The 68,498-nt window shown below is 47.6% G+C and overlaps 9 protein-coding genes across 10 annotated transcripts; 6 read left to right on the top strand and 3 right to left on the bottom strand.

Annotated features, from left to right (window-relative positions):
• Window positions 1-35,867: 35,867 nt before the first annotated feature.
• LOC128721357 (60S ribosomal protein L13) lies at window positions 35,868-37,614 on the top strand. The gene is made up of 3 exons (XM_053815101.1): window positions 35,868-35,905; window positions 36,369-36,639; window positions 37,010-37,614. Exons 2-3 carry the CDS (start codon window positions 36,397-36,399, stop codon window positions 37,424-37,426), a joined length of 660 nt encoding a protein of 219 aa, XP_053671076.1. The 5' UTR covers window positions 35,868-35,905; window positions 36,369-36,396; the 3' UTR covers window positions 37,427-37,614.
• Window positions 37,615-37,732: 118 nt separating this feature from the next.
• LOC128720325 (glycylpeptide N-tetradecanoyltransferase) lies at window positions 37,733-40,276 on the bottom strand. The gene is made up of 2 exons (XM_053813993.1): window positions 39,140-40,276; window positions 37,733-39,043 (listed from the first exon to the last, which is right to left on the bottom strand). The coding sequence occupies exons 1-2, from the start codon at window positions 40,274-40,276 to the stop codon at window positions 38,471-38,473; spliced, it is 1,710 nt and encodes a 569-aa protein (XP_053669968.1). The 3' UTR covers window positions 37,733-38,470.
• A 798-nt stretch (window positions 40,277-41,074) lies between these two features.
• Window positions 41,075-42,826, top strand: LOC128721584 (NKAP family protein CG6066). The gene has a single exon (XM_053815354.1). It carries the CDS (start codon window positions 41,075-41,077, stop codon window positions 42,767-42,769), a length of 1,695 nt encoding a protein of 564 aa, XP_053671329.1. The 3' UTR covers window positions 42,770-42,826.
• LOC128721583 (transmembrane GTPase Marf) lies at window positions 42,796-46,721 on the bottom strand. 2 transcript variants are annotated; one of them, XM_053815353.1, is made up of 9 exons: window positions 46,510-46,721; window positions 46,142-46,431; window positions 45,845-46,075; window positions 45,668-45,775; window positions 45,560-45,571; window positions 44,450-45,373; window positions 44,237-44,374; window positions 43,967-44,163; window positions 42,796-43,879 (listed from the first exon to the last, which is right to left on the bottom strand). In XM_053815353.1, exons 1-9 carry the CDS (start codon window positions 46,697-46,699, stop codon window positions 43,678-43,680), a joined length of 2,292 nt encoding a protein of 763 aa, XP_053671328.1. In that variant the 5' UTR covers window positions 46,700-46,721; the 3' UTR covers window positions 42,796-43,677. The 2 variants fall into 2 exon arrangements, with proteins under 2 accessions (XP_053671328.1, XP_053671327.1); XM_053815352.1 differs by lacking the exon at window positions 45,560-45,571.
• A 2,689-nt stretch (window positions 46,722-49,410) lies between these two features.
• LOC128720475 (vacuolar protein sorting-associated protein 33A) lies at window positions 49,411-51,399 on the top strand. Its single transcript, XM_053814145.1, has 3 exons — window positions 49,411-49,512; window positions 49,568-49,804; window positions 49,867-51,399. The coding sequence occupies exons 1-3, from the start codon at window positions 49,411-49,413 to the stop codon at window positions 51,343-51,345; spliced, it is 1,818 nt and encodes a 605-aa protein (XP_053670120.1). The 3' UTR covers window positions 51,346-51,399.
• A 3,939-nt stretch (window positions 51,400-55,338) lies between these two features.
• On the top strand, window positions 55,339-59,177 carry LOC128730919 (serine/threonine-protein kinase Tao). The gene is made up of 12 exons (XM_053824009.1): window positions 55,339-55,775; window positions 55,855-56,292; window positions 56,368-57,013; window positions 57,095-57,268; window positions 57,347-57,558; window positions 57,646-57,796; window positions 57,880-58,002; window positions 58,075-58,191; window positions 58,269-58,442; window positions 58,549-58,770; window positions 58,866-58,984; window positions 59,054-59,177. Exons 1-12 carry the CDS (start codon window positions 55,339-55,341, stop codon window positions 59,175-59,177), a joined length of 2,937 nt encoding a protein of 978 aa, XP_053679984.1.
• A 3,505-nt stretch (window positions 59,178-62,682) lies between these two features.
• On the bottom strand, window positions 62,683-64,361 carry LOC128730991 (protein NipSnap). The gene is made up of 5 exons (XM_053824086.1): window positions 64,199-64,361; window positions 63,806-63,988; window positions 63,544-63,709; window positions 63,201-63,468; window positions 62,683-63,131 (listed from the first exon to the last, which is right to left on the bottom strand). The coding sequence occupies exons 1-5, from the start codon at window positions 64,252-64,254 to the stop codon at window positions 62,983-62,985; spliced, it is 822 nt and encodes a 273-aa protein (XP_053680061.1). The 5' UTR covers window positions 64,255-64,361; the 3' UTR covers window positions 62,683-62,982.
• Window positions 64,362-65,172: 811 nt separating this feature from the next.
• On the top strand, window positions 65,173-66,842 carry LOC128730254 (probable ATP-dependent RNA helicase DDX28). The gene has a single exon (XM_053823290.1). It carries the CDS (start codon window positions 65,173-65,175, stop codon window positions 66,721-66,723), a length of 1,551 nt encoding a protein of 516 aa, XP_053679265.1. The 3' UTR covers window positions 66,724-66,842.
• Window positions 66,843-66,947: 105 nt separating this feature from the next.
• On the top strand, window positions 66,948-68,190 carry LOC128730255 (mitochondrial import inner membrane translocase subunit Tim22). Its single transcript, XM_053823291.1, has 5 exons — window positions 66,948-67,024; window positions 67,265-67,429; window positions 67,505-67,823; window positions 67,891-67,963; window positions 68,023-68,190. The coding sequence occupies exons 2-5, from the start codon at window positions 67,293-67,295 to the stop codon at window positions 68,103-68,105; spliced, it is 612 nt and encodes a 203-aa protein (XP_053679266.1). The 5' UTR covers window positions 66,948-67,024; window positions 67,265-67,292; the 3' UTR covers window positions 68,106-68,190.
• The last annotated feature ends 308 nt before the right edge of the window (window positions 68,191-68,498 follow it).

Raw genomic sequence — 68,498 nt, 5'->3', positions numbered from 1 at the left:
TCGTGCGCGTTTGTCGATCCGCGTCGGTCGGGGCCCGGGCAAGGGAAATGCACCGGCGAAGGGCGCTGAAGGGCGGGAAAAATATGTGCCATTTGCGGTGTGGATTTGAAACAAAAAAAACTTTGGGCGACCACAAAAAAAGCAAGCGTGTTACGGCTGCATTCCAGTGCCCGTTCGTCTGTCTGGGTTGCTCTCTCGTTGTGTCTCTGAAATGCGCGCAGCTCAAAGGGAAAACAACCCTTAACACGAGCTTTTGGTTGAAAAGCGAATAATAAAAAAAAGCAACCATTGGAATTCAAAACGTCAAACATGGCCACCCAGGTCTTTGAAGAGCTAACGCTACAGGTTGCTTTGCGTTTATTTTGTTTTTTCCTGCAACAACCCCCACGGCTCACTCAAGGGTTAAGCCCTTCGGTGTGTCTTCATTGCCTAACCTGGCGCGTTAAACTGATGAGCAGATAAAAATTCAAATACGGCGAATTGCATCGCCACGTAACGCACGCGGCTTGCTCTCGGTGCGTGCGCCCTTTTTTTGGTGCTTATTCTTTCGTTCCCTTCGCGAGCCAATCGTGTGCATTGGTGTGCTGGAAAATGCAGATGCGTGTGATGCGAAATTCCCCCGCTTCGAAGCGCCTGTTTTGTCACGCCATCCTGAAAGCTCTCCAGTTGTTCGCTCATTTTAGGAGCTCCCTTTTTTTTTGCACCCATTTGTTGATCGCCGCCGGTTGATGGCGTGTTAGAAAGCAACAGCATCCCTTCGCCACGCCCATACACGAAGCGAAAGGGAAAAGAACGCAAACAGGCGCGCGAAAAAGCGTAAAAGAATTGAGCAGCAAAAAAAATAGGAAAAGGAATCACCCGCCGGCCCGCGAAGCTTGGCAACATTTTAACGAGTTCGCGCGCACCGCACGGTGGTGACATATTTTAATTTTCCACCAGCTTTCCACACGCCAGCGCCCATCCACCCAACCTCCCCGGTCCACTTGGAAAGCGCCCGTGGGGTGAGAAAGTTGAAAGTTTAACCATAAAACATATTTTACGCTTGTTTCTCAAACATTTGCCACTTTGCACTTTGTGGCCCTTTTGCATTCAATTGCACCGCGTGCCAGTTGCCGCCTTCCATCGTCGCGGTGGAAAATGAGTTCCCCCGAATGCGAGTAGCGCCGAGAAGGGGGGTCGTTTCGTGTTTTTTTTTATCATGTATTTGTACGTGCAGAACGACAATAACGATATGCAGCAGCAGCAGCAGCAGCAGCAACAGTAGCAATCGGGGAGTCGGTTGGAACGGCAAAAATACCCTCCCCAAAACTACTCGAGCTTGGGTCTGATGGTTGAAACCGCACACTGGTGACACAACAACTTTGTGGAACCGAATGCCACAATCTCAATTCACTCCCGGCACGCCGATTGTCCCGTCTGCTGGGTTGCATTTAAAGGGCCCGAGAGCTCGCGGTGCGCGGCAATTGGCAATCGAACGAGAGAGGGCACCGTGATGCGAATGCAAGCGCATCGAGGAAATGGCCCTCCATTCACTTTCATCGGAGTGCCGGAACGCGCCTACGGAACGGGACGTTTGTCAACAGCCGCGACGGCGTGGGATTCGAAGTAATGGTGCGATCGATTTATCGAACCCATCACACGAACGATCGCGCTGCATCTCGTGGGAGTTCGAGGCTGTTTGATAAGTGCTTGTAATCATGAACAGTTTAATGATGAATCATTAAAAAACTCGCCTAACATGCAGCGGAAGTTTGATATAATGTGATAAGGGCAAAGAAAAATATTTGTTCTCCATTTGAGCTGATTGATATGTATCAAGAAGGGGAGAATAAAATAGTACACAGTAGCACAAGCGGCTCAAGTGCACGGTGTACTTGTGCTGATAAGACAAGCTAAAGCAATAAGTAAATATAAATTGAAATTACTGTTGCTGCAAAGAGAAACATCGCGTCGAAATTAGTTCGAGTGCAACATATGGCCCCACAGTTGTGAGCTGCTCTGTCAAATCGAACCCCAACTGCACACATTTCACTTCATCTTAATCACCGCGAGGAAACACTAATTTCACAATACGAGTGCCGCTCAATGAGCCAACATCACGCGAGCTGCGTTTTCACTTATTTCGCCCACGAAAGCTTACCCAACCGCGCCCGTTTGGCGTTTGGTGCCAGAATTAATCGCAACCATCACCCTGCCAACCCCAAAGTGAAGCTCGGAGCATAAAACATCGCCCCACCCCAGTCCAGCATCCCCACATCATCCGGTCGCCTCGGTTTGCTCACATCTAAGCCAGATGGCTTTAACGGATCGCGACAAAAAGGGCATCAACCGCATCGGACGATAATAAATGGTTATGGATGTCAATAATTACATTATTAAATTGTGACGCGCACACGCGATAACCCCGTATCTTTTTTTCTTTTTCTGTGCACATTCGTAATGCATTTTGTAATGCACCATCCGGCCATCCGGTGGGTGGTTTTATTGGGTCTCATGTTTTTTTTAGCTTGCCCGGCAACGCACGAGCTATTATGTTGCGAACGCGCTCGTATGATTCGGCATTAACCTGCGAGGGTTCCATCATTGCGCGTGGAAATCAACGCACCCGTACTGCGCGACACACACACAGCTACACCTGCCTGTCATCAGAGGGTGTGCATTTCCCGGCTAGCTGGAAGCTGAAAGGCCGTTTAGTCGGAGTTACCCCAACTACTACTAGGCCACTGATTTGATGCCATTTCCATCCAACCATGCATGATGCATCGCGGCTGGATTACATTTTATGCTTTAACGACCTTTCCGGTTTGGGCAGTGAGCGTCCCTCGCAAACCCACCCCTAGATCGTATCGCTGATTACTGGCGCTCCATTGGCTTTTTGAGGCCAAATACATATGCACACACACAAAAAAACACCCACCCCACGCGTGTCGTTTGCGCAAATGATAGTTTTTTTGCATCGTCCATTTATCCGCCCACCACCCCCACAGGTGCTTCCGGGGAGGGTGCAATTTTCCTTCCTAACTGAGGAGATCAATTCCAGCCGATGACCTGCTGCCCACGGTGCCCATTAATTCGTTGTAATTGGCTCGCCCTGCAACGGTTCCGAACGTCCGGTGCACGCGGAAAGCGCACGGTTAATACACCGATAGTTGGATCCACTTTTCGCGCATTTCGTTACCCGGCTTCGTTTTTTTCACCGCTCCAATTTAATCCATTTCAAACGAATCCTATGTTAATGCAAAATTTCCCTCTACACCGAGCGTGGCCGCTGCGCCCTTTTGACATCAACCGGCCGGCGTCCAAGCTGACAGCACGTAACTGTCAGTTCGTAATCAACGTTGGCCGTTGATTGGCTACTTTGATTGCCCTTTGAACTGGGCTGGTACGATTTTCCCGGGTGCGATTTTCACAGCCAGCCCCATCCTGGGCTTTCAAAACTGGCTTTCGATTTTATAACACAATTAACGAAAATATAACACTAAACTAAGCAAAGAAACCCCAACACGTGGTGATGGCCGGCGAGCAATGGCCGCCAGTTCGTTTACTCCTGGTGAGCGCACGCAGCAAAAGCGAACCGTTTATTAGAGACACGCGAGAGGTCGAAAAACAGGAAAACTCCAGAGTCCGAGAGGCCTAAACAACGTTGCCTGACGCCTTCTACGCGTCGGCGAGAACACAAAACCCCCTTCGCGCGGTTCCGTTGCCGTTTAAAGCGCATCGGAAAAGCGAACCAATATCGCAAGTAATTACAGCCCGCGGGAGTGAAGTGAAAGAAATTTGCCCCAACCTTCGGCTCCGGGTGATGGTGAAGGATCGCAATTTGTCTCACCACGTGTTCATATGCGCGAGCCGCTCGTGTGTGAGATGATTGAGCCGGAATGGTTCATTTATGTGGAACGCACGGCGAAAGGAACGGTGAGTTCGGTGGCATGGAGGTGAAAGTTGGAAAAGTGATTAAAACTTTTATCGGAACCGCTCACCAACCGATGTGTCTCCCTGAGGGGTGGATTTATTTTTTTTTGCATTGCAGAAGATAGCTGGATTCCTTCGACGGGTTTCGGTAATCGGATTTCGCTGTATTCGGTTTGTGGGCAAATTTCCGCCTCAGCTTCCGTACAGTGACGCGCGTTAATGCACGCGGTTTTCCGGAAAAGCTTCTGAGCGGCGGTTTTGAAAGTAGTCTGGTCAAGGAAAAACTAAAAAAAAAATCACTTGATTCGCATGAACATCTAGAGAAGGTTTCTAGAGAAGGTGGCAGCATCACCCACGATGGAATGAAAAAAAGCCTACCAAAAATAATGCTACAAAAAAGAAACCTTGCACGACGTGTTAGAGAAAAGGCCGTCACTAATGTAACGCAGCGATTTTAAATTCAAAACGAATCGTGTCTATTCCATCTTCAATCATGAAACACAAACAACGGAATTATCGTTTCCGACCAGGGCCTCGGCATCTAAACAATACCCTCGGTTGGTAACAAAGTGGGCACATTATTTGCAGGAGGCGTTGGTTCTAAGGCCACAAAGCGAACCATATTTCGCTCGTAACCGTGGGAAATCGTCTTCGAAAAGGTCACCGCTTCCCCGGCTCGCCGGAACGCCAATGCAGAGGGCAAGACACGAAGAAGAAGAAGCAAAAACGATCACCTCCAACAATGTAAACCACCTCTTCCAGCGGCTCCGTGGCTCCGTGGCGCCAAAGAAAGCTAATTTCATCAACTCCATCTGCACCACCACACACGCGCCGGGGTCGTCCTTCGCAGTGACATTCGGTCGCCGAAAATGATCGCCTCCGAGAAAAATCTCAATGCCACTAATGAGCGCACTAGCACGAGCACGAAGCCCATTTCTCTCGCTCTCGAGTCCTCACGCGAAGCCACGTGGCCTTTTTTTGTGTGTGTGTGTGCGGTGGAAAACTCATTGCATTCGAGTTTAATTAGTTTTCAACTCCTCGCAAGTTCACGCGCGTGGCTTCCAATCGTGCGTCGTTGCGTCGTTGAGGTTTTCCGTGTCACTGAGCTGAACGTTCCCTACGATGCCACTAGCCATGGAAATCCATGGAAATTCATGGCCAACGACAACAACAAAAACCCCGGTTCATCCAACCGAACTCGCTGCAGCTGCGGGAAAATTCAAACCAACTGATAATCCCCTCCGGAAAAGCGCACCACCACGTCCCGGAACTAGTTTTGTAACGATAGCCGGCTAGTTGAACCAGCTCGCCTGTGCCCCAGAGAAATGCGTCTGGTTTGCCGAAGTCGCTTCACACTCTCGGTCCCGAACGCGTGTGGTTTCGATGCAATCAGCGGGTTTTGCATTTTTTTTTGTTTGCCACCTCGGCGCCAATTCCGGCGATGGAATTTATGCATCATATACGCTGTCGATATGCTGATCTGGCGATTCGTTTCGGGCGAACGCGGCGCCGATGCGTACGCGAGATTTGTATCAATATTTATGAAATCTTTTCCACCCCCAGGGCTGAAGGGCTCCGTTGGGTTTGGGAAGGAAAGTGAGGCAAGCAACAACAAAAAAACACCCCAACCCACCGAGCATCACTCGGAACCGTTTTTAACTCATCCAATTTACTTTCGATTTTGTGAAACGAGCGGAAACAAAAAATCCGCTGACGTTGTATTCCCGCTTTCGCAGGGTCTCGGCTCAATTACATCCTCCATGGATGGGCGAACGGATGCGGCAGGTTCGAAGTGGCTTAAAGGCTCAACCCAGCGACACTCCTCGACACGTACGGTGCAGATCTTCAGCCCACCAAATGGCCCCCAACCCCTCATAGTCGATTAATTGCTCGGTTGTCTTCTCAACAATCTCCGGCAGCCGATAATTGGTTGCTGGCAGTTCTCCGTATCACGAGCGCGTTTACGAGTCGAATTTGTCGGAAGAGATTTGCTGTCTACGGCAAGCTAGAACACGGACCATGAGATGCCGGCTTTCCACCGGCATTGCAACCGGACGCTTTTCTTCCGCTTGCGGAAAAGCGGTAATTAGAGATTTTCCTGCTTCCTTTTGTGTACCTGGACGGACGGTCAATTGATTAAATGTGTAACCCAGATCCCGGGGGCTCCATCTTTGGTTCTACTCGCGTGGTAGCAGCCTTAAAGCAGCCTTAAAGCCGTTTTGCAATCGCTGCTCTCGTGGAGCAAAACTGCCATCCACCTTTGGATAAGTTCACCCGCTTGGGTATGAAATTTTAAAAGGAAATTAATGCACTTACCGAGCATCGGTACGGTTCCGGCTCGTTAAAAATTCCACCCCAAAAACGATGGGAAAGTTTCGCCGGACTTACTTGAGCCGGCTGTTGAGCAAACATCGATCACCGCGCATCGATCGATCGCCCGAAATAAACAACCTGCACGCCGCCGCCCCCTCATAATTGCTGCAGCATAGCACCGTGCTAACGCGCCAGTATAAAGGAAAAACTTCCACAATTAGCCTCCGAAAAATGTTTATCTTGCTTTCCACCGCACCCGAAAACGGTATCATTCGAACTTCCACATGCGGCGGACAAGTTTCTCCCGCTCACTTCGGTCACTTATCTTAGCTGGTGAAGTGGAAAAAAAAGCATCAAATGCCCACGAAAAATGCGCCAAACCGAGGCGCTCTGAAACATGCCATGTCAAAACATCGCTACACCAAAAGCTGCTAGTTCGCGCTGGCACCGAGAAGGAAGCAAATCGACGCTGCTTGAAGCGTTTTTCTTTCTCCGTACTTTCACCACCAACGCACCCTAAGTGACTGTGTACTTTTATTGATACTAAAAATAATAGAAAATCGTCGGAAGTGAAATCGCTCCGGACCGAACGCGCCCGCGCCCAGCGTTTCGTGTTCCCTTGACGACGGGATAAAACGCAGCAAGCCACGCGGATCGTTACCATAATTTCTTTCATAGCCGGCGTACGGCTGCGCTCGAGCTGCTCGGGCTACTCCGGCTCATAATTCACCACCCGGTCCGGGTGTCGGCCAGCATGAATCAACGGATCCATCCTTGGTCCGGCAGCATCCGTGCCAATTCCGATCCGGTCGACGGCGGGAGCGTACAAGCGAAAAAAAACCACCACCACCAGAACCGACCGAGGGGTTGTAAAATTCGCCTAATACAACCATCACCACCCACCATTGGACAGCATGGGTTGGGCTGCGTGGCTCATCATCGTCCCTGGGCTGAAGTTTTACTGCGGGAAAACTCCCTTTTCCTAGCGTACCAACGCACGGCCCATGGACCACGCGGGCACGCGTCCACCACCAGCGTTACATCGGGCCGGTAGAGGTAATTAAATTTAATATTTGAAACCATTATCTCAGCCGTCCATTTTGACATAAAAACTGTATCATACCGGGGGGTTTTTTTTTTCTTCTTTCGGGCAGCCAAACGTGCGCTTTCCGTGCCCTGGTGTGTAGCGCTTTTTGCTTCTTTTGGTTTCGGCTTCTTTTTCCATTGCCAAACGGTGCGCCCTTGCGAACGAAAACGCCAAGTTTTCTCGTGGTTTGGCACCGGCTTTGCTCCCGCCATCGAGCTTGGGGAATGGACCCGATGCTGAAGCTGAAAGTTTGCGTGATTTTTTCCTTCCTTAGCTCACCATTCTTTCGACGCCTCCCCACCAGACATCCATCTATCCCGGTGGGGACGATGAAAGTAAATCAGCAGCAGCACACACCCACACGCTGCATGTGTTGCATCACCGTTCACCTACACCATCATATCCACCCGCCATCATACCCACCAGCAAATGGTGTTTCCTGCCGAGAAGGTGAGAAATTGAAAATAAATCAGAAAAACCGTTTAACCAGCTATCTCAGTCCCAGGCTGGGGATGAATATTCAGCAAAACGTGATAGCGAAGGCACGATTCCCTACGAATCGGTGCCCTTGTGCCTTTTTCTTTCCCAGTTCCCTATGATGCAGCACCCTAACTCGAATGCACCATTCCGGCTCACGTGGCAGATGCGTTTCGAGTGAAAAAGTACGGATCATCGCTTGGCCCACGATGGAGGCCCACTCAGCATAGCCATTAGAACGCATCCTGACAGCTCGAACAGCCACACTGTTTATTGATTTTGCACTTCAAAACCGATGCAACCTGGCCGAGAAGGTGTAGGTTCGTTTTCGTTCGGTCGAGTGGTAAGGACAGCTGCCAGTAAGCCGTTCGAAACCGATCCGGTAGCCAACGACGACGGATCGCTCCCGGTACCGGGCCAATGCTAATGAGCTTCGATCCAGCAGCTGGTTGGGTGGCAAGATTCCAACCACCTCCAAGTCCGTGATGATTGCGAGAAATTCCACCAAAAGTGCACTCGTCTTTGGAGCGAGCTTTCTAGGGCCTTCCAGGAAGCCCGGCAAGATCGCACGACCAACGACGGTGCACCGATGCATGGACTGATTGAGTGGTAGTTTGCATATTTTCCGACGAAGCGTGCCGGTGTGCGCATTTGGGATAGCGCACAGGAATAAATGCATGATGATGGGGCAAGATGGAATAAACATCAACACCCAACGGCAACACCGCAACTGCTTGGTATCGTTATCGCTATCACAACAGGTCATACTTCCGGTTGCTTCCGGAGCGAGGCGGCGAGCTGCCAGTGAGCTTTCGGTGAACAATTCCGCTGCCCCACACTCGAGGTGAAATCAGGGCAAGCCAAGTTCGAAGAATTGAGAAGATCCGTTTGCGAAGGCTTTATGAGACTGTTGGACTGGGTCTGCAGGTTAACTGTTGGTGAGGGCTTCGGTGGCAACCAATCGGAAGTAGATTGGCTCTAAGTCCTAGTTCTGCCCGACAGGACTCCAGCATCGACCGCTAATCAGAACTCGAGCCGGTGCGTCGAACGGTTGCATCGATTGATTGGAGAGACGGTCCTGCTAAGGGAACGTGCCTTGGTGCTAACGATCAGGACGTGTGCTGTTTGCCACATTCGGAGATGGCCACTTGCCACATTCAGGACGTCGTGGGAGGTGTGTTTTCAATCGAACGAATTTTTACGACTCAATTTCAGCCTGTTCCAGGTCGGTGACATTCCTGCCGAGTGCCGAGTTATCCTTTCGGTACGCTTTCTCCGTTTGCAGCAGTGGTGAAGTTGTTCTGCCTGACGGCCTCGTTGCCCCCAAAAACCACACGTCTGCGGTTACGCACCGCTCGTAATGCGGTCAATTGCATTCTGCGGATTTGCCGTAATTAAATTCATTTCACTTCCGACGCACTGGTGGGGGGTGCAATTGAAAGTGGACACTTTCCAAGAAATGCACTCCACGCTGCTGGTGCATAGGGGCATAAAATGCACCGCCATTTGTTACGCTCATTTGGGCTTTCCTTCCCGTCGATGAAGCTCGGTGGCGGTGAAGTGCAATAAAAATGAAGAGCAAAATTGTCCATCGATTAATGGGTGGTAGCTGATGCGATCAGGGCTATTAATTTGCGCTCAAACCAACCCGTACGCAGTGAGGCTTATTGGCTTAAAAATCTCACTCGTAGGCTGTCGGTTTGTGACTCACGTGTGGCATTATTACGACTACTTGTTAAGCAACTGTTTGACAAGAGTAGCATCATCGATCAGGTCTTGGAAGAAGCTCTGTTCTTCCAACAAAAGTTGTTCAAATATTTGGATACGTTGAACAACGCGTTCCAGCTACCTCAGATGGCTGTCGAACTCGAGCAACACCATTTGCCCGTTCGATCACTATCAATCACCCAGTGGACCTCGTTAGCCGAAGAAAGCTGTGAAATTTCGCACGCGGATGAGAAGCTTTACACTCCCAACAGCAGGAAGCCGTCCTAAACACGCGCCACGAAACTCGGTGCGTGTGTCCGACCAATGACTAATGGAAAGTAATCACATCGGAAAAGTGCTTTTTTTTTCGTTTATTTCGAGCCCTATCTGCACGCTTCTGAAATGTTTCATCCCTGATTCCCGCACACATTAATCTCAATTGTCGCTCCGGTAATGTGAACCGCGCAAGATGAAGCCATCGAAATGAAGCCAAAGGGAGCCCCATTAAGCTGGATGAGTTCATCAAAAGAAACGCCTAATTAATCTCGCAGTAACACCCGACGATGAGAGCGCACAAATGGCCGGAAATCGCGCACGCAGATCATGTACAAGCCGGCTATCGTGGCAGCCCAGATCTACGGTAACGTAACGGCGCACGAATTCCGGTAGCCAACCGGTGCAAGTGTAAAGGGCCACGATCAGATCTCGCAAAGCTGACCCAAGCTTTTGCCTGGGTTTCGTTTAACCCACCACCGAGCTATCGGTGATCTCGTGTTTCGTCATCGAGCAAACCCAACGGGTGGTGGGCGTCAGTGCCACGCTCCATTCCATTTCCATTCTCCCATCTCATCGTGCTGGTGATGGTGGTGGTGATCGTCGTGCGTGACGTAGGGTGGCCCACTTTTGGCCCACCCTTTCCAGCATGGAAACGGATGCTGCGGCTAATGCTATCGTGTCCGATCGCACCCAACACCCAAACGCGCAGTTTGAGGCGCGTAGTTGGCCCCAAAACCCATCAAACACCCCTCACGAAGTGGCCCTCCCTTGACTGGGTGGCAGATTATTTTTTCTTTTGCTTTTGGTCTGCTTCACTCACGATCTTGCATTTTCCAACCGGCGGTGGTGTAACAATCGCTGGGCGTCTCAAGTTCAAAACACATCCCAATGGGCGCACGCTTTGGCCCACTGGTGGGGGGCTTTCCAAGGGCTTTCCCCGGGGCTCATTTGCACAAATTTGTAGCTACGGTTTTCGCACGCCAAACGAAACATCTCGCAGGGCTTCTTCCTTAGCCGGCAAGAAGTGGGCTCTCTTCTGCGTTGCCACGATCGTGGTCTGTAAACGCTGCAACGGCTTGCCTCATTGCGATAACGATTTCCAGATTTCGATAAATTGCACACCGCAAACAAACCCATCGCGCGTGCAGAGCCATTTGGGGGCGGAGAGGTTCCACTTCGTGCCTTTCCGAAACCCCCGGTGTTCTGGTTTTGGGGTCGCCAGAATGACCGCTGAATATCGATGCACGATCGGCGGTTGGAAGGAAACCACAGTGTCCATTGAATGCATCGTGCATATTTCTCCATCTTTGGTTAAAGCCGATGTAACTGAATACTGTAAGAGCTTGCTAACGCTGCATTAACAAAATTTGTACTATTTTCTGTGATTCATTATCGAGTCGTTAAGCGAAATTTTAATTGAACTTGGTTTAAATGCATAAACGGACCCATTTACATATTGCATAATATCAGGCGTTTTAAACCGCATTTTTGGCATTTATTTTATTTTCCTCAATCCCTCTAGGGGATCGGCTCCACTTGGAGGTGCATCTTCTGCAGCATCTTTGCCGTTGGGTGAGCTTTTCTCATGCATACACATACACAAACGAAATCACTCACATCGGGACGGAAATTGCATGTTTTCCTGCCATTCGGCCCGAATAGCCCGCGTCTAGCGGTTGAGCAAAACAGAAAAAAAACCACTCGCAAAACCGCTCAAGCACATCCGCGGTTCGTACCGTGGCCATATCTCACATCTTCGGAGCAGAGCTTGATCTTGAACCGGTCCCAGGATTCCATCGGCTCCATTGTTCACACGAACAAGCACCCAAATCGAATAGGAAGAGTGAATTAAAATAAATTACAAGTGCGCTCGGCCACTGACCCAGATGTGCATCTCGCGGTAACAGAGAGCAGTTGCTTCCGAGACGAACCACCTAAGGTAGCGTAAGCCAAAGCAGTAGCACTATTTGTCAAATGTGCAGCTACATGTGCTATATTTTAATTAAACACGCCTCCGGCACGATTAAAGCGCGATGGCATATCCTCGCTAATAAGCCACCGTGCCGCGAGAAACCACGTTCTCTAATGGAGCTTTTAAGTTTTCTCGTTTTCAAAGCCGTTTTTTCGGCCGCAACATCCAACCGACCATTACCGTGGCCAAAACCAATCGCAAACCAACGTCCGCGGGGATTAGTCGTAGTCTCCCCCTGGCGAAGGACGTTGGCCGTCGGTCGCGTAAAGCGCGAAATTTGCGAACGTTCGTGCCGCGCGCGTGATTGATTTATCTCGTAATAATTGTTTCACTCTCGGCCCTCTCACACGCCCAGTTTTGCGCCGCGTCACGCCACTCGTGATGGAGTCTGAGCGAAAAATTGACTCGCGGGGTGTTTTTCTGAAAATATGGCGCAGGAGGGAGAGCGAGACCATTTACAAAAAAAAACAAGCAACCCCCGACAGTGGGTTTTGGGGTGATGTAGATTAATGAAATTTGTATCAAAACCAAGGGGCGCTGATCGTCAGGCTCGGGCGCACTTACAAGTCAATAATCAGGCTCTCGTTGGTTTCTGGCGTGGCTGGAGTTTTCCAGCTTCAGGGTGCCAGAGTGCCGGTACATTGTAAAGCAAAAAAGCCCGTTGGTCGGCGGCAAGGCTTGTGATTTATGGAACTTTTCACATAATGACACCTTTGCAGGGTTTGCTCGCTAACGGGCAAATGGGCTTTAGGTCGACCAACGATAATGCCGCGAGCCCTTTTTCGTTCGATCGTGGCTTGTTCTCTTGCCGCTACAAACCATAGAAAGTGAAAAACCCCCACCCTAGGGCTGGAACACGACTCGAATCGACCATTTGTGGCCGATCGCATTCGAAATCAGGTAGCTAATGCAAACAGCCATTCTTTTCGTCTCAATCACGCCATCGCGCGGTCGGTCACGGTTCTGGCGGTTTCCGATCAAGATACATCCAGTTTGCGGTCTCAATTTACTGGCCACTTGGTGCGAGTGTCAACTCAAGGCCATTTAAGGAACAGGATTTATTCTGGCACCGTGCTTAAATGGACGCAAATTGAACCGGGAGACTGTGGTTTTGCTCAAACGAACCACTTCACGCAGCTCTATTTGATACTCAAAAAGTCAAAAGGATGTTTTTTTTCACAAAGCGTACGTTTCTATGGAGTCCAGGAAAAATGACAACCAGTGCCAGTGGGAAACACGACCCAACACGAATTAATCCTAGCCCGAGTCCTTCTACCTAATCATCTCGTTAAACTCCAATCGAAGTTCCATCAGCCCATAAACAAAATAGCGTCCGCACCAGCACCGGTCCGTTGCTCCAACACCAACCCGAAAGGGGATTATCGTGAGGGTCTAATTAAATCCTATCATCCAGCACGTCCACGAGGACACAACTTTCAGTCTGGATGCGGGTCCTTTACGGCTACGTCCTCGCACGGTATTTAGTAACTTTTCCCATTGCCGACGCCAACCAGAAGCTCATATGGTATTCAATTCGCTAGCCAACTCATTTTCCCGCCCCCAAAACGGGGACCATTGATGTCAATTGCTGCGTTCCGGAACGATTTAGATCCTCATCATCGCGGCCTTGTTGCATAATCGTCCCGGTGGTCTCAATCGATTGGAAGTGGTTCGCGTTCAGGGCCCTTTTCCGTGGCAAACTCGATGAAAGCATGAGCGTCAGCATTAATTTCATCTGCATCGCGAGCCTACGGTAATGCTTCATGAAGAGATCGTTCACTTGGTCGCATAAAACCACCCGCAACTCAAGGATGCACTGTGCGGCCATCCTGCCACAGAAGTGGCGTTTGATGTTTGCAACCCATTGTGTGCGACTGAATGCGCCTCAAACGTGCACGTTCAAACCATGGAAAACGATTCGATCGCCCCCTGAAAGGCACCATCAGGATAAGTCTCATTGCAACACACTAGAAGTTGCTGAAGTACGCGAAGGTGAGGGTGGAAAAACGCCCAACCCATCTCCCGTTGCCGAACACCGGTACCGAAGAGGTGTGGAACATGTTTCATCACCTTCAATTTCCCGCCGCGACTGCTACTTGTGGCGCATCCAACGAAAGTCATTAGGGAAACTTCACCACCTTAGCCATTGGTGGCTAATTAGGCACACCTCGAAGTAGACGAGCTGCTGCATCGAGGAGAGAGAGCACGAGAGAGAGAGAGAGCGAGAGATCACACACCTAAAACCACAAAAGCAAACTATCAATCCATCTGCGTCCCCTAGGCGGTGTTTATAGTGTTTGCCTTGCTTTACTTACGGTCAAAAGATCGCCTTCTTGCCATGCATCCTGCCATTGTATAAAGCTCCGGGCCTTGGGTGGTGAAATGATTATGTGTTTTTACTTCGAGCACCTCTTTTGTCCGAGCCGTTCATCCTCCATCGTGCCCATTTGATGGAGGGTGCGATAGATTTACGAGCACGTGAGCTGAGCCAGTCCTCATGCAACGCAATGCCAGCGCCTTCTCGGAGGCTCCATTAGGTGGGGTGTTAGTTAAAGCTTGGTGCTCGATTGAACCGCTTTTTTTTTCTTTAATGCCACAAAAACAACCCCCTCGTGATGGAGCAGATCGATCGAAATTTGATGCTCACGTACCGTTAAAATCGATTAGATCGTTCTAACGCAACCGAAGTAGGCCACGCGTTTCCACCGCCCAAGCAGGTGGTCAAAAGCCGCTGGCGTTTGAGAAATACCGCTCCGCATATGGTGGCGATGGGATCCCGCAGACGGGATGAGTTTGCACAGCTGGTTCCGGCTAATGTGGGCTTCGTTTGCCGCCGGGGGTTGACACGTTGCCCCAGGTTGAAGCTTAATTAATTTTGGCGATATGGGCCAATCGAATCTGGGAAGAAAAAAACCGCTTCGCTGATTTGGAGCAGAAAAATAATACAACCAACCGGTTCAGAATGGAACCGTTAGCACGTTATTCAAAACTTTAGACATTCGCTTGGAGATGCTCTAGTCTCACAGCTTGCTTAGATGATGAACGTGAACATGGAATAGCTTCTCGTGATTGTCCCCCAATCTTCATTCCAGCCAGCAACTAATCCATCTCAACGAGACACACGCTTTCGACCGCATCATTGCCTGCACACACGCACCATAGCGATAAGCGGTGAAAGCCACCATCGCATCCAACGCTTTATCTAAATGCCATCAGGCATCTCCAAACATATCACTCCAATGTTAATGAAACGGTGACCCACGCACAAACGAGGCGGCTGCATTTCCATCAACGAATCATAATCCACCGCCCGGCCAGTCGTCCCGCATACCGGCGCGGCATCGCATCAATTCATTCATTTATAATTGTCCCTTCGCGAGACGCAAACAGGAGTTAAGGGTGGCCACTTAAGCGAACGGTGGCCCTACCGCATCGATGGGTGGGTGACATTTTACACGATGTTCCAGCGACCGATAAGCGAGATGAGCGGAGCGCGCGATGAAGGGAGCGACCACCCTGTTTACTGTTTTGTTAATTAATTCGATTCCGACGCGCGACTAGAATGCGCCACCCACGCGCGCACACACACACACAAGACGGTCACAATTTGGGTGGGGTTTTGAGACAACCATGGAGTATGCAATTTGGAGGCTGTTGTTGTGCAAAACAAACGCGCCACGCAAAAGGGTGGCTGTTGTGTTGCGTGTGATTACGCGAACAGAGCCTCGGGAGCATGAGAGTGGAGGGAACCTATTAATAAGTCGGGGAGGTCGCTCGAGGGCTCGCTCCCGTTCACCTTTCGCCCGTCGCCGGAACGGTCCATTTCACAATTCAATCAAGCATCCACTTCATCAGCAAACCGGGCGAATGCAACCGGGCGCGAGCTGCAAATGATGCCACTACGCGGGCGCTCGCAATTTCACACAAACACAGCTTTAAGGGCTCCCGGGAATTCAATTGCCGAAATTATCCCCCGTCGCGCTCTCGCTGCCGGCAAGGAAATAATATTTTCCGTGCCACCGGCAGACCTTTAGCGCACGAGGGGCTCGTTATTGTGCGGGTTAAGCACATGAAAATTATGCTGTTTTGCGGAGGGGTGGGGGTGGGGGTGGACGAGTGGGTGGCATCAACCGTGCATGGACCATTGAGCATTTGCATACGTCCTGCCATCGGTGTATGCATCGCTTCGTTTGATTGCAGACAACAAAATGATTATGACAATGATTGCGCCCGCGAAAGTGGACGGGAACGGATGAATTGGTAATGTGAAAATGGGGCAAGATTTTCCGCCCGATTGCATCTAATGTACTGGACAATTCGCGCGCGCCCAACGCAATGTGTGTGTTACTTGGATGCGATTGCTGCGAGCTGGTTTTGACATTTGGGAAAGTAAGCCATGAATACTTTGACAACTGTTGCAGGCCGATAAACGCCAACAGATGCAATACGATTAGTAGCATACGCTTAGTATTTAGTGGTTTTTATTATATCGACCTTGTTTTATTTGTGAGAGTTAACCGTTGTCATCGTCATTTCCCTCAATCACCCAGATGGCTCCCCAGAGAGTGCTTAAAGATTTTCAAAAGAAGGTGAAAACACCACACACAAGGACAAACGCGATTCACACGAATCCCGAATACGAACCGAATGGTAGAAACATCGTTGCTAATTTCGAACCAATTAAGATTTATCGGGTCAATAAATTTATCCTCTTACCGAAATCCACATCCCAGAACCAGTTCGATTCAGCGTCCTCCAGCAGGATGCCGAGCTTTTACGGTTTCCTTTCGCTTTTGAGAGCTCCACAGCACCGGATTCGAATGGGAGTCATTTTTATGTACTTTTCCTTCCTTCACCATGTTAGAAACTTGAATAACGGCCATTCGCTTTGCAGGTGGACGAGCGAGAGTTTGGCGCTGATTTTCCTAAGCTAGCGATCGTCCTGCTGACCGGTTAACGCTCGACTCGCCGGAAGCGTGGGATTGAAAATGAAATGGCGCAAGAGCTTAGGCGTGGTGATGAGAGAGTGAACAAAAAAGTCACGTCATGAAACATCCAGCACCGGGTGGAAAACCTAGAAACATGAACATTCCCCACAGGCAACGCTGGCGCTCGCGTAAAAGCGAATCCTAGCCCTCGTCCCACTCGTTCTACAAGGTTTCGCACAAGTGCGGAAACGGTGCTAAAAAGAAAAAGGCGGACTGGTTTTGTTTTACGTGAAAAATGCACCCCGATTTACTTTCAACGCCAGCGACCGTGCGTTCATAAAAATGCATCCCGTGCTTTTTTTCATCCGTTTTTTCGTCCTTTTTTGCCGTTTCCATTTTATCCCTAAGGCAGGCGCGCGCGACCCTACGACTTCGACACATGCGAGATGTCGTTGCTGCATGAGCGATTTTTTGGCTTCGAGTTCGCGGGAAAACTTTAACCATTAGTACACCAGTGTGTTCTCGCGATCCGGCGCAGGGCCGGTTGCACCAGAGAAAATGTATTTTTTTGCGAACTAAAAAAAAACCTGCAAAAATGTTGCAATTCGATTGAGCTCTGGCCTGGCTGCGAATACTTTTCTTCCCGCTTTACCGTTCTTTTAGCACTTTTCTTCCAACGACCTGCGTCATGGCTTCTTGCACCTGCTCTAAATACCTTTCGATGGCGTTGCAATGCTGCTGCTCCACATTGCTGGGGCAAAAAAAAAACCGGCACATTTCACTGCCAACTGCAGTTTTCGCGCAGCTACAGTTCAGGTGGAGGTGTACGCTCGAAAGATGAAGCGATAAACTTTCCCAGTTGTCGGGTGATTTATTCAAATCGTTTGCGCAATCTTTCGCATCTTTAGAGATTACTTGATTGCGGTCGCGTCTTTGCGAGCCATCGATGGTTAAACAGTCTACGATCTTTCCGTCGTCGTTGTCTTCGGTCGTGACATAACCTCACAAAACGTTGGGATCAATTTCGGACAAAAATCAATCCCTATCAGCCAGCGCCAGTGAAGCATCCAATCGATCGGATTAAGATGGATATTCGGATATAGGCGAAAAGTACGGCAGCAATTTGCGCTACTATTCACTGCTATCTCCCACCGACACGGACCAGCCAACGAGATTAGTTCGTGCCGAAGACCTCGCTCAATACGGTTTTGATTATTCATGTTCAACGAGAGCACAGCGAGGAAACCCGAGAATAAATCACCATTCACGCTGGTGAGGAGCAAAAAAAAAACGCATTAAAAACGGGAAATAAAACGAGCGAGACGATTCGCACAGAATGGGACCGGGTAATAAATCCGGCACGCTTCAACAATTATCCATATCGCGCGGATGGACAGCTCCTGACATCGGCCGTCCCCATCGGCAGGACCATTTCGAGAAGCCATCGATCCCACGACCGCCCATCGGGAGCGTCCGGAACGGCGGGAGATCGAAAGTGATGAGATTATTGAATTCCCACTGCCCGATTCTGGCCATTCCCCATCACGAGAAGAGTGGACGTTCGGTGTAACTATTTCCACCCCATCGCCTGGTGCGTCCTTTTTCACACACCCCCTCGCACAGGGCCGCAATCGTGAAAATCGGTAAAAAATCAAATAACGAATGATCTCATAATTCCTGCCCCGACTGGCGGACCAACGTCCATTCCGTGTCGTGGCCGATTCCCAATGCTTCCCCGATGGCTGCGCGTATGTATTCGTTTCTTTTTATGCGCCATTGTGCACTCCGATTCGATTGATAGACAAATAAATCCTTATCCACTGCGCATCGGAATGGAATCAGCAACGAAATAGAAACATTATTCTTGCGCTTCTCGTGGCACTCGTGCTCGGTCAGGCACCCAATCGGACCCCAGCCGAGTGGTCAGTGTTGTGCCAAAGTTTTCCAGGCGCAACCAACGTCACCGACTTTTTTGTTTTCCTTTTTTCCCAATCCGGGTGACAGCACCGGGCGAGTTTGGTGGCATTTCTTTTCGTGCCGGGTGGTCGGAAAATCATAAAACCACCACCGAGACCCCAACACTGAACTCACACAGCCACCCACATGGAGTCACAATCGGGTAACGATTTGTGATTTATTTTCAATTGTTTCTCTCGAACACGCGGTCAGTCCGGGCAGCGTGGACAGCGTTTTCCCGTGGTTGTTCGAGTGGAAAACGAGGGCCCCCACCCCAGAAAATGTGCGCTGGGTGGGGCTCAGTGCGAGCTCGAGGACGAACTTAACGAGCTAGACCGCAGTGGACACCCTTCACCCTTCACGTTCCAACGATCCGAAACCGAATCCGTCCCGTGTGGGAGCCGGCTGCCGGCCACTTAACAGCACACACATGCCAAGAAGGAGCGCCCGGAGCTTTCGACCGATGAGATGCGGGACCGAATGTTGAACGAGGCGATAAATTCGTCCGGTTTCTAACAAGATTACACCGAATCTGTGGAGCCCGGTTTCGGAAGCGCTTTTTTTTTACGTTCTGCTTCCCGTTTCGCTCCGACTTTGTGCCTATTTTAATCCGCCCAGCCCAGCATATACACTCAAACGCTGGCAGAAGCTCGTCAACTCGAGTCGTGCCTCGGGAGGTCCTGGTGAGTTTTCCACGCCCCTACGCCACGTGGGAGATACAGGGCCTGCGACAAGATTGTCAATTTAAATTTAATTCAAATCCGTCCTCCAAAACCACCGGGTGTCCGAAATTTGAGAACAACCGGCGTGTGCACGTACGCCCCCCCATCAGATATTAATAAGCCTGACAAGTGTTTATAATCATCCTTGGAAAATGGGTGCCGTAGCCCCATGCGGGATTAATTAATTAATCCGTTTTTGGTTTCGGTGGCGAGGCGTTCTCGAAGAAAGGCGAAAGGACGAACGACGATTCGACACCATGTGGGTGTCGTAAATTTCTAAAGCACGCCGTCTCGCAGCAAGAAGCCTTCCCATCGTTGGGCGCGTAGGTCAGGAAAAACGAGGACATCCCCCTATACACACCCACACATATAGTGGAATCGAATCCATTTTCCCCCGGGGGCAGAGCGCATTTCGGGATTTCGGCACAATTGTGAAGACACCACCGCTGGAAAGCCCAAGACGACCGTCAGGGATTTGATTCCAAAGCACCAGGATCGTTTTGTACGAGCCCAGCTCGCTTTTCCCGAAATGATCGGGTGGACGTCGAAAATGGACCCTCCCCACTTGAATCGTTCCAGCTCAGGGTCCTGTTTCAGATGGGGAAAAGGCGAACGAGATCGTGTGGTGTGGAAAAAGTGGAAAGGATATCATGCGAGACTCCGTCTGTCGGAATCGAAATGTCTGTCTTTCCGCCGGGCGTTGTTGACGTGTAATCTTGGAGTGGGAGTGGGAGGACCTCAGTGTTCCCCCCCCCCCCCCCTTGGCCATCCCTGCCACCGAAAAGCTCCTTCACAAACATTCGATTACGGCGTGTTACGTCGAAACGTCTCCGAAAAAGTCTGCTGAGCTGTCTGCTACCCGAACCGGGACAGGACGGATCATGCGACGCTCGATACGTTGGATGGAAGGGTTTCGATTTCTCTGCAGCATTAGAATGACGAGAAGAGTTTCCACCTTTCATGTGCGAGTAGGGGTTTTGCTTTCTTTTTTTTTTGTCATCCCTCCCTTAGCAAAATTTGTCCCACTTTCCGTAGCGTAACGGAACGTGACAGAACCGGTGCTTGACAGCTGATGCGAGTGCTTGCCAGGTTTGCTAGTATTCTGCTACCGGACTCGACTCGAGCACGGCGCAGAAGTTATGCAGAATTTACATTGCATGCTTGCAACACCTTGCCCGGGACATGCACCGGATGGTGAGTTTGCGTTGACAAGTTTGCTGCATTCAGCTGTGAATCTCCCCAAGGATCCCCAAGGGTCCACACAATTTTGGGGCAAACAGTGTTGTTTTTCTTTTCGCTTTCATCGCCCTTGCAAAGCCGCTCAAACACATTCCACCATCGGTACATCTCATCACGTGCTTCGATGGAGCGTATCGGTTGGCGACGGTACGAAAGGAAAAACCAACCCCACAACCGTTAAAGGAACCGGCACGTTCTACCGGGCAGCATGCGGGCGCGCGTATCACGACTTATCAATCAATGTAATATATGCTGATGAAGGCAAACCCCCTTTCCGGTTCGAACGAAAATCGTTACGTCAACGAAGCGAACTGTCTGAAGCGTCCCAACGTCAGGTCCCAGTCTCCATCGAACGGCCGTAAGGACACGTCAATCATTTGCAATGCGACCTCCAGTTCCTTCACTTTGTGCCGCAATGAATTATGTCACACCGGGCGGAACTTCTGCAGGCTCCCGGAGTCCTGCCGTGATGAGCCATCGCCGCAAAAGTCAGCCACCGATGTTTTCCCTTTTCCGGTGAACCACGACGTCTAAACTTGTGCTGGCCCGGAATGGTTCGAAGGCGCAGGCGACCGGTCTCGATGAAGACATCGACAACCGTAATCGATACCGGCTATCTGGCCCGCTCGGGTCACTGCAGACGTTTGCCAATGGCTGCGGATGAGTTCGTTTGCGCAATGGCCGGACTCCCTTCACGTGCCATGTGTGCCGCGCAGGGAACTTTCCCAAGCACAGGACAGGGCTTTCCATCGGGACCGGGACTGCTGCATCTCGGCTTCGGCAGCAGAGAGACGGCACGTGCAACGGATGGCAACAGAACGATTAGCTTCCCAGTACGGTCGGTTCTGCCGGCAAACCACACGAATAGTTCCATTTGACCTCCCGGGCCGCCGTGTGATCCTTTCACCCACGTCACCACACATGTCGATGTTCGCCAGGACGATGTTCGGCCCATCAAAAGCATGGTCGATTTCATTCTAATTTACGGCTACTTTGAGGTTATAAGCCACACGGGTTCCCCAGCGCTTTCCTCCGAACCTGTCGAACCTGGAGCCCTTTTCTAACCTCAAACTTCCCGAGCAAAAGCCCCTGCCCCGGGAGTGTGCTGGAAGAAACCACACGTTCCGTATCGTTGACATTGTGCTAGGGCGTATTGTGGCTTTCAAACCGCAACAACCGGGGAACCCGGGGACCCTGTGGCGCAACATGGGTGGAAATTAATTTGCAAAAGATTATAATTGATATCCCTATCGATTGGGGTAACGCTAGGAAGCGAAGAAACACCAGCAGGCTTGAAGTTTTGAGATGTTTTTGTGCCACCGTTGCCAGAAGGGCCATTAGCCATCGGTTTTGCTTAGTATATAAATTTGCAACTCGCTGTCACACGCACTCACACCATCATAACTCACATCATCTACACCTGATGCAGTCGTTTCGGCGAAGGGTTGAAGCCTAACGTCCTCCCCAGTCGAGTCAGCGCCTACTCAATCAAAACGTGCTTCTGTTTTGGAGCAACATGTGTTCGCAGTAGGCGCTGATCACAATCTAATGTCATCAGCAGACACAGACACAATTTCCGCGCCCACCCAATCGTTATCAATCTTGCTCCGCTGATTAGTATCCGTTGGTGTGATCTTTATGGTCCATTAATGTAATTAAAAGAATAAAAAGGCCCACGCCAATTAATGCTAGGCTCCCGTGCTTGGCTCTCTCTCTCTCTCTCTCTCTCTCTCTCTCTCCGGCTGCTTCGGGAGCTGTGAATCTGGGGAATGCTTAAATTAACTGAATTTACGATTTCATTTAATGCGCCAACCCGCCAAAATCGCACCCCATTTCTAGGTGGGATGGACCAAGCGCCGTTCGGTTCTTGTTTTGCTTTGCCTCAGGTCGCCAGGTCGGTTTTCGTTTTTCACCACATCGTGCTCGTAAATATTCGCACCCCTTGGGTCGCGAAAAGCCCGCGAAGTTCTACTTTAAAAAGTGCCGCCATTAAATTCATTTAGAAGCCTCCGGAGCGAAATCGCTCCCGCAATCGCAGCTCACCCGGGGGGCGAGCGAGCTGTGGAAATGTTCTCCGCTGTTGTTTTTCCACTGTTTGTTACACCGATAATCAGCACCGATCGGAGGCTGTGAAAGCTGTAAATGGGGTAAGAATGGGGTATCGGTTTCGCCCACCGACCCCGTGGAAAACCGCCAGCGGTCTTTTGCTTATCGCCATAAATTAAAATCTAATTGCATCTAATTAATTTGATGTGTTCACTCGACCATTAGCGGCAGATAGAGCCACCCTTCCTTCGTTTCCCTGATGACATTACGGTTATGGAATGGTTAAATTATGCCGCAGCAGACACACAAACCAGCACGCCGGGGTGGCAGTGCACGCGAATTAAATGAACGAAAATAAAATCTGTTCCAGCTAGGCCCATTACACGGCTCATTGGCGGGTGGGCGGTGGCCCACCCACACGTGGCACGCATTCGCAAAAGCTTCCTTCGTAATTGTAATGCTTCCCACCCACACCAGCACGCACTTTCCACCCACCGCCATCGAAACAAAGGCCCATCGATTGGAATCGGAATCGGTCACCCGAAGCCGCCATTCGAAGCGCACCGAGTGTAATGCACCGTTAAAATGGCAGTTTTCCTCGCCATTTTTCCCCGCCGAGCGGTGCGTGGGTGGATGACAGTGGTGCGGAAAACTATTTTGGGCCACGAAAAGTCAACCAAATTAAGCGCGAACCACTTTTTCGTTCCCCCGTTGAAGCGGTTTGTTTGCGATTTCGATTTCACCGGTCATGGTTTTTATTGTGCCTTCTTACGTACGTAACGCTGGTGAGGAAACTATTAGTGTTCCAGGTGAATTGTTACACTTTTCCCGGCACTAGCTTGCGCTTGAAGCGTAAAGCTTTAATGTTACGTTGGCGCTAACTGACGCGAAATCGTATCGAACTTCGAGGTCATACATTTGCAGTAATGTACCATTTAAATGAGAGCAACAAGCATAGATTATTTATTCAATGAAACATCCCGGTAAAACCTTCCGTCCGTCCTTCCGTCGTTGGTGGCATTTTCCAACGACACGCTAATGGCACCGCTAAAGATCGACACGTGATCGAGTTCGATAATCCACGTGGGATGGGGCGCGCACATTAACATTAGCCGCACCATTAGCATACTGCCCGTTTTACGCGCCAGACGCGTCCCGTTGCAGTGTGTCCTGCGTGCATCAGCCGACCTCAGAGCCTCCGGGCTGGGTCAGAGGAGAAAACTCCAGACGGGCGATGTGATTTGCATATAAAATGCAATCTGTCCCCGAACGAAAAGCCGCCAACCCCGGAAAGTCCCGTCGGTAATCGAACTCGTCCGGGTTCGTGTGAGTTTAGGGGATGGAGGACTCATTACGGTGCCTCTGCTCTCCACCACAACATTCAATTACAGCCCCCGAGACTCACCGAACTGGCCACGCCATGGCCACAACTCCTCGTATACCTTGAGGTATAATTTCGATTATGCCATTCCGGCCCAGGGATTGCACAAGGAATCGAAGACGTTCGGCCAACGGGTCAAGCCATCGATTCCACATTCCGATGGCACGGGAAGGTGCCTCGTTGTGATAATAGAGCTCTCGAGGCTCTCGAGGCTCCAAGACGTGCACATTAAGTGCATCGCTGCACTGGCTATTGTGAGGGAGAGAATCTCTTGGCGTTTCATCCTCGTTGGGTTCGGCTCGATCGAACGAGCAGCACGATTGCCATTCTAACCACCGCATACCAAACCAGTCCGATAAGCCCTTCGTTGGTTTTGAGAAATCCGCCCCCTCCCACTACAGAATGCACAACTCGCCAAATAAATGCCAAACAGATCGCGAGAAGCAACCGTCCATCTTGGGGCCATCCTCGGACTCGCGCGTGCAGACGAACAAATGACGTAATGGAGTGATTTCTACCGGTGGGTTGATTAATTATGCAGACAGTTTTTCACGAAACGAGAGCCCCGTTAATCGACCGGTAGCCAGTAAAAACCACCCACCCAACCCGGTCTCGGTCGCATTTCCCACCGATCCGCGCGAGTCCAAAACCCCGAACCAAAGCTGAATCGATAACGACCGGCGTTGCACTTCGTGCAGTGAATATTTTATCGCATCGCCTCATCCGCGCGAACCGGTAGCGTCTGTCTTTTTTCATGCTGCTTGCTCGCTTTCCCGTGGCTTTTCACGATCACGAACACTCGTGGTGGGGGAACGTAACGGGAATGGGACGCGATTAAAGTTTCATCACAAACGGGAGCATTATCTAAAATACCGCCATGCCATGCTCATAATCAGTGCAGTGGGGCTTTTTTTCCATCGTGTTGGTGGTGGTTTGTGGGCGATGTAAATTCTCCGGTGTATTCTTTTCGACGTGACGTGACTTTTTGATGCGTTAGAAAAATAAAAACCAAGCGTGAAAATTCTCCGATAAAAAACCCACAGGAAAACCGCTTCCTGAGTAGTAGCAGTTGATCACAGCATCCGTTTTTTGGGATGTTGTTTAATAGGCTTTTTATTTGCCACAAATTTTCCGCCCCGCGACATTTGCTTTACTCCATTAATTGGTCACAATTTGCACATCAATATTGTATATTTTTTCTCACAACGTTTTGTTTTTTCAACTGCATATCACGTCCAATTTTGAGACCGCACTCCGGCTCGTTTGTGGGATGAAATCCATCAGAACGCGCGTTCACATTCAGCCCCACCGGTTACTGGATGTATGCAACGAAAAATGCATTGTGCCATAACCTAAAACCGCCAATCTGCAATCAAATCAAACCCATTCGACCGCACCGCATCGGTGTCCCGTTTGGAGCCCTCGTTAGCCCACGGAATGGCACCAATGCGCACAAATTAAAATACCTTTCGTGGTACGCTCTTTTTTTCTTTTTTGCCCCTCTGCTAGCTTATATTTACTAGCTTAAATGTCGGTAGCTGAATATTTGCGGCTTGCTGGCTAAATTAATTTTCCATCCCGGGATGACGCACGTGTAACGAGCCAACGCCAAATCGAGCGATCGATCGCGCTCCACGACAGGATGTGGTGCGTTATTTTTGTGGTGAGTTCTGCTCGACCCTTAACGCAATTCATTTACATCAAGAGGACGAAGTTTTCGAGCCACCCACTCTTCACCCTGTGTGTGTGTGTATGCGCGTTTTTTATTGTTTTGCTCGAGCTCCACCCACGCCATTGCAAGCCGCAAGTCCACGGGTTTGGGCGGATAGGCAAACAAAGTCATAATAAAATCTATCCGACGCCAATATAGTGGCATAGCTAAAATATTTGCCCTCGGCGGTCCGATGGCGCTTGCCGAGAGATATAAATAAATAAATAAACAATCGTACACGGCCAGGGGCACTAAGGGGGGGGGGGGGGGGGGTAGGGTGGTAAGAGCACATACCCCTACACACACACACAAACACACACGCATAAAAAAAACAGAAAAGAACCCCACAAAACCCGGGAAATGCATTTTTGCGAACCGGCTGCGGCAAAAGTTGATAGAACGTTCGAATTGAGCGCCACAATTGTGCCCCGAGAGGATCGTGTTCCTTTTTTATGGTGGTTTGGGGAAATATTTTGCAAATATACGATAAAGTACACCCCACGTTCGCTTCCGCTCGGGTCTCTTGCGTCCTACTCCCACTGCAAGCGCACCGATTGGGCTGATCAAATATGGCGAATCGTCGCGAGCAGCTGCACAAATAACGCATTTATCGTGCTGCAAAGTGTTGCACACTTATTTCTTTTTTTTGTTGTTGCTGTCACACGGACCACCCCTTTCCACCCACCATTTCCCGAAGGGGGAGGGGGGGGGGGTGGTTTTCTCGTGCAAGTTTAATGCTGATGTCACTCAATTAACGCAAACGATATGGCGACGGATCGTTAACGCTTTCGGACGCCGGGCGAAGGGTTGAATCGTTAGTTTGGCTTGCGTTTTTGTTTTCTATGCGGCGATTGGGTGTGTGTGTGTGTATCCATTTTTTTTGAGTCTCTGATTTCATTCATTAAAATACCGACAGCCACAATGAATGCTCATCGAACCACAACGCGGTGGCTGTGAAGCGAAGATAATGTCCTTTGTTGAGTGTTGCCCAGTGCCTTGTTCGGAGAGTTTATTTTTTTTTTTGTTTCACCTAAGCACCAGCTTAAGCATCCTCGAACGGCCGTTTGGTTATCCTTGCGATTCGTAGCCCAAAGCACGCCTTCATTGTTTCGTTTGTCTTTGGGGAGAGAGTGAACAAAAAACAAACGCCCGCCAACCATCAAACCGCCACTAGGGAAACCATCGGAGCGGACGGCATCTGACAAAACAATCGGCTGTTTTGACATTGTGCTACGGTGCCTGGTGTGAGGTGCTATAAATACGAAATCCTTCGAAGGACACTATCGTAACAACAATGGCTCCTTTTTGCCAGTCAATCGTAAGATGTTAGTTTCGCGGATTTTCTCTTGAATCAAGGGATGGATAGGCATAGACAGAACCGTGCATAGGACATGCTTTGAGAGCGATTCTTACTTGGCGCTTTGTCGCTCAGAAGCGCTGGGTCGGAAAACTTTCCGACCGGGTATATTAATCACAGCCATCGTAGCTTCATCGTCGATTAATTTTATGCCCCACAACTACATCGCACGTAACCTGTCAGCAAGCCAATAACGGTAGCATCGCTCGAGGCATCGAGGCCCGCTAACTGACGAACGAACTTCCCAGACGTTTAGCTAGATTGGGCCGAGAATGACGGCCACGTTCGAGCTCTTCCTGGCGTACAATATTGTGAGCTACACGCAGAATTTCGCACACCGTACACGATCCCAATAAACGTGTCGTCAATGACACCAACCCGCGGCAAGCAAAACGATCAAAGACGCCCTCCAACAAGACGTACCTGATTGTGGTGCATGCAGCCACACGAAGCGCACGAAAAAGGACTACAAACTGCACGCAATCCTGTGACGGTGGATGCTCCAGCCCAACAATCTACGAGCGGGTAACATCGTCCGACTTAGCCCCCGTAAGTGAGACTAATAATGGTCGCAACAATAATCATCATCATCATCATCTTCTTCGTCACCGCCAACGCGCTCATCATCATCGTCATGGGGACAAGAACTTCGACGGCACCACACGCTTGCTCGCTTTATTATAACGCTCGATCGCGCCCATCTCCATCGTACGTGCCCTTCGAGGATGCGCGCGCTGGGATGGTGGAAAATTGCATTCACTTCTTGTCGTGGTGCACACGCGCGGCCAATGCACTTTCGTCACCATGGGACACCACAAAAGGGCCAGCGAAATTCAATCAAACGGTTTGTCGAAACGAAGAAACGAGAAACGAACCAGACAGTTCGCGCTGGCTGGTAATTGGATCCTTACAATGCGCCCTCCCAGGTCCTTGGGCTGCAGCCTAATTGAGCCCGGTTGGTGATCGAAACGTCCCTAGAGTACCGCAAACATATCGATGATGTTTGGCCAGCGTGTTTTGTGCCGCCAAGATGCTGTCGGGTTTTAAGGGGAGAACCTTCGAATGCCTGAAGCACGCCTTGGCTGCACCGGGCACCGGGTAAAGTGATCCCGGATGAGAGAGCAATAAATGATACGGCTGGCTCCCCCTTTACGATGTGGCTAGGCGCAGCGTTGCTAATCGGGCTGAGATTGCCGCCGGTGGTTTAATAGTTTTCGGAGCCAGAAATGTTGATATTACCGTGGGGGAGCATCATGCTAGTGATTAAAATTAATATAACCCACCGACGTGTAGAAAGGTGAGCGTGTATAGCTTCCCCGTGGGTGTTGTACGAACATGCTACACCAGAAATGGTGCTTTAATGACTGATCCATAATAACGTTTACGTTTGAATGGGGCAAATGAGCAAAAACGGGAGCAGCTTTTGTAGCTTAATCGGGAACAGTTTTAAGCCACATTTACCGACACCACGACAACCATCGTTTGGTCCGGTTACGGAATATTTGCAGCGTCTTGAATCAACAACCCCACATGGACATCATTTATTAAAGCTCGCGAACATATCAACAACCCCCCACAACCGACTAAATATTGTAGCTCGCAGCTCACAGCTCGTAAAATAAATCCCACCACAGCATCGTCACCTAAACCGTTCGCGCACGAAAGCAATAGAGCTGCAAATTGCATCGAAAAAGTGCAAAAACAAAAAAGAAACAAAGGGCAACTCTCCCTTACATCATCCGAGCGGGCCAAAGCCCAGATTCGACCTCCACACAGCCACGCCACAGGCACGGCCAATAAATCTCCATTCTGTCGGCGAAAGGCACCAACAAAAAGACAAAAAGTAGAAGTGCTCACGGGGGCTGATGGTGGTTGAGGCTTTTGGTTATTTTTTTTTTGTGTTCCTCCTCTTCTCTGTCGCTTTCCACGCGCCGAAAAACGGAAACTCCACCGCAAGAAGCAACCTCACGCTGGGATTAGGCTTCCGGGACGATCCACGATCTCGCTGTCCCACGCTGAATCGGCACCTCGTAACCTATCGAGCGAACGCCAAAAGTTTCGTTCACGTTGCCAATGGCCAATATTTACCATGCCGTCGGTCGGTCGTGCGCCCGTGTTTCCTTTCCAAGCGAGTGGCGCGAGGAGAAGGAAAAACTGGCCACCATCGTCCGCTGGGTGAAGATAAATTTAATCGCTAATGAAGATGAATAGTGAGATGCGATACATGATTACCGGTCGATTGCCGGGTTGAGGCCGGCCGTGAGCATCACCATTCGTGGGTTGTTTGCAATTTCCACACGCGAATCCAACAGGACCGAGAGGACGGGTTTTCCACCGTTGAATCCGGCCCAAAGGCATTCGGCTGCCACGCGTCCAAGTGCACGTTTGCATTACTCAACTCGCGTTTTGTGGTTCTCTCGAGATCGATATGAAGGGAGCTGATTATGTTCGTCCACCTCGGGCTGGCCAGCTGCATTGGATGGGCGCATTGTATGCAGGATAACTTTCTCCCTGGGTGTACGAGCACCCATTTAGGTAATGGTTTGACGCTGGGCGCTCTAACACCGGCAACAGGACTGCCCTTGGTAGGGAAAGAAAAATCTCATGGCACGGAACGAATCAAAAGAACGCTCTCACGACACGACAGGAAATGCAACGTACGCGTGTTAAACATGGCACATTTTCGGCAACCGCAAACCCGCCGCCACGGAAAAAGGGGTTTTTGGAATATTTTATTCACTGAATCCTCGCAACCAAACGCGGGTGTTGGGTTTCCAGCCACAACTACACCAGATTACATCAGCCAGCGTGTCGGGTGTAACCAATCTCGCACCTGCCACCGTACCGAGAAGGGTGATGGATGACGAGTCCCCACCACGAGGCGTTACATTCGTCCCCTTAGATATGAACTGGTGCAGTGGGACGATGCAATTATGCAATGGGATGCAATGGGATGCCGGTCATTGTTCGCTTGCTTTAACGCCTGGCGCGCCAGCGTAATATGGCCATACATCTTCCATTCCTAGGCATTAGATGGTGGCGGTTATCACCCCATATGACACCGGCGTAATTTAGCCACAAGCTTCGGCTGCCTCACGGGTCAAGAAAGTGATTAGCGGCATGTTTTCGAAACGAGGAAATTGTGCACAAGTGCCACTGCACATATGCTTCCCTCTGATTGGGCCTTTACGTCACAATTCTATTAGCTTACGCAAACGGGCGCGAAGCACGGACCATGATTTGACGATATTTTTCACACCCGATCGGCAAGAGCCTTCCGATCCGTGCATTTGGCGACTAATTGCAGCTGCTCAACGTGCGGTTTTTTTTTTCACGCCTGTCAAATCAGCCAGCCATTTGGCGGGAATCGATCGTGAAGGAGTCACTTTTTCTCGAGGAAAAATAAAACCCACAGTAAACCGGTCGCTAATTTAATTTAGGAAAATCAGCCATGCTTTCCATTTCGGTGGACAAAACGTTACCCACCCCCTTTTGGTGATGTGTGTGTGTGTGTGTGTTTGCGGTTTCGAAAGCCAGCTGTAAAGTGTTTTTCTTTTTTCCTTGCTCCGCTTTCACGCGCTCCGCTCACACGCTTCGGAAACTGGCAAAATCTGGCACAAGAAAGTGCACCCCCCCTAGGCCCATTTCCCATTTTCCCACCATGAAACGGTACCGCGACGATCGGCGCGTGCGGATCGCGTGATAGAAATGCCATTAACGCGCCGCGTCAAGGTGGAAGAAATTCGATAAGCTCTGATTACCTACGGGTGTGTGATTTGGTGGCGATTTGCACTCTATCTCTCTCTCTCTCTCTCTCTCTCTCTCTCTCTCTCTTTCTCACTCTGCACCCTGAGGTTCCCTTCGAAAGCACACGTTTACGGGCGGACACCCCAGGGAGATAGGCCACTGTGACGGTGAAAACCATCTTTACCCACGGCTCACGGCTGCAGCCACGATAATGAGCTCGTGAAAATGCGCACCCAACACAACACACGCACGCACGCAAAATGCACGCGCACGATTGATGAGGCGTCGCGCAGATTTTCCACAAACGTGACCCAACCGCCTGGGCGGCGTCAAAGTAACACCTGCGACTTATGCAAGTGCCGGCTGCATTTGCACGGCGCCTTGAAGACGTGCCATCAAAAAACACATCGTTAAAAGGTAACCCCTTCGCGGATTCCGTCCAATGCCTTCAACCCGGGGGGCAGCGAGAAAGAAATGCCGGCAACGGCGCAAACTAAAAGGTCACCCGACGATGCACGTTGATTTGATTATCAGTGCCGTGTCCGTGTCCGTGTGTGTGGTGCAGATGACATTTTGCTTTCCGGGCGAGCTGCAGGAAGCACCCGAGGGCCAGCCAGAAGGGCATCCAAGGGACAGAAAGCGTCATCGTCGACACACGGCAACTAGCATCGTCGACAAAAAGGTTAATTCCATGCTGCTTCACTCACGGTCCGCTGGGTTGGCAGCGTGTGGGTGGCACCGTTTGTACGAAGGGATTCGTTTGCTTTTTTCCACCCTCTAGTATCATCCCTTAGCGAAGTGAGATGGCGCAGTTGCCTTCGCACCGGTTCGACGTTTGTTTCCGCAGTCCGGGATAGTTTACGACGCGACGAGAAGAAGGTCCAAGGATGTGGCACAACTTGTGATGCCGAGGCATAAGCAGGTGCTTATGCCATTAGAGTGTGCTTGCTTTCATCTATCAAAGCGTAACAGTTCGACTTTGGGTGGAGGTGTGTACTGCTTGGTCCTTCTTCGACGACTGAAAGCTTTCCGGGCGAATGATTTTGCGAACGATTTTCCTGTTTTTCTTTCTTTTTGGAACGCACCACCGGCTGACATTTTGTCGCTTTATGGTGCACAAATTTATGGTCCACAGCCAAATCGGCGCGCGGTTGTCCTTTAAATGCCCAACTAATCACGCTAACCGCACCGTTTACGAACCCTTCGGCGGGAATTGAAATGTCAGGCTAAGCAAGCCATCCGTTGAATGCAACCGAGCCGTACCAATTGGCACGTAAACGCCCGCCTCGGCTGCTCAATGGCCATTTACAGGACACTCCCGGGTGGTCCTTGAGAGAAGAAGCCTTCCATGCATCGATCTGCGGCTTCTTGGGCGAATGTATGCGCGATAAATTGCACACAAATGTGTAATAATAGCTCGCGAACGCATCGATGATGCGTCCCATTGAACGTGCCCATTTGCAATGGTAATCGAAGTTGAATCGATCCCCGCCGGAGCAAACATCTCAACCGGAGCCCATCATTTCGATGATCGTAGTGATCGCTTAATGCAATGAAAAATCAATACAACGTCGCTCAACAGCACTCGCACGCTGGAGGACATCGGTTTCGAGTAAAGCCGGCTGGACACTCGAAGAAGGCCGCCCTTACGCCCGCCCGGTCAAGGTTTCTCCACTGCAAAGCCCTTCCCTAATTGGGGTGCCAAATTGCACCACGTGCTCGGTCACGGTGTGTGGTTGTTACGAAATCGAACTCGATCGGAATTCGGTTACCAAAACCACTTCGAAGCGCGAGCAATGCAGATGAGATCGCACCTTGGAGCACTTGAAGGACTTGGGGCTTTGTTTAGGGGGAGACTCTGAGGCGTCCTACAAATGGGATGCCCTACATTCGAACCGCGGATCGGCCAATGATCAGATGCTTGCGAAAGACGGGTTTGTTTAGAGCTGCACTTGCCGTACTTGTCGTGTGGTTGGGAAACGCATCGTTGGGTGGATAATGGACACCTCAATGCAACGCCACCCAAACACTTCGAAGCTGTTTGCTTTGGTCGAAGTGCAGCAAACAGATAAATAATCATTTGCATCTGATGAGTAAACCTCCATCGATTGGTGTCTGCTCTTTCTGTTCTCCAACTTTACCGTGGAGATTTTGTTCGAAAAACAAACACCATATTTTTACACGGCTTTTGTGCCAGCTTCTTTGAGGAATTGCGATACCCCCAACAAGAGCTTTAGCTCTTCAGGAGCTTAAAAAAGTGCTTCTAGAAAGACTCGAATCTGTCGTTTGCTTCTTGTATCCTTATATTTGTATAATAAAATAAAACACCAACACATTTATTGATTAAAATCCTATTAGCGTTCTGTTAAATTGTCATATGGTAAGTATTCTCTTACTTCAAATTGCACACAATTGCCTTTCAGCGCCAACAATACTTCCCCATCCTCGAAAAACGCATCCTACTCGTTGGAGAACACCTTCGAGCCACCCTGTCCCGAACGTCGCATGCCTGCACCAAACCCCACACCACCAAAGGGAAGGAGAGCATCTGAGCGCGTAACAGCTGCTCGTACGAGGCTCCCGCAGGCAACGATTGGATAATTTTCCCATGTCAATTACGTTTTAAATTTAATTGCGCGTCTGCTGCACACGCAGCAGAACTGCCGCATCTCGGGCGGAACCCACCTACAGGGTGATTCTTTACACGATGTGGTGGAAAGCGCGAACGTAAGAATAGCAAAACGGCTCAGGTCGGGAACGGCTACACGGTGGCGCCTCTAACAAACGGTTGCTGATAAGCCGCCACACTGCACATGTGTGGCGCACATACATCCTCCCACCCACACACACACGCACGGCAGCGAAGACGGGGGTTGCATCGCAGCATCACATTCTGCTGGCTGATGCTGACGCCGCAGGCAAGGCAACTCTCGGCCTGCTTGCGTTGTCTAGGCAACGGCTCGATGAAGACGATGATGACTGACTTGGGTAAATAATGCCTCGACTGGGTGCGCTGGAAGCGCTTTCGGTTCATGGCTAATTGGTGCGGCAGAATGGGCCAGTGTTCGCGCTGCCGCACAGGAAGGTACGCGCGGTGCAAAGCGCTTGTTTGGCGGAAAGAATGGAACGAATATTTTCCCTCCACGTACGTGCCTGCAGGTTAGGAAGGTTTTTTTCCTGTGGGTGGTCTAACATTCTGGCGTATCGAATGTTTCCCGAGTGGGAACATTGTAGGCAGCAACGAGGAATTTCCACGAAATGTATCCTAAAAAAACCGCACTTCCATGAATTCGAATGCATGGTTTACGAGATAGAGAAAAGCCTGTAACAGAGTTGGGAAAACGAATGAGTAGTGTAATAATGCACTATGCACAACAGGGTGACTGATGAATCGTTCCTGCGCTCCATTCTACGCGTCGCAGCAAGCTGTGCACCTTACCCAAGATGTTATCCTTGTTATCTGACGTGCTCTGCGTTGTTCACAGCTTGAAACAATGCGAGCTAGAGTGCCTGGAGCCTCAACCGTACTCATGCCATACGACACGAGTAATTGACTTTCATAATCTTCGCATCTGTGACACCAGGCCCACAAACTGTTCGTCATATCAGTACGGTGGGAAGGACACGTCGTAGCATCGTTTGCGCGGATTTACCTCGCGGTAATACCGTTTAAGCGTTTTATGTTGCGCGAGCTTTCAGTGGAGCATCCGAAACTACGCACATACAAAAAAAAGGCACGCCACCGTTAGCATGCACGAGGGCAACTTCCTGTTCTGGTATGTGCAGAGAGTGTGGAGGACTTGCAAAGTTGCACCATTGCTGAATGGGTTGAGGACATTCATCCTAATACCGCAACAGCGCACCAATGGTGGCGGGTGATGGAACGGTTACGGTTATATCGGAGGTCTTCCAAAGCAGCATAACATCGGCTTTCGCAAATCCGTCACGGTGGATCCGGCGCCGCGTGCCAGCTTTTGAATATTCATCCTGCTCCTGGACTTTTGGCTGATGAGAAATGAAAATTATTCATTTGACTTGTTTACAGGCAAGAAGCGGCAACTTTGCTCCGTTCATTTGCACACGCTCGCTGCTGGCTGCGTGCTATGTATGGGGAACGCTGCTCATATCTCGGTTATTCTGATAGCTATAGTAGGATTTTGCTTTGCCAAACTTATGGTGTATGTTCGCCACAAAGTTGCGCGAGGTAGTGGAAATGGTTTCCGACGGGAATTTTAAGCATTAACCCTCTCCAAAGTGCTCCATCCAAAGCTATGGCTTGAACTGCGCTAGAAGCCCTTCCAACGATAAGCTATCGATTATTCTAAATAACTAGTTGTATGCATGAAAACTACTTATCGTCAAGTATTTGGAGCAGGATTCTGATCTACTCTTATTTTTATTTCTTAATATAACTATTGTCAAGTTATTTTATGCCTTGAGTTCACAGATTGGTTTAGCAGAATAGTATCGGTACAAAAGTGCACCAAACATACAGAAAAATAATATAAAAGCGCAACAAGTATATCGTGCGTATTGATCATTTATAAAAAACATGAATTGTATTTGAAAGATACAAATGCTGAAATCAAGTTCAAATGCATGGTCGTCTATCTATAAGTTCAAATTTATTTTTTATTGTTGTATTAAAAACTTTAATTTTAATTTTTAAGCTCTTCGACATGCAGATAGTACAATCCACCGTTTCACATCTATTTTAAAGCAATTGATGTATGGTATAACCGTCATTTCAAATGAGAAACGCTTAAGAATTTCTCACTCTGAATTCACGAAAAATGTATAGCCACAATTAGTTTACCAACTAAAAATATATATTTGGTATAGTGTAGATATTAAGTTTTTAAGCAATTATGCCTCCAACGCATGTAACGTACGCTATTTGTAATAATTCATAAAAACGCATTACAACCATTGACTCGTTCTGGAAACACTGCTGTCAACGGACCAAACGGAAGTACAACATCTGTCACGCTCCGTCAGCAGCTGTCAAAGAAAACAACTTTACCTCTCTCTTTTCCGGCCTTTATGGTGTTTGTCTGAACACATTTTTGTTGAGGTGCGAATATATCTTCTAATTTGTAACGATTTACGAACGTTTAGGATTCCAATTGGTGTTTTTATTTACGCTTCTATCGTTCCTGTATCAAAATGAATGTTGTGACAATTGCTACGTCGTGCGAAACTCGCGCAATATTGATTCGATCCTGTGATGATTCTCTTCGTAAAGTGAGCGGCGTTCATAGTCGCGATTCGTGGCGATGTGGTGCAAAGAGTTTCATTCGATTTTGGTTCGCAATTATGTGTGAAATTTGCTTTCTATAAATGCATCTAAGTGCAGACCCTAATTAGCCGTAAATTAATTTGTTTTAACTGCTCCCACGCAAGGTTATGTCGACGTGCTTGTACCAACATATACGTAGCAATCGTGTGCATCTCCCATTTTGACATTTGACATTCGAGAGCTAGCTGTGCAGGACATTTCCGTAGAGTGCGACTAATCGCGTTTCTTTTCATTTTAGGCACAAGGCAAACAAATAACCCGTCAAGATGGTGAAGGGTAATCATATGATTTCGAATGGCCACTTCCATAAGTACTGGCAGCGGCACATTCGCACCTGGTTCAACCAGCCGGCCCGCAAGTTCCGCAGGAGACAGAACCGCATCAAGAAGGCTAAGTCCGTCTTTCCGCGCCCTGCCAAGGGCCCAATCCGCCCGATCGTACACTGCCCATCGCAGCGCTACAACACCAAGATCCGTGCGGGTCGTGGATTTACTCTCGCCGAACTGAAGGTAAGATACGCACCTGAATTTGATACTGCCGTTGGCTTCGGTTTCAGTGCACTGCTTTATGGGAAATTCTACGATCAGATTGTTTACCATGGCCTGTGCTTGTGTGGTAAATTGATCTAGACGCGGAAACACAGCAATGCATCAGTAAAAGAACGCTTATGCCTCTTTTGCCGCCTAGGAGAAGTCTTCTTCCTTAATTCCATGGATGAGATTTCGGCGGACAACGGAGGCTAGAGTAACTCAAGCGATATCGTTCGCTTCCAGCAACTATTAGCAATAGCAGTGGGATGTAGGAAACGTCCCGATAATACGTTAATATGGTTTCAGTCATCATATATTTATATGTTCTATGTTTTTTTCCTCATTAAAGGGTGCTGGTTTGACGAAGAACTTCGCTCAAACCATCGGCATTGCCGTGGATCCGCGTCGCCAGAACAAATCGGTCGAGAGCCGCCAGGAGAATGTGCAGCGCCTGAAGGAGTACCGTAGCAAACTGATCCTATTCCCGGTTCACCGCAACAAGAAGGCACGCAAGGGCGAAGCTACTCCGGAGGAGTGCAAGCTTGCCAAGCAGCTGAAGAACACGGTCATGCCGATCAGAAACGCGCGGCCGAAGGTCACGTTGGAGAAGATCACTCCGGAGCAGAAGAAGTTCCATGCGTTCCAGGCTCTTCGTCAGGCTCGTTTGCATGCGCGCTTCCACGGTATTCGTGCCAAGAAGGCCAAGGATGCCGCGGAAAACGAAAACAACCAACCCGGTGGTGACAAGAAGAAGGGCAAGAAGTAAACGGGTGGACGCTCCTCTCCTTACTCTAGCCTAGCTCGCCTTTGCCGCTAGCCGACTGCTGCAACAACAACATACGTTAATTTCACAAGAACCTGATTGTGAGACATCGGTGCGGAAAGGAGAAATCAAATAAAACATTTTCCTTTCCTCGTTAATGAATGGATTTATTTTCGAGAGGGAGCCAAATCCTTATCGTCTCTTTCAGTGACTAGTATCGAGAATCCAAACGGCATTAGCTTTCCTTTCAGCTATTCTGCTTACCCGGTGCTACAGCTACTTAGCGGTGTGGATATGCCATAGCAAAAACCAGTCCCGAAAATAATGAAAGTTATTGCCATCGGCTTTTCCGGAAAGAAAGAAGAAATGTTACTCGTATAGTTCTTTATCGTTCACTTTATTGAATGGATATTTCGAGGGCATGAAACAACGTAACCTTAGCATTATTCTCTTACGCCACTGTACACACTTTCACGATGTTTGGAAATCCGGCATTGGCATGCCATAAGGTTATTAAAAACGAGAGAAAAGAAATATTTGAACGATATTCTAACGTTCGTTAAGGTAGCACAATAAAAAAAAAAGATATATATGTAGTGCATCGAGCATTCTCGACATTCCCGGCCCGCCAGTGATTGCGAGTGTGTTACACCAGCACCATCGGTTGTGTGCCGCAAATGGGTTGCTACAAATCAGTGTAAATCCCCTGATGTTCGCTGAATTTTCCCGCGATCCGATGGCATTGTAAACAGTGGAAAGATTGCCTTAGAACAGAACGAAAAACGGATTGTAATCCATGCTATAAGGAAGAGGAAAGTGAACGCGTACGAAACCACCCCCCATGCCGAAATACTAAACGATTCTAAACGGAAGGCTGCAGTGCAGTGAAGCGGCTATGCAGCGCCTCCATGCAGCCACGTGTCTTCCGCGGGCCCGGTTCGATTTTATAAGAATGCTTTGGTTCCACCAGTCAGCCCCACACCATCACCACCACCCCCATATATGCGCCGTAATCGTCGTCTGTAGGCCTCGTGTACGCGCGGGCACTTACAGCAGTATCAAACCGACATCCTCCGGCTGCAAGCTCGGACAGCGCCAATTGTACAGGTAGTACTGCAGGTTGCCGTCACCGATGCCGAACTTGAGCGGCGCCAGGAACTGCTTGTTGTCCATCAGGTCGAGCGCGTTGAACACATCGAACCCGAGATTTTTGGCCGATATGAGACCGTCGTTCATGAGGTCGAGCCAAGGGGTGCGGGTTGAGACGTTGTAAAAACTGTACGCGGCCTTGACGTACTTGTGCACCGCGTGGTGCATCACGGTCGACGGAAGCGTGTAGTAACTGACCATATCCGTAATCGTGCCCGGATTGGCCGGATCCTCCACGACGAAGCAATCGATGATGCCGTTTTGCGGCAGGAACCAGTGCCGCATTTCCGCTTCGTCGAACACCGGCGTTAGATTGAAGCGTTCTAGGTACGACGCCAGCAGCTTGTGAACGGCCGCCAGATCGGTTTCGAGCAGCTTCCGGAAGCCGGGGGTTTTCGGTTGGTCCGGCAGTTTGTACAACTTGATCGACCGTTGCATCGTCATGTTGCGGGACAGGTAGGAAAATTTCACCTAAAAACCACCCAACAAAAAAGCGATCAGGTTAGACTTATGAGCAAAAGGCTTCATTCGCAACTAAATCGGGGGACGCCTTTTAAGGCCAGTTACCTCAATCAGCTTCTTGGGGTTCAACGAGCGGTGCCAGTAACGGCAGGAGGAGACGGGTTTCGGTAGCACCACTCCGGCCGTGTAGACCGCCTGGAAGATCCCGGTGAGATTAACGCGTCTCGTAATCTCCAGGATCAGCACCGGGGCCAGCCGTTTCGAACGCAGCTTTTTGTGCACACACAAAAAGTTGATCTCCACCATGCGCTGCTTCTTCTTGTGCACGTTCAACGTGCCGGGTATGGCAGAGATAAAGCCCACCAGCCGTCCCGACTTGACCACGCGCACCCCGCAGTGCCAATCACGCTTCCACCCAGGTGGATGCAGTGCCCACTGCAGGAATGCGGGCTGATAATCGAACCGAAACATTGCGTCATCATCCTCGACGTAGTTCTCGTTCAGCAGCGTGTAAAACTCCTTCAGCTGTAGCGGATCGCTCAGATTCATCGTGTCCCAGGTGAACCCGTCCGGGAGTGCGTAAGGCTCCTGGCGGATCTCACTGAGCGCTTTGTCCGCCTCGATCGGTTCGTTCGCAGTAATGGTCTCCTCCATCCGGGGGACCGGCTGCGTCGACCAGAACTTGTACGATTTGTGCAACGCCTCTTCCGGTGTCTTCGCGGGTTTCAGCAACCGCGAGTGCACCTTCAAACGCTCCAGCACATCCCGAACGTTCATGATCATATCGGCCGCTTCCGAGTTCGAGCCGAGCATTTCAACGGGGAATTTCTTGTCGTCATCCGATTGCGGGTGATCTAGCACCGAGCTATTGGAGTCCTTATCGGCCGAATCGGTCACCTCGCCTTCCGACGGAACCGTCGATTCGTCGCCATTGACCTGGCCAGCTGACGAAGCAGGCGCTTGTTCGTTCTGGTTCTGCTTGTTCTTCTTTTTCTTGTTCTTGTTCTGCTGCTGCTTTGACTTTGCTCCACTTTCGTCACCACGGCCAGCCGGTTCTTCAGACCCGCTGGCGGCCGACAGCTCCCCGTTCGTCACAGGCACTGGTTTACTTTCGTCGCTCGTCCCCGTGGGTTTCGATTGCTTCTTTTTGTTGTTCTTGCCGCCCGTGGAACCTTCATCGCCGCCCGCGGAAACACCAGTAGCCACTTCCGTGACCACTGCCTTGCCGTTTTCATCGCTCATCTTTCTAAGGGTGGGTTCGGATCACGTTCCGAAGCGAAACAGCTGGGTACGTCGTTCCTTCCTGTGGTACTAGACGAATTGTGGTTATGATTGGGTTCTATTCAACTGTACGTACTCTCCCCTCCCACCGTTCGTTCGCTTTCGCCTATTGCTCTGTTGCGCTGGGCTATCACGCGATCGATATCCGAACGATTTCTAGCCACGGACCGTATGACACAAGCCTTTTGCAACACCGGGCCTAGACTCTTTTGCTATGCCACCGCGTGCCCCACCTGACTTCGTTCACGAAACGGCACGTCGATCGGGGTACGTTAAGCGAGTTATGATTCCGCTGGCCACTTGAAATCTAGAATGATTTCTACGAAAGACGATGACCGGGGCGCTTGTGCAAAAATGGGAGGGCGAGCAGTTTTCGCTTTTCCAACAAAAACACGGCGCGTTGTCAAGTGCGATGACACAATGGCTGCGGTCGTGTTTTCTTTCCGCCCTTATTTTCGGCGTTATACGTTAGCGGTAGGGCAGAAAATGGTGACAAACTGCCTCTATTATGTTCGGTTTTATTAATTTGTGCATGCTGTAAGCATAATTTCATTATTTTCATTTATCCTTTTGTGGTCTTCCACGCGACGGAATAAGATCGCCGTGAACGTTGCATGTCCTTGCTGACACCGTGCAGCGGGAGCTGTCAAACGTCGCTTTGGGCGAAAAGCGATAAAAACAGAACGCATAAACAAACACCCACCGCCGCTTTCGTACCGATAATTGTATTGACTAACAAATTGTATTACATTTGCAACGATGAAATCTAGAAGCCGCTCACGTAGTCGTAGCAAACGGGACAAAAAAGCAACCGCACGTAGGTCTAGTTCGCGATCCAGCTCATCAAGCAGCGACAACAGTGGTAGCCGTAGTAGCAGCACCAGCAGCTACAGTAACGATAGCAGAGATCGTAACAGTGGAAATGGCAGAGTGCAACGCAGCCACAGTCATGACGATAAACGGAGAAATGCAGGAAAGCCTTCCGATCGAAGACGTTCTCCTTCCCCGAAACGAACGGATAAGTCCAGAGATCGCCGCGAGGCACCATCGATGAGGACTCGTCATGATGATAGAAGGCGGGAATCGAGAACGCCGGAGATGAAGCGCAAGCGAGGTGATTCTCGATCGCCTCGGAGGAACCGAGAAGACGATCAACAAAACCGCCGATCTTACAGTCCGCGTGATAGAAGAAGGGCGCCATCCAGGGATGGCAGAAATAGAACAAACGACGCCAGAAATCGTCCGAATGACGATACACGCAAGTACAACACAGGAGAGGAATATCGGCGTCATCGATCTCGTAGTCCACGTGCACGAAGAGATCGTTCCGAAGATCGATCGGATCGTCGGGACGATGAGCGAATGCATCGGAGCAACGATAGGCAGAATAACTACCAGCGCCCTGAAAATACTCGACGCCAGTCGCGTAGTCCGCATGCATGGAGGGATCACTCTAAACCCGACCGAAGAGATCGGCCAGATGATGATGACCACCGTGGCGAACGGCACGACTATGGGGACCGCGTACAGCAAAACCGTTGGATGCACGACATGTACGATGCTCATGCATCGCAGCGAAATGCCGACCGAAGCTACCGAAAATCGAACCGCGATATGATGGACGACGATTTCATGCAGTCGCGCCGATTACAACGAGAAATAATCGGAACCGAAGGTGCACCTGAAGCGTGGGGTGACTCTCCGTCGGAGGGCAGCAGCTCGGATGAAGAGCTCCAGCAGCACAAGAGCTCTTCGAAGCACAAAAAAGCAAAAGCAAAGGGAAAGAAGAAGAAAAAATCCTCCAAGCGTCGAACAGAAAAGGACAAAAAGAAGAAAAAATCATCGAAAAAAAATAAAAAGTCAAAGGACACAAAAAAGAAGAAGAACAAGAAGAAACAGAAAGCCAAAAAAGTCGAATCGTCGAGTTCTTCCGATCCTTCTTCATCCTCCTCGGACTCATCATCCTCTGGTGAAGAGCAAGAGGTTTGGATAGAGAAGTCGGAAGCCATGGCCAGGACGGCTGGAAAGGACTTGGAACCGCATCCTGGCGGCTCAAGGGCCCGCTCCGTCGACGAAGAAGGAGACAATGTCGTGGGACCTGTAAAGACGAGTGGTAATCTTAACCAGAAAGATTTCGGCCGAGCCCTCCTGCCGGGTGAAGGTGCGGCCATGGCTGCCTACGTGACGGAGGGTAAACGGATACCGCGGCGAGGTGAAATCGGGCTTACTTCCGACGAAATCGCAAACTTCGAACAGGTCGGGTACGTGATGAGCGGCAGCAGGCACAGGCGCATGGAAGCGGTACGTATTCGTAAGGAAAATCAGATCTACTCGGCGGATGAGAAGCGAGCCTTAGCCATGTTCAGTAAGGAGGAGCGACAGAAGCGCGAAAACAAGATCTTGACCCAGTTCAAGGAGATGATCAGCGCAAAGCTATCGGAAAACAAAAAGTAAACAAGTCTCAGAACCACTAGCAAGTCTTACAGCTTAATAAATCAATATTAGTTTTATTGCAACACTAAATAACGTATTCGTTTACGTTTTTTTTGTTCATTTTATTTCGTAAAAAGTTAGCTAACGAGGTTCACGCAACTGCACCACCTAATTTGTTTATCAGCTTGTGCAAACCAGCCGCGGGCTGGGAGGACCGGGTTGCGTTTTGGTTGAATTGGATCACGTGCCCGCACTCCGAGTGGCATATCACGCGCACACCTCCTACATTTGCTCACGAACAGTAAACGATTCGATCTAATTTTTACATATCGAACAATGCTTGAATATAGAAATGATATTTACTACCTTTCCAATTACATTAAATAGTATCATACAACGCAGAAACAACCAAGGGATACAATGCAGAATTAGTTTACACACATGCGTCTGCCTAGTCCTATAGTACGGTAACCCTACGCCCTTTTTCAGCTGCTGGTAAACCATAGCACCACGAGAATTATGATGAATTCTGCTGGTTTACTTCAAATATTGCCGGTTGTCCAAAAAAAATTACTTCAATTTTGCTTCATCTGTTCTAGAACACCCTTCAGGGTGGCTTATGGTGACCAAGATTATTTGGTGCTAAATCCAATATGAATGTGCTATTGCAATAGTAAGAACACGGTTTGTCTAAATTAATAGTATCGTGTTTCCTACCCAACTGCTCGGTAATGTTAACAACATCAGCTACGTTGTATTCTACCGAATCGGCATAAATCATCACATTTTTGGTTGTTTTTTTTTTTTGCTATCTTAATAGATGAAATCCAAACCAATATAGTTAGCCCGGCAGTTTCATCTACTGAAGACTCATATCTAATCGGTGATTACACGGTGTACATTACAGTAAGCATCGTGAAGGAGTTTGTCTAGTTTGCCTTTATGTAGTTGCTGTCGAAAATTTCCAACTCGTTCATGATGTAGTTGGCTTTGTTTTTCAGCAACTTGATCTGTTTCTGGTTGGTCTCGATCACGCCGAGCGAGCTTTCGATCTGCTTCAACTCTTCGTTCATCTCCGTGCTGGCGGTATCTACTACGCGGCAGAGCCGAGCAAATGTGCTGGACAGCTCCCTGGAAAGTGGGAAATTGGGAAACGCATTACACCAATCAGAATCCCCAAAGCGCTACCTCGGAAGAAACGCGAAAAATTTTACTTACTGCTGCACCTGGTGGCTGCAGTTGGCTGATGTTAGATCGACAATCAACTTCAGCTTGCGTGTCGCGTGCTCCACGTACTGGTTTTTGAAGTTTCGTTCCTTCGCCGTGTTGGTCCAGGAAAGTCGCTCGTATAGGTACACGCTGCCGTAGATCACGCCGGCACCGACTATTACACGCCATCCGATCGTTTTAAGCATCTTTAGATACAAAGAAAGCTGCTATCAACTACCATTCGTAGGATACCGCATATGTGCTTGTATTATTACGTACCAGACCAGCAACCACTAGACCTAGCGTTCCCTGTGATCCAATCGACGCAATTGCCACCTTAGAAATCACCGATAGCTGCTCGTTCGTAATTAGCTCGTTCTCGGGCATAAGACACATAGGTGAAGTTGGAGATAGTACCTGTGACATCTGAGAGCAAACGACAGCCATTAGCTATTACTATTATCCTTTTTCCCCCCTCCTTCTCATGCTTACATTCATATTGCTATTCTGTCGATGATGCGTGATCGCCTTTCGATTATTCGCTCGAAGCTTGCCATTGAAACGAGCAATCATTGCCCTGATGCCCCACGAAAACCTAAATTCCAGGTCTTCCTGGAAATCGGCGCAAAGATTCTGGCAATTCAGCGTGTACAGCATCTCGAAGGGCTGCGTGCGAGCGATCACCTGATGATGTTGAGTGACGATCTTCTCCGACGGTACCAGAGCGGTCATGCGGCTCGTCATTTCTCGCTGGGCAGTTTCCACGTTCATTGCGAGCGCCGTGCTCAACCGGGCGCGTAAGTTCGATCCGAGTCCGTTTTCTACGTGCGCATTGATTTCCTTCTTGTACACATTCAACACGAGCTGGTCAGTGTGGAACGGCAGATTAAACTCGTCCACCAGCACATTCAGCCGCCAAATTTCCTCGTTCAGCGCCTTCGCCACCTTCTGCTCCACCTCCTCGACCATGGTGTGAATTTTCATCTTCATCTCGCGCGTCACCTGCATGAGCGACGTCTCCGTATTGGCGATACGGTCCGTGAGGCGTTTCTTTTGCTCGAGCTTCTGATTCCGCAACACGTTGGCCCGTTCGTAGATGCTGTCCAGCATCATGCGCATGTCGCTGGCGATGTTCTTGCCCCGGGAGCTATGTTGTTCGAACTTTGTCCGGACCGCACTCTTTGAAATGCACTCCTCGAATTTGCGTTCGAAATCTTGAAACTCAAAGTATCGGTTCTGAAAACCGTCGGCCAGGGCGCCGGCAGACGGCGGTAGACCTTCCTGTTCCTTCAGCCGTGCCTGCAGGGTTTCGCGAGCCGAAACGAAGAACACACGCTCTTCGGCTTCCTTTGGAGATGCGACTTTCAGCTCCTTTACTAGGAAATCTATGCACCTTTCTTGATGTTGTGCTTTAACCTGTGAAGAACAGCGTAACGACAGTACGTTAAATCGAGATTGCGTTCACAGCATATACATCATTGTGTGTTAAGTAAATATATTAAACTAGCAAACTTCTACACACGAGCCAATGAAACACGGACAGAAAAATAATGAAAGCGTGTAGGCTGTTCAGAAGCGGTGCACCAGAACGCATTTCATTACCTTTTCCAGATCCTTCTTCAACAGTGTGATAGAAACGACAAACATAGTGAAACATTATAAGCGAGCATTCTATGGATGTGTATTGCCTACGGTTCATTAATTACTTACAGATTCTTGAAACTCCGGTTCAGAAGCCGATGCATCCCACCGATTATTAAGCACGAAAATATTCGGTTTCGAGAGCCGTGTGGACACTTCGTGGAAGAACGATTTTTCCTGCAATGAATTCGAGCGTACTGTGTACATGGTGGCATTATCCTTGTTAGCTATTCCTTAGCTCCTTACCGCTAGTGTCATTGTGGACTCGGCATTCAGCACCAACACGAACACGTCCGCATTTAGGCAATGATTATCTATCCAATCGTCCAGATTTGGTGAAACGTCCACACCCGGTGAGTCGACGAACACGACGTCGTCTCGCAGCAGGTTGCAGCGTTCCCGGGGCCAAAATATACGCACCAGCGAACTTTCGCACAGTTTTTCCTGACATAACGCGTTCGCCAGTTGTTTGACGGACTGGAAACGAGAAAAGTAGTTTTACATGAACCACCCATACTAACCGGAACACAGGACCATGCGTACCGTCACGTTGAGCTTTTCGTCGCTGCCCTCCTTCACAAGGTACGCTTCGTGGCCATCGATTCCCTCCACCTGGCAGAAGCAGTTGGTCGTGTGGCCGATACCGCTCGGGAGAATTTTGTCGCGCAGCATCGCATTGATGACGGAACTTTTGCCATTCGAGGTACGCCCGAAAAAGGCCACCTTCATGTTGTCCCGGGCCAACACCTCCCGGATGCCTCTCACCTTCAGCACGTAGCTTTTGAACTCCGCCGCTTCGGCCTTGTCAACGATCTCTGTCGCCGCTGGCAGCTCTGCCGGAAAGTGGAAGAAAGACAGTATCAGTATGCAATCAATCTTTCGTCGAACTCCTTCGATCGACCAGCACATACCTTCGATGAAGCCGGTCGTTTCGACAACATAATCGTTGATTTCGACGAATATATCGTTGATCTTCTTCTTGGCTCGCACGAAGATCTGTAGCGGCGATACATCAGTCGCGTTGTTATGAAGCGTGCGTGAATTCGGATCGATCAGAGCGGCGGTTTCGTACATCGAAGCGTTTCCGTTTCCCGTCACCATCGACAGCGTGCGGTTTAGATAGGTTGCCATCGGTACGCGTGGGACGGTTAATCACAAACGAGAATGGAAGCGATCACACGGTGTGCGTGACAATTGTTTTGCGGTTCTGTACTGAATCTAGGATCAGCTGGACGTGTCCTGCGTCCTGTTCACACTAATTCGCTTGAGTCCGATAAATGTCGTACACTACAAACATGCATCGGTGCCTGCTCACGTGTTCACTAGGGACGTTTCGCGCCGAAACAGATCGCAAGGGTTTGAGATCAATTCGGTTCGGCACCCGGTAACGGGTCACGTTCGAGGGTGGCACTAGGTTTGACGAGAAGAAAGCGACAACAGATTCGAAAGATTCAGACACCTTTCGTAGGGATTATAGCTTTTTCGATAGCAACACAAGAGGGCTCGAGCGGATGTAAATAATAGCCTTTCGATAGCTGGAAAACAAAATTAAAGCATAATCCCTCTCACGAACTACGGCGAAAGGAAAATGAGCGGAATACGCAAGGTGGTGCAATTACGCTTGATTGGGATTGGCGGGCGGGTGTAACCGGTGAAGGAAAGTCTTTTCGCGCGGTGCGCGCTCAACCTTATCAGCACGAATCTGAATTCCCTTTGGTGTTAAGCAACGAACTGAAAATAAAAAAAAAAGACACATACACAAAACAATAATGAAAAATCAGCACTCTACGGATTTAAAGCAACACTATAGGCGCTCTAGTTGATTCAACTCTAGCCAGCAATTGTGGGAAACATTCGGAACGTATGAATCGGCAACGAAAGAAAAGAACGAAACGTAATCCGCGCTAGCAAATGAATGAAAATGTGTACACGACCAACACTTACTATACGCTTACGTATCACGTATTGAAAAGGGGCAGACAACTGGCAGCTCAAGAATGACTTTTTCGGGAAATTTAAATCGTAATTGCGCTTTCAATGGTGAGCGCGATCACTGCCCTTTCTGCGCACACCGTACGCTATGACCCATTGACGCGGGGGATGGACAATAGCAGAAAGGTGCAAAGGCAGTGTAAAAGGAAGATGCACAAAAAATTGCTGCTCGATACTTCGTCGTTTTTTGTTTGTTTTTTTTTTTGTAAGGGCGCAGAGAAACAGGGCTCGCTTTTCTTTCCACTTGGCGTACCAATACTAGGGTGATAAGGATTCGTGAATGGAATGAAAGATTCTGCCCGTCGTCATAGACTAATGTCGCGCATTTTTACATGCAAACGGTATCGCTACTAACCTGCTTCGATTCGGTCATGTTTTCGATGAGGCTGCTGATGATGGTGATGTATCCCACGTCGCTCACGCTGCTGCTGTGATTCCTCTGCGCCAGAGCATGCTAAAAACGAACACGGCGCACTTTTCGCTACCTTGGATGATTGTATTTTGCTTCGCTTTTTGGCCACGGATCGATTTGCGCTGCAACCTTACGGTTGCGGGAATAATGGGCGCACAGCACGTTAACCCGCCCGTTGTATTTTCCAGCCTACGGATGCAGCTGGTAGAGTTGCGTTCGCGAAATTCGTGATGTAACTTTTTCTATGCGGGATAACGAACGTGAAATTCCAGTGCGTTTTCATCTGTCAGTTTCATTCCGTCGTGAAAGAGTCCTTGGCCATTGTCAAAATGCTGCGGAGATTACATGCTTTCACCACAAGGAGCTGAAGAGTAAAATTCAAAAAAATAGTTTCATAAACTTTTTTTTAAACCTGGAGTTTTTTTACATTTATTGCATTTGTATGTTTTACATTTCAATTTAATCAAAACCTACATCACGCGTTAAAATAATAATGAAGCTGTTAGCAGTTGTTAATGCATCCTTAACCGTTAGCATATTTTTTTTGTAAAATAAAGGCGAAACATCGAGGTTATTCGATGTAGCAAATTACTCATTCATTTCTTTTGCTCAATTTTAAAAAATTATGTACTACTTTGAACAAGACTTTTTCTCCCATACTACTCGCAGTTTTAGTAATAAAATTTTTTTATGTAATTAGTCTTCGAAAATTTTAAGTCTGCTTTTTAAAGTAGTTTTCCCAAACTCACTCTTGCAATTTTACTCAATTCTTATCCCAATTCAAATTGACTTCTTACTTACTTACTTAACATCTCACTATTCTTACTTACTTATTTACTTACTTAACATCACTATTGTATATGTGCTTTACGTATATCTTTATTCAATTCGACTTCTAGCTTAGTTAATATTTGCTCTTAAGAAATAAAACTTTACTGAAAACTATGTTTCAGTCAAAGATAACTTATATGTTTCAATTATTTGTGAATTTCTCACACCTACTGTTGCATATTTGATCTATGTTTGCACCTAATCAAAATGGATATCTACATACTTAGACACTTGCTATTAACAAAAGTAATAGAACCTCTTTATTTGTTCCAAATAAAGGAATCTTATGTTTTGCAGTTAATTGTAGATTTTTCAAATTCGTAGTTGCATATTTGCTCTATCTCTTGGACGTCGTCTTTCGAATTGTACTGTCAGACATTCAGACAGAAGGGGTTTGCTGAATAGCATACTCTGCCAGATGTATATGCACCCTCAGCTAAAGGAGAGGTAATCAGATACAACAGCAACAACAAACCATCCCTAAATATCAAAACAATCAAGGTGTCATCAAAACAAACCGCCTGAGTTTGACGATTGTTCTTAAGTTGTCGTTCTGGTGGTCGGAAAATAATAGGCCATGTATTCGCACCTTTCGGGCGGTCGTGTTAATATTCAGCTGTTGCAAGAGGCGGCTGTGCGTGAGTTTGTAAAGATATTGGATCGGTGCGAGGGAACAAAGGTAAGGAAACTTCAACAGGCCCTTGGCGATGCATAACAAACCCCCTGTTCTGCAGGCCATCATTTGGGATGAGTCACTAGGCGGACCGGTCGGGTTGGTGGCCCGCTACACTTTCCTCAAAGAACACCACGTCACGAAAATGTACCCATTGCGACCCGAACCCTGGACGGATATTGATGTAAAGAACATTATCTTCATAACACGCCCAAACCAAGCGCTAATGGACTACATCGCCAACAACATACACGAGGAGGAAAAGAAAAGGAAAGGTTCGTACGGGGTTGTTGGTTGTGTTATTCGCGCAAGTTTATCGTAAATTTTTTACCCTGTTCCGATTCAATAGTGTCCCGTAAGGAATACTTTTTGTATTTTCTACCCAAAAAATCATTCCTATGCGAGAAGCGGCTGCAAATTAAAGGAGTACACGGAAGTCTGTCTTTCATCGGCGAATTTCAGTGCGAATTTTTCCCCTTTGATAACGATCTTCTCTCGATGGAACTGAAGGATGCCTATAAGGAGCTATATATCGAAGGTGACACAAGTAGTCTGCATCAGTCGGCATGTGCGCTGGTGGCACTACAGAAGCTGTACGGACGCATACCCAAAGTATACGGAATTGGAAGCTACGCCCAGCGCGTCTGGGAAATAACCAAAGCACTGACCGAGGAGAACGGTCACACTATGAACAACGAGAAAGGGGTCATAGATCAGATGCTCATCATAGACCGATCGACCGATTTGATGAGTATTCTGGCGACTCAACTCACCTACGAAGGGTTGATAGATGAAATCTTCGGCATCAATAACACTACCGTGAATTTACCAGCAGAAAAGTTCAACGCCGGTGAGGGCATGTCTACCGAACGAAACACTGAAAAAAGTCAATTTATACTGAATTCAAAGGAGCAACTGTACACTGAGCTGAGAGACAAGAATTTCAACGCAGTTGGAGCAGTGCTGTCACGAATGGCGAAACTAATTCGATCGCGTGCCAATGAAAATCACGGCGAAAAGACAATTCAGGAACTGAAAAAGTTCGTCGAAAGCCTGCCGCACATAAAATCGAATGAGCAATCGCTTGCAACACACACTACTATTGCGGAGTTGGTTCAGGACGTCATTTCTTCCAATGCATTTCTCGACGTGCTGGGATGCGAACAGGAGTTTATACTATGCTCCGATGTGGATAAGCCAAATAGCTTTATCGAGGATATGATCGCAAACGAGGCGCCTCTGCGCAGCGTCTTGCGATTAATGTGCATGCAATCAATTGCGGGATCCGGCCTTAAACCGAAGGTGCTCGATTACTACAAGCGCGAGCTGGTGCAGGTGTACGGGCTGAAAACGCTGCTGACGCTTGGAAATCTTGAAAAAGCTGGTCTGCTTCGGCAGCAAACGGGTTCCCGTACGTATCACGTGTTGCGCAAAACCCTTAATTTAACTGCTGAAACGCCCGAGGAAGTGTCCCCGAAGGATATTACGTACGTCCACAGCATCTACGCGCCTCTTTCCGTGCGTATCGTTGAGCAACACCTCAAGCCAAACGGGTGGCAACTGCTGACCGAGAAACTGTCTTCGCTGGCAAGTCCGACTTTTGAAGACTTCCAGCCATCGCTCAGTTTGGGCAACAGGCGGGGTTCTTTCACTAGCGAAATTTCGCAGTCCGATATCCCGCGGGTGATAGTGGTATTTTTCGTTGGGGGCTGTACGTTTGCGGAAATATCTGCACTGAGATTCCTCTCACAACAGGACGAAAACAACGTTGAGTTTGTTATCTGCACTACAAAGCTCATCAATAAGAACACGTTCCTTGACACTTTCATCGAATACTAATTTTTAAAATAAATGGTGAAATGCCGAACCAAAATGTACTATTCCAACTCGTGCAAGCACATATATAATAATGAATTTAAAAATAAATATGCTAAGAGCCATAAATGTTTATCAGATTTTTTTTCTTTCCTTTTAACATAATGAAGCAACATTTTTTTAATTACCAAAAGTTATTATGGATGGAAACTAGTTTAAATGATATTTTTATATCAATTTCAATTCAAATTATCCTAACACGTGTAATCCTACATATGATGTTGAATTGAAACTTATCCATTCTAAGGGGCTTAAACATGTGTGAATTGCAATATTTTATTTCATTCAAAAGTACGAATTGTTCAGATTTACAACGAAAGCTGCCATTGAGTGAAAGCTTCGAACGGATGTAACAATAGGTAACGGTGTGATTCATTCCAAGACGTAATCAAACAAATGATTTTAAATTTACGAAGATATTTCCTGAGATTGTAGCATACTAGAATCGCAGGGTTTGATTTAATTCAGCAGTAAGGGGATGCATGTTTTAGATTTCCCACTATTCATACTAATGGATGGAAAATATAATCGGTTGGTTTAACGACAAACCGAAACATACCATTCCAACCCGTATACGCATGATGATGAGTTTTCAAAATAGATATCCTTCCAGCCTCAAAATCAGAAAAGAGTAGGAATTCCTCTCATTGAGGACAGTGTAAAAAAGCATGTTTGAGATTTCCAACGATTGTTACCGAGGAATGAATTGGAGTATCAAAGCATAGTGAATCACCAAAACCGGAGCATGCGATTCCAACACGTGGAAGCCCATGCGTGATGATAAATTTAAAATATATATTGCTATATTTATATGCAAGAATTAAGTCTCGTATGTTAAACAAGCAGGAAAGCAGATTTTCATTTCGTTTAACAATTTAAAATAGTAATTTGCTAATTTTTAAAAGTTGTTGCCTTTTCGAAAATCTTTGATCAACGCCTGAATATCGTTCAAACATCAAGGTGTTCAACCAGCTAACCTTAAGCCGGTTAGCTTGATTTATTCGAATAAAAACCTTCATTACGCATGGTTTGATTATTTGAAACAAATTTCTACATCGCTAGATTGAAATGAAACACTTAAACCATGCGTAATAAACGTGGGGACAGCAGCATGCATGCGTGTGTGCTGCAGTTTCAGCAAAAACGTCAAATATGAGAACTCTTGTTTTGGTGCATTGTTGTTTGATGGGGCGTTTAATCGTTCAAGTGAGGTTATCTGGTAAAGGTTGATTAAAAAATTGAAATCCATGTTATTGGCCTTTTGGCAAATATGCCTTGGTATATAATTTCCTAATTTTATGAGCTAGAAAGCTGTCCAGGCAGACCAACTCCAACGATCACCTACCGGAGTGGTTCGTGGTTGAGGCGAAAAAAGAAGTGAAAGAAGAGGTAGACGACCAAGTGCAGCTGTCACTGGTCCAATCGATGTTTCTTCTTCACTTCACGTCATTCTTCCGTTTTCGTGCTCCTTCGATGTTGGGAAATCGACACCATTGTCCTTCGCATATCCCTCGAAAAGAAGGATCACGCTGCGTGCATCGGGTCGTGGGAGTGTACGGTTCTTTCACGCAGTAATCCCCCGGAAAAGTGCGCAATATTCGGTGGGACATCATGCAAAATGTGTAGCAGCAGACACCGAACGCGCGGAGCAGCAGTACTGCGTGTGTTCCGTTGTGCGTGATTGTGTATGTATGTTTTTTGTGTGAATTCGCCATTTTGTGTTTCGGAGCAATGTGAGATTTGATGAACGAAAAAGGGCACGATCGAGTAAAGTTAGTTAATGTGAACTAAACCAAAGATCGTATACGTCTGTATACGTCGCTATTTCGGACGACCCCATGTTGGTGCCGCGTCATACTTGTGGGAAGCCTGGGGTGCTTAGAGTAAAAAATCCAAGACGCATGATGCATGGAAACGTTCGCTACGGCAATTAGAAAAATCTCTCTCTTCCTTCGCCAGTTGCGGCTATTGGCAACGAATTTCTAGCGCGGGCCATTCCGACCATGGCCAGCTGCAAATTATGCAAATTTGGCAGCCGAAACAGCTTGGCAGATCGTGGAGACGAGCATTAGATTAGGCGTGTATGTGGGGAAATCGTACCACCGCAGCACCACACACGGGGGCTCTAGGCGTGGTCTGCGAGTGCAAAAAGATTGATCGCGGAGTGTGTGAGGAAGGAGACGAACGGCGGCACTGGGCCGACGGCGATGCAGCGCCGATAGTTTTTGTACAGAAGAAAATGTGTGTGCGTGTGTGAAAAAAAAGTGGATGGCAAAGAAAACTAATGAAACCAAATAAAACATGACACACATGCGGCCGGTCGACCTTGAAATTCTTTGCCAAAAGTTGCCAAGTAAAGGTGGAAAGCGAAAAGCGAAGAAAATAATGCCGTTGAGCAAGAGTAAAAAGTGAATCTATGAGAACACGGCAGAACAGAAACCTATAAGTTGAATGCCAAAGTCGAGGGCAATGGCTTGGTAGCTATCCATTAGTTCAGTATCCATGGCATCTCAGTAAGCGCTACTGTAGCCACTAGCAGGATAAAGCTGTCCTGTGAAAAATATCAAAATATAAAATATTCAGTTCTATCCTGCATGCTTCACTACATGGCTACATTTATCCCTGCAGTTGTCATTATAGAAGATTTTTGTCCATAACAGAGCAAACACATGTATATCATAACTAATTCCGTTTCATGTATTATCGTGAAGAAGCTATTAAGAAATTTCACACACGCACATAGCTCAGAACACACTTCATTGAGCGCCGAGGTGTTGATTGCACAAATTAGCTGTCAAATGGGTCGGTAAACTTTATAAACCATTTGTTGGGTGACGAATTAGGCCGAAATGGTCAATCGAATTGGCACCCACTACGCCGTTATGGTGCCGGCATAGCCAGTGGCATACGAGCGACGCACTTGTGAAGCGCCTGTTCTTAACACAATTAATTAGAATACCGAATTTGACGTGGCTTGTCAAACGCCTCTCGAAGGTGCGCTAAATATAGTTCTAGAAAGACTTTTTCTCATTTTTCGTTCCTCCTCGTCATCAATGGTACTGGGCATGAATGAATCGGGCAGCTATTCGGACGGCAACGGTAAATTATGGAGGAGGGAGTACGTAGAACAACTGGACAAGTTAATGTCCTACCTAAAAATCGATATCGTACTGGTGTGAAAAGAAGTTTATTTGCTCTCAGCCATTGGAAATACATTTTTTCGCTACTTTCCTACACCGAACCATACGCTCTTAAGCACCAAAATATACACTAATCGTATCATCGAAATTTCTTTGCAGGTTTGGTCCCATCTAATCGTTGCAATTTGATCACAGTTGGGTTCAAGCTGGGCTGAACGTTGCAATCAATTTTCCGCTGAATGTATAACCAGTGCGAATGTGCTTGCTTAGTGTTGTCTCAATTACTTCCTGCTAACCCGTAACTGCCCATAATCTCTCTCCCACTGGTGGCGCGTCGGCTGGGGATTTGGAAAATCATCCGTTGTAGTGTTTCTCAGTGCTTGCACATCAGTTTAGTGTGCTCGACAATAAAAATTTCCCAGGCTAAGTAGAATCCCAGCCAATACCGATGGTATTGTAAGGTGGCTCATTTTGGTAACCATATGTGTACTTTGTCCCATCGCCCGATTTAAATTGCAATGTCTGGACGGACGTCCGGGAAAAGTAGTAGCCTGTGCTGGACTCGCCTTACGAATAATGGTGTTTTAATGTGTTACACGTGCAAAGATTAACTGTTGGGAAGCGTCAGGGCCTTGTTGTGGGCTAGTATAGTGTAGCCGATAGTGTGGTAAATTACAAGCGATTATTGAGGCCGAAGCGGCCAACGGCAGTTACACGCCGCGCATCAGCCACAAGTGCAAGTGTGTGAGTCCGAAAGGAAAACATAAAAAATTAGAACGCGCCTTCGCGTTAAGCGAGTGGCGAAATCGGAACGAGGATGAGACCGGGAAGCCTGAAAGACCCCGAAATAGCAGAACTCTTCAACAAACATGACCCGGAGAAGATATTCGAGGATCTGCGCGAAATCGGGCACGGTTCGTTCGGTGCAGTTTACTACGCCAAATGCAACCTCACGCCCGAGATCGTGGCGATCAAGAAGATGTCCTACATGGGCAAGCAGAGCATGGAGAAATGGCAGGATATCCTGAAGGAGATTCGCTTCCTGCGGCAGCTGAATCACCCGAACACGATCGAGTATAAGGGATGCTATCTGCACGAAAATACGGCCTGGCTCGTGATGGAGTACTGCGTCGGGTCGGCCTCGGACATTATCGAGGTGCACAAGCGACCTCTGAAGGAGGACGAAATATCGGCCATCTGCGACGGCGTGCTGCGAGGTTTGAGCTATCTGCATGGACTGGGGCGAATTCATCGGTAAATGTCGCTAGTTACGAATTTAGATTCCCGGTTTACCATCACGTCATGATTTACTTCTGTTTCTTGCATCCCGCAGTGACATCAAAGCTGGCAACATTTTGCTTACCGAGCAGGGTATAGTAAAGTTAGCCGATTTTGGCAGTGCAGCGATCAAATGCCCGGCAAATAGCTTCGTTGGTACGCCCTACTGGATGGCACCGGAGGTGATTTTGGCGATGGATGAGGGCCAGTACGATGGCAAGGTGGACGTGTGGTCGTTGGGCATCACCTGTATCGAACTGGCGGAACGAAAGCCTCCGTACTTTAACATGAATGCTATGTCAGCGTTGTACCATATCGCGCAGAACGATGCTCCATCGCTGCAGGCGCACGAGTGGTCAGATATGTTTCGAAACTTTGTAGACTTTTGCCTCAAAAAGTTACCAATCGACCGACCAACGTCGACGCAGCTACTGAAGCACTCTTTCGTGACAAGAATGCGTTCATCGAACGTGTTGATTGATTTGATCGCCAGGTAGGTTGGGACTGTTGGAACATGATATGGTGGTTTTGCTTAAACATCGCCAATTCCAATGCTTATTTCCTTCAGAACGAAAGCTGCCGTGAGGGAGTTGGACAATCTCAACTATAGGAAGATGAAGAAAATTCTAATGGTGGACTGCGAAACGGAAAGTAACATCGGAGATGCAGAGGATACACCCGACGAACAGATCGGAGGGGACAGCAGCAAGAGCAACAGCATAACTTCCGAGCACTCGCTACCATCGGTCGATCAGCAGTCGCAACAGCAGTCCCAGCAACACGCTGGCCTGTTGCGGAATTCCTCCCGATCTCGGCCGACAGGCAATGCAATATCTTTAATGCAGAACAATTTGTCGGGTGGAAACGCGAGGGATAGTATGTTATCCAATATCATGATGGCCGGCATGAGTGGTAGTGGCTCGGGTAGTGGCATGTTGATGGCTGCTGGAATGAGCGGTATGCCTAGTGGTATGGGTCCGAATGCAACGCAGACCGGAAGTGGCACTGGTGGACCGGCAAATGTCACTGGCAACATGGTCCATCATCATCACAACTCGTCTAGTCCCGTGGTATCGGCACATCATCACCCGCAACACAACCACAATCACGTGTCGCAGGTGGCGGCTAATGCCGTTGCTGACCATGGTGCCAACAACTTTGCTACGATCCGTACAACCAGTATTGTGACGAAACAGCAAAAAGAACATATGCAGGTAAGCGGGGTTAGACATCGAAAGATATTCTCGGATGTATGGTAAGTTTGGTTTTAATACTGATGTTTGCCTTTGGTCAAGGAGGAAATGCACGAGCAAATGTCAGGCTACAAACGGATGCGCCGGGAGCACCAGGCCGCTTTGGTAAAGCTGGAGGAGAAATGCAAGGTGGAGATGGAACAGCACAAGTCTGCCTTGGATAAGGAATACGATTTGCTGTTGCATAATTTTACTCGAGAGTTGGACAAACAATCGGTACGTGTTGGAGGGTAGATAGGAGGAATCCAAAAATCCCCACAGTACTGTTTACCTTGCATGTTTCTGTTTCCATAGGCTAAACATCAGCAAGAGATTGTGCGACGAGTTAAGCAAAACGATGCGGCTGAGAAAAAGCTGCACAAGGAGATATCAACTAGACAGGAAGGCGACCGTAAGGCATTTGAAATTCATCGAAAGAAGGAGTACAAAGCCAACAAGGAGCGCTGGAAACGCGAACTATCCATGGACGATACGACTCCGAAGCGGCAGCGAGATGCCACCTTGCAGTGAGTTTCTTTCCGTTGCTGTTGTTTGTGACGCTGGTAGCTGTCACGATTTTGAAGCATTCTTTTCATCGGGGAACTTTTTTGTAGAACCCAAAAGGATAACCTCAAGCTGGCAGAAGCGCAGGAAGAGCAGCGATTGCTGCGAGTACAGAAGAACTACATCGAGTTGGAAATGCGCAAATTCCGCAGGAAAAAATTGGGACTGTTGCATGATCTCGAAGATCAGCTATTACGAGATGTAAGTGTGGCACCGTACGGTTACTTTGCATCTATTTTTTGGAAGAAGTCATTTTCACTTCTATTTGCCATTTTTAACTACAGGAACTCAGTAAGAAACAACAGCAACTGGAGCAAGCTCATGGCATGCTTATTAAACACCACGAAAAAACTCAAGATCTCGAGTACCGTCAGCAAAAGAGCGTACATGCGCTTAGAGAAGAGCAGGTGAGTAAAATCGATGGAGAACGAAATTTTATTCAGGCATTATCTGGGATGTTAATGTTATTTTTTTCGCAGATATCAAAGCAACATGAAAGTGAACTGCGCAACCAAAAGGAGTACATGGATAGGGCCGAGCGAGAGTTGTTAAGAAGACACGCACTCGAATTGAAACAGCAACCAAAGAGCCTAAAGGTATGTGGAAGATAACACAGCATATTTCCCGAACGCGGTATCCTAACTTATCGTTTTGATTCGGGTGGGTTTAATAGCAAAAAGAACTCCAGATTAGAAAACAGTTCCGTGAAACGTGTAAAACACAAACGATTCAGTACAAGGCACTGAAGCGGCAGATACTGCAGACGACACCCAAGGAAGAACAAAAGACTGTGATAAAGCAACTAAAGGAAGAGCAACATCGCAAGTTGACACTACTCGGTGATCAGGTGGGTTTTTGCGGCTGACGAAATAAATGCGAACTGCGCTGAAGAGAGGAGACACCGTTACTCATCCTGAGCATATTTTTGCTTCCGCAAACTCTTCTTCTTACAGTATGAACAAAGTATTGCTGATATGCTGCAGAAGCAGAGCCTTCGTTTGGACGAAAGCCAGGAAGTGGAGTGCCACCAGCTGAAAGATCGGTTACAGTATGAGCTAGATATACTGTCTGCTTACCAAAGCAAAAATCGCATGCAGGCGCAAGCGCAACGCGATCGCGAACGCAAGGAATTGGAGGATCGTGTCAGTGTACGGCGGGCATTGCTGGAGAGTAAGGTAAGCTGTACAATGCTGATAAATACATAAATCCATACTTTGCTACGGGAGTTCATCCGTTCATGTGTGACTATTGTGTCCGGCTTTTACCATAGATGGAAACTGAGCTGCAGCAGTTTAATCAAGAACGTGCGGAAAGGATTCGCCAGTTGAAAGAGAAGCACGACAAACAACTGGAAACATTTGATGAAGAATCTGCACGTATGGGATTCAGGTAGGATATTGGGACATCACAAAGAAAATCATTGTCGAATCCTTAACCGCGTTGCATTATCATTTACAGTGCCCTGGCCCTGGCAGAGGCATCGAAGGAAACATATCCGGATGAAGAGGGCAGCCTGTCCGGTTCGATGCTGAGCTTAGCGCATAGCAATAGTTCCACCAGCTTTCCGGCTGGATCTCTATAGCACAAGTCCTCCAAATGGATGACCTTGTCGAGCCAGCATTCAATGTAACTATGTATTGACGAGTCATCTTTTAGCAATGAACAAAAGCGAAGCGTGAATACATGCTGCTGCTAGTAGTGAGAAAGTTTACGCTGAGATGCTGAGATTACGAATTGATTAAAGGGTGTAACATAATGGTACAGGCCAAGGATAGACTGATGGATTAATCCATTTGGACGTACGGTTTGTTTCGGGCAGAGCAGCGCTCAATGTCGTAGAATAGCGATTTTGAGTTTGAATTTGACGTTTCGATAAAATGTATTTGTATGTTTTATGTATTTTTTCTGTTCTGTTGTATGTGTTACCATGCGCTCTAAAGGCACCACATATTCGGTTTCAGCTTTAATAATTGTATATTAAGACGACGGACTACTACCGATCATTTCGTTTCATTCATTTTTTCTTTTTTTTACTGAAACGAAGGTAAGCCATCATATTACCTCGTCCTGGAATAACTTTCAAATATCAGAATAAATCACTTGATAAAACTCGTACCAAACAAACAATTTAAGCGATAGTGTACGTTTGTTGAGCAACGTCAATGTCTATCCTTTTGCAATTGTTTTTTGTTTTCATCCCTTGAGGAGAGCTAGTCTAGTCATCCTGCTATTGAAATATTCCGCTCAAACTACCTTCAAACAGCTCCTATTTAGATCGCTTGTAACAGCTAGCAGGACTAAAATGTGAATGAAGAAATGCTAAAATACTCATCCGTACAGATCGAACCATCTACGACTAATTAGTTCTTCCGTTCTATTTGATTCTATTCTTTGAGACGACCTGACCGACGTCCGGGACTGCTGTAATATAAAACACCATTTAATTTTCGGCTTTGAATTTGACTGAGAATGTGATGACGTTAGCGAAGCCTCGGGCAATGAGTGTTTGAATCTTGTAGATTTAATTGGCCTGATTTGAAAAGTGCGTTTGGCCATTGGACTAATATATTTAGGACACGATCGTCATCAGTTCCTGACAACCGATGATGGTATGTGAATAGTTGTAGAGATTACTGCCTGTACAATGCCGCCGGCAAGAATAAGAACATTGTTTCTGAAGAAGTGGCCATTGACTCTGCAGTGAGTTTGTTACAATTGAAAACGTTTGATTATTCCAAACTCTTAAACGCCAGCAGACGGAGCGCGAATCAATTGCATCCGTACCTCAGCAATTGCATGTGGATGCAAAGTAGTGGCAGTATATTGAAAAAAGGCAGTGTTCTTTTGGTGGTCAGCACTTTGTAAAAAAGGAGCATTAGCAGAATAGAATAATCAGCCAAATTATTATATACAATTTTGAATCGTTATAAGCGCATGCCGCATCCACCTCCGAGGAAAGATGTAATTGCATGCGCGCTGTTCAGTTCTTTAGATTTTCGAATAATTTTATTGTAACAAAAATTGTTTTCATTTACTCGTAACCATATTCGTTATGTATGCGTCAAGTTTATCCTTTCGAGCGTAGATAAAATTCAGTACCGATATTACGATTGATTTAGTTATATCTTGTCGCGATCCCTCGTTACGCCTGCGTTTACCCAGGAATGGTAAAAACTCCCCGTGTAGGGGTGAAGAAGAGCAAAAAAGGAATTGCAGAAAAGAAAGGCAGATTTTAGATACTATTGTTACTCTGTCGCCCTACCAATCGTGCAACGATAGAACGATGAATGTGAACGTCAAGGATGGCACCGTGTCGCCAAATGGTGGTGAAGCGATGGATTAGATAACAAAAAAAACATTAGATATATTATACAAAGCAAAACGACTCAGCGCTAGCAGAAACGAAGCCATTAGCAGTGTCGCTCGTGGGTTCGCTCTGGAAGCAAAGATAATAGCAGCGCCGTGCACAATTGCCGCAGTGTCGGCAGATCGGTAGGTCGGTGCATTTACAAGATTTACGAAAAGCATTATTATAGCAACATGTAATCCTATAACGATAACAGCAAACCTTGCAGCCTTGGCTATGCAGACTTCTAAGCAAAAAGTGCACGATGTGTAAACGCGAATCCTTTAGACAATATAAAGCCAAACAGGCAAGCACCGGTGGTTTATGGCGGCTGGAAATAGGGAGGCTAGCGCGAGAGAGGCATTGTATCAACTAAATACCGAATTGTGTCGCTTATAGAAACGCGGTTCAATTTATGAATTTCTTCCACGTCTCCCTCGATTCATCTCGTTCCGTTTTTTTATCTGTGTCTAATTGCATTGACGTAGAACCAAATTCAAAAGATATATCCTCGGTCGGATTGCATGACAGGACGTTCCTAAAGATGCGGCAAAACAGGCGAAGTGGATATTTCGATTCCCAAGCAAACTACAGCTATTCACGGGAGCGGACGAGACATGAGGAAGGAGTTTATTCTTCAAACCCCTTCAACGACCGGTGTGTACAGATGCGTTTTTACAAAGATTCTTTAGTAAGCATGTATCTAATCTAACCCAGTTTAAATAATATAATGATCAGGTATCGCAGAAATAACCTTGCATAATGCTGTGCAGGGGTACAGCAGATGCTGAACACTCAATCCATTAATTTAAAAAAAAAAACACATTCGTAAACGAAATACAAAATGATCGATCGGCAACTGGACAGGTGTGATTTAAGACCCTGCTATAGAAACGAAATAAGGCGGTGCTAATAAGCATGGGCGCTCTTGCTTGAGAACAAGGAACCAACAATGATTGATGCATCTGTGAAAGTGCTGTTTAAATTTGATTTAGATGCGCAGGGGCAAGGAGGGCCATATGAGGGATGCAAGAGAAAAGATGAGTCAAAACTGTTGTCCTGTCGCCTTCCTAGTTGACTGCAAGGTGTTTATGTAGACAACACATATCAGTCACCGAATTAAATCAATCGAGCTGTAAAGCCAGTGCACCCTAAACGATCTGCTGTGCGCGCAGGACATCATCAAGTAATAGACAACAAACATATTAACAGTAACAGTTAAGTAAAAAATAATCACCATTAATATGATAGCGATGCGAGCTGTAGGAAAAGTGGAAACGAAACCTAGTTTATTCTCTCTTAATAACAATCCGCGTTGCTTTAGCGAACAAATATGACGAAGAACCGAGCGGGGGGGCGGATAGATGTGGTAGCAGCAGGAGATTACGAGTAGTTGATGGTAATTGCAATAGGCAACTTCTGCTGTGGAAGAGGTAGAGCAATGTGTGATGGGTTCAGAATAGATGCCTCATAGACATTTTTACCGCAACGTGATGAAAGTAAAACAAATTAAATAATAATAGCAGCAAATAAACAATCTAAAGCAAACCAGAGCGCGTAGCGTTTGATATGTGAAGCTGATCGATTAAAATTTAACAATGGTTGGTTTATCACAAGCATTGTTTGCGAGTAGAATATTATCTCCTCGAAGATAAAACAGGTGGTTGAAAAAAAGAACCTTCATTAAGTTCTGAAATTGAGTAATTTTACCATTTTCATTTATTATCTTACATCACATGCTTAGTTAACAAAAAAATTATATCAAAATCAATCATATGTAACGCATCGTTGCATGATCCTAGCGACATGCCTAGCATTTGCGTATTCTAGCCGCCGCCATGACACTATAAAACTTTCTCTAATGCAAGGCCTTTGCCCAAAATTTAGAAAAAGAAAATGCATGTTGATGAGGGAAAAAGCAATATTAAAAAATGCCATCAAATGCACTACACCCAACGAACGCAACGGCTTTTCAACGGCTCGTTTTTCTGATCCGGTCGCAGAAGTAGACTGCTAAAACAAGACAACACTCGTCTCACTTTTACTGGGTCGGGGAAAACTCGGTCGGGGCCAGAATGCGACAGTGCATTTCGCGGATCAGCGGCACGGTATAGGCGACACATTCGTCCCATCCCGGCGATCGCCATGCCGATTCACGGGTCTCCTTTCTGCCTTGCAGGTCCTTGTAGCCTGCAAAAAAAAGGGAAACAATAAGTTATCTGATAGTCATACGCCAACAGCTGCCATGCGGTAACGTACACCAAATATGATGCACATTGTAAAGGCGTCCTATTTGCGAAAAGTATCCCGCGAAGGCTTCGTTGTTGTTTTGGCGATGGTTAATGGCCCGGGCCCAATTGTTGCCCCACTCGATCATGGTGCCCGGTTTCAACCGGTAGGAACGGATTTCGTAGATGTTTTTACCCTCCCGCAGTTGCAGCTGCGGCCAGTAGCTAAAGGCCAACAGGTACTGGAGATGACGGGAACGTAGGAAGGTGCCCCGTTCCTGCATCAATTGCACGTAGTTCTGAAATGGGTTAATGCAAAATACGAATATGAATACTACGCATGTGGAATAAGCTCTGTTAGTTTTCAGCTATACCTTGTCGCTGCCGAGCTCTCGCTTTGCTTGATCGACCATCTCGAAGCCGCCAGTGTAGCGCCACAGGTGTAGACACTGATCCAGATCGCCTACCTCCACGTTCCAGGACCCTATCAACTCCATCGAGAGGTTGCCCTTTGATTGTACGATTTGAACAGTGTTTTTGCTAGAACCAGACGAAAGCGACAAAAGTGTTTGCATGTGTAAGCTCCTTGATAACAGATTATACGATCGTTATCGTACTACGATCGTGAATACTTACTAATTTTCCAAATATTTTCCGACCGAATCAGGCCGAACGTTGTGCGTGTGCAGCTCATAGATTTCGAACTTTTCGCTGAGCATCCGACTGTGGGAGTTTTTCGTCGGTTCGATCTTGCGAACCATCAGTTTGCTCAGCCATGATGATTCGTCCCTGTGCAGTGCGTTGCTGGTCGACAGTGTCCTTCATGGGTGTCGCAGGGGTCATGCATACATTCAATCGGTAGACGTCGTCGTTAGAAACGCATGCCAAAAATGAAATATATTACTACCAAACTGGCACGAAATACGCATTTGCGCCTGGATGGATGAATGTTGTTGTCGATGGCATCATCAAATTGTTGCAAGTGAATTGTTTATGAGATGAAGGAAGAGGGAATTTATTGCTCGTTACCTAACCGGCTGCGAGAGCAATACTCGGGGGGCGTAGCGTAGTGATGCTAAGGACATATTTTCTATTTAAATTACACGTTCCACAGACACACTTTGTGATTCTTCGCCGTTTTTTCCTTGTTTCTTGGTCTCCTGGTCAAGGTTCACCGACCCGTTTGGTTGTTTTTAATCTATTGCAAAAAGGAAAACGAAACGGTCACACTGAGGCGAGGTTGTGCAGTAAACGTGGAAGTAATACAGTAGACACTTCCAGCCCAATTATTTTAATTTACGGTTTGGTATTATGCTTGCCCAACGCTGACCAGCACAGCAGGACAGCAGAAAAATGAAAAATAAACGTAAGCAACCGAAATAATCTCGAAACGAAATATGCTATTGTTGGGTTTAGGCATTAGCAACTTTACTAGGGCTGGTTTCAACTACCAGTATGCACCGGCATCTATTTTGATAAGGCTTATCGGAGAAAAGATTGTTTTTCACAGTAAAGTTTTGCTGCCAACAAAATGTTAGCCAATACAAGATAAAACATAAACCTTTACATGTTATAAAATACCGTTATTCTCGTCGCGACTTGAGGAATAACCATATTTCTGGTAAAAATAGGCTAACTTCACCCTCTCTTCCTAGTGACAACACAGAAACAAAACATGATAAAAATGACAACAATAAAGTCAAAAAAGTTTTGTTTCGGTCGGCATTTACATGTGCAACGAAATGTTCCTCACAGCGATTTAAAGTATACCTTATATTTGATTTTTATTTAGCATTATTCATCCATTTTGATAGGGTTTGGTTCAGATATATTAAGGTATCTCTGCACCACTAAAAATCTGATCCCAAGTAGGGATAACAATATTGCTTTGCGATCTTGCCCACGGGCATTAGAATCTCCAAAAACAGGTAAAGCTTGCATTTGTGTTAGACACCAGCAATAATACTATTTAACAAAGAAAAGATTTTTTACAGACAGCAGCTATGACTAAATTAACTAGAGTGTGTCTCACGTTGAGAGCACATTTTTCCACGCAGTTAAGACCTTTGGCGGCAGCCAAAGTTCCTCCGATTCCGGTGGTAACGTGCAAACAGCAACAGTTCAACCTGTACCAGAGTGAACTACCAGCAAACCCGGAACGGATTAAGTTTGGTGAACTGCCCCTAGCTTCTGATGGATGGCGACATAGGCGTGCAAATGGCGATTATTTCATAATTCACCCCCTTCACAGGACATCCGAAGTGTACGGTTTGAGTGATCGAACGTTTCCAGAACTCGGCATACGTGAGGAGTTGGTGGAAAACCTCAAAAGACAGCATGTTATCTCACCAACCCATTACCAAGTCGAGGGCATTCAAGCGGTGCTCGATGGTAGCCACATGCTTCTAGCAGCCGAAACAGGTTGTGGGAAGACCTATACCTATCTCGTGCCGTTGGTCGAGCGAATACTCCGCCAAAAAATGTATGGAAAGGAGCGCGATTTCAATACTCCGCTTGTGCTTATAATAACGCCGGGTCGTGAATTAGCGCAACAGATTGGTCAAGTAGCAGAAAAGCTTACTGAAGGCTTAGGCATCAACACGCGCGTAGTGCTTGGTGGTCGAACGAAGCAACAAATGCTGAATCCATCGTTTGAGGACATAGATATCCTGGTAGCTAGCTTTGGAGCGATTAGTAAACTCGTAACAAGTGGCATTTATCGTATGGAAGAAGTGCGACACGTTGTGCTAGATGAAGCAGACACCTTGCTGGACGATAGCTTCAACAACAAGTTGTTACATTTGATGAGGCGATTTCCTTTTCACAAGAATCATTTGCAAGATCTCGGACAGAGCATTCATGGTACACAGTTAATTTTAGCCGCTGCCACGATGCCCACCAACATGGAAGAGCTACTTTCGAAATTGGTCAATGTAGAAACGATCGAGCAATTGGTCAGTCCTAACCTGCATCGCTTGATGGGTCACGTGACGCAACGATTCGTGCGTGTTCGAAAATCGGACCGACCGCAGATTTTGCTCGATCTCGTACGCAAGGATGCAAAGCGTAACGTCCCGACGATAATTTTTAGCAACAAAACACCTACTTGTGATTTTGTATCGCTCCATCTTAATGGATTGGGCTATCCATGCGTCAACCTAAACGGAGACATGATGCTCAAGCTTCGCTTAGGACAGTTTGAAAAATTTCAGCAGGCGGAGGTGAACATACTCTCGACGACGGATGTCGCAAGTCGGGGATTAAATACGATTCGTGCTGCGCACGTGATAAATTTCGATTTCCCTCTGTACAACGCGGACTACATCCATCGAGTTGGGCGCATTGGGCGGATTGGCAGCAGGAACGATTGCTTGGCAACGAATTTAATCTCTAGTCAGGCTGAGATAGGCGCCGTGCAGCGACTTGAGCACGCTGCTAGAACAACGAGTTTATTGCGCAATGTGGATGCGAACGTAAAGGGTATTATCCGGAGGAAAATGCTCAAGATAGCGGGGGCACCGGCAGAAGAGGTGGCATTACAAAATAGCGACTAGACGTTGAAATGTATAGTTGTTATGTAAAATTAGTAAAAATAAAAAAAATCATTTCCCAGCCATTGGCTTTTTCAGTGGGGTTGTTTCAAATTGAAATATGTGATAATAAAACGTTTAAAAAAGCAATATTAGTGTTGGGAATTGCATTATAAACGCATTGAACGGCCATACATGGAACTACTGTCAAGGTTTGTTTACTATTTGATTGCACATTACGGGTAGCATAAATTCTTATGTTTCGTTCAGATAACTCAAAACAATATGAGTGTATAAGCTTACAGTAATCTGCAGAAAACTTAAGGTATTCAACTGCTAATATTTAAAAGTGATAGTACCACACAGATCCTATAGTATTCGGTCAAAGTCTAAGTCATTGGTCGTATCCCTTTGGTGTATATGCACTACCCAACAGGATCTTAACTTTGGAAGGTTCCCTTCTCTTTAGCACAAAAACAACAATATACTGCAATTCCAGAATGTTTTTTCGGGATACGACATACCATTATCCTGTCTGATTAGTTATTTCACAAACTATTTTTAGTGAAACGGCCTTTCGAAGACGTAGAATCATGACCACACTACTGCCCAAACCGATAGATCCAGAAGAAGTGGCCAAACGCAATGATACTGAGAAACCGAATGGACTTTTCTTTCCTGGTTCTGACTTGGATGAAGTGGCGAAACATTTTATAGGAAATACTCATCGGTTGGTTGTGCAACATGATCCCGTGAGCGATTGTATTTATGTAACGTTTTACATAAATTCTTCTTTTTGCTTTAGCTACCGCGAAAATATTATTATACCAAAGTTGTACGGAGCCGTTCAGATAAAAACCAATGAAGAAAAACTCGTAGAAGCTGCTTTCGAAAGCTGCGCCTTTAAGTCACTCATGAGCTGCGTATTGGGATACGGTCTGGGTGCAGCTATTGGTTTGTTCAGTTCCTCAGTCAACCCCAACATTGCTGACCCACTGGCTGGTGAGAAGCAACAAACGGCGCGGGAAATTTTTCGTGAGATGCGTCAAGCAACGCATTCGTACGGAAAAAACTTTGCAGTGATTGGCGCAGTGTTCGCAGCCGTAGAGTGTGTCATCGAATCGGTACGTTCAAGATCGGTGATGCCGATCCAACTATATTAGTACATTTGGCGTATTATCTATTTTATAGAAACGCGGTGTCTCTGATTGGAAGAATGGTACCTATGCAGGTGCTGTGACAGGAGGTTTAATTGGCCTGAGAGGTAATACATAGTTAATCGAAAGGAGAACAAGCATTACATGCTGCCCATCTACTTTTCAGCTGGCGTCAAAGCAGGAATTGTCGGTGCTGCTGGATTTGCAGCATTCTCGACCGTAATAGATTACTACATGAGACACAGATAAACACTCGGTGCAAGGGTGAATTGGGAAGTTTTAGTTTTACTAGCATGCAGCATTATCGTGTAACTTGCCTGCAAAATAAAATGTAGAAGACTAATAAACGTCGTTCCATTCGTTACTTGTTAATATCAGCCTTCGAGTAGTAAAATGGTGAAAGAAACTTATTAAAAATATTGCACGAAATTGCATAAATCCAACATTGCGTTGCTGTTTAGATACAGACAGTCTTGAGCTATATCCTGTGTACTATATTCCAAAGCTGTCAACTTGATTCTCTTATAATTATTAAAAAAACGTTTGATCATATGCTCCATCGGTACTAAGTATTTAAAGTTTAGCCCAATGTTATTGCAATGTTTTTTTTTCGGTACGTACCGTATTGTTGTTGTGAACAAC

The sequence above is a fragment of the Anopheles nili genome, chromosome 2 (genome assembly GCF_943737925.1).
Source record: "Anopheles nili chromosome 2, idAnoNiliSN_F5_01, whole genome shotgun sequence".
Lineage (NCBI taxonomy): Eukaryota > Metazoa > Arthropoda > Insecta > Diptera > Culicidae > Anopheles > Anopheles nili.
Note: the sequence above shows the minus strand (reverse complement) of the source record. Positions and strands in the feature narration are given on the sequence as shown.

Excerpts from the sequence above, each read along its gene's own strand:
- LOC128721357 (XM_053815101.1), top strand. The coding sequence starts at position 36,397 with ATGGTGAAGGGTAATCATATGATTTCGAATGGCCACTTCCATAAGTAC. Across the intron at positions 36,640-37,009 it reads TTACTCTCGCCGAACTGAAG|GGTGCTGGTTTGACGAAGAA; the intron begins GTAAGATACGCA and ends TCCTCATTAAAG.
- LOC128720325 (XM_053813993.1), bottom strand. The coding sequence starts at position 40,276 with ATGAGCGATGAAAACGGCAAGGCAGTGGTCACGGAAGTGGCTACTGGT. Across the intron at positions 39,044-39,139 it reads ACCCCAAGAAGCTGATTGAG|GTGAAATTTTCCTACCTGTC; the intron begins GTAACTGGCCTT and ends GGTGGTTTTTAG.
- LOC128721584 (XM_053815354.1), top strand. The coding sequence starts at position 41,075 with ATGAAATCTAGAAGCCGCTCACGTAGTCGTAGCAAACGGGACAAAAAA.
- LOC128721583 (XM_053815353.1), bottom strand. The coding sequence starts at position 46,699 with ATGGTGACGGGAAACGGAAACGCTTCGATGTACGAAACCGCCGCTCTG. Across the intron at positions 45,776-45,844 it reads AGTCCACAATGACACTAGCG|GAAAAATCGTTCTTCCACGA; the intron begins GTAAGGAGCTAA and ends AATTCATTGCAG. Across the intron at positions 43,880-43,966 it reads TGCAGCCACCAGGTGCAGCA|GGAGCTGTCCAGCACATTTG; the intron begins GTAAGTAAAATT and ends CCCACTTTCCAG.
- LOC128720475 (XM_053814145.1), top strand. The coding sequence starts at position 49,411 with ATGTATTCGCACCTTTCGGGCGGTCGTGTTAATATTCAGCTGTTGCAA. Across the intron at positions 49,513-49,567 it reads ATCGGTGCGAGGGAACAAAG|GCCATCATTTGGGATGAGTC; the intron begins GTAAGGAAACTT and ends CCTGTTCTGCAG. Across the intron at positions 49,805-49,866 it reads CGTACGGGGTTGTTGGTTGT|GAATACTTTTTGTATTTTCT; the intron begins GTTATTCGCGCA and ends GTGTCCCGTAAG.
- LOC128730919 (XM_053824009.1), top strand. The coding sequence starts at position 55,339 with ATGAGACCGGGAAGCCTGAAAGACCCCGAAATAGCAGAACTCTTCAAC. Across the intron at positions 55,776-55,854 it reads GGACTGGGGCGAATTCATCG|TGACATCAAAGCTGGCAACA; the intron begins GTAAATGTCGCT and ends TGCATCCCGCAG. Across the intron at positions 58,985-59,053 it reads TCTGCACGTATGGGATTCAG|TGCCCTGGCCCTGGCAGAGG; the intron begins GTAGGATATTGG and ends TATCATTTACAG.
- LOC128730991 (XM_053824086.1), bottom strand. The coding sequence starts at position 64,254 with ATGTCCTTAGCATCACTACGCTACGCCCCCCGAGTATTGCTCTCGCAG. Across the intron at positions 63,989-64,198 it reads TTGCTCTCGCAGCCGGTTAG|GACACTGTCGACCAGCAACG; the intron begins GTAACGAGCAAT and ends ACACCCATGAAG. Across the intron at positions 63,469-63,543 it reads GAGAGCTCGGCAGCGACAAG|AACTACGTGCAATTGATGCA; the intron begins GTATAGCTGAAA and ends AACCCATTTCAG.
- LOC128730254 (XM_053823290.1), top strand. The coding sequence starts at position 65,173 with ATGACTAAATTAACTAGAGTGTGTCTCACGTTGAGAGCACATTTTTCC.
- LOC128730255 (XM_053823291.1), top strand. The coding sequence starts at position 67,293 with ATGACCACACTACTGCCCAAACCGATAGATCCAGAAGAAGTGGCCAAA. Across the intron at positions 67,824-67,890 it reads TAGAGTGTGTCATCGAATCG|AAACGCGGTGTCTCTGATTG; the intron begins GTACGTTCAAGA and ends TCTATTTTATAG. Across the intron at positions 67,964-68,022 it reads AGGTTTAATTGGCCTGAGAG|CTGGCGTCAAAGCAGGAATT; the intron begins GTAATACATAGT and ends TCTACTTTTCAG.